Genomic DNA, 69,389 nt, shown 5'->3' on the forward strand with positions numbered 1-69,389 from the left:
TACAATTGTAGTATCTAGTCTGCAGACCATCATCGCACGACACCGATGTCCCCATCATTCCTATTATAGTGCTTTCTGCTCCCACCCATGGAGCAATCCGGATGACAGTCATTTATTGCCTTTAATCCAGAACCGTTCCTTGTGCTCTTGCCCTTCATTGACCTTGACATACTTTGAAAGTACAGGGAGCTGTTTCGTACCACGTCTCATGACTGCCGTGGCTGTATGCTGGCGGTGGGAGCAGTGCAGATGTGATGTGCTGTCCTCAGAGTGCCGGGTCAGGCGCCCATCATCTCCCTGTGGCCTGGGGTCCTGGGGTCAAGGTGCCGTTATCCGCTGCAATGTTTCCATTTTTCCTTTTGTGGTGAGCGCGCTGTGGGACGTACTTTAAGGATATGTAAGTACCCTGTTCCTCTTAAAATTCCAGCCATAGGTTTTAGCAGCCAGTAATGGTTTTCTAATTTTACCCTTTTTCTGTAAGAAAATGCTTTCACCTCTCCCACATTTATTTATTCCTTATCAATGTGTTCGATGCTCTCCTGTATCTTTTAACACATTATTTTTTATTCTTTATCTGAAAGCTCTAATATCTGCAGTCTTTGAAGGTCTGATTTGCACATTGCCATATCAGCGGACTTTCTCACAGTGACTTGCTTTGTGTGTTTTGTGATTTTTGATTACGAGTGCATGTTCTTTGCAACTTTATCTGTGGTAATTCTTGGACACCTGGGTTAAAGTCCAGATTTGCCTACATAAGTTCTCAGGGACATGATCACACAGGGCCCCCCAGATTCAGTCTTTTGCTTGGAGCTTTGGGACCCCACATGTAGAGAGTTCTTTGTGAACCGTCGCCCACCTCCCCACCAGGGAGGCCTGTGGTTAGAATTCCCATGAAGGTATCTTCCTGCATCCCCAGAGGGAAGGCAGAGTGTGAAAAGTATCCCGACGACATCCTCAGTGGACTTCTCCCCAACCCCGCTCATCCCTGGAGATGTCCCCTTTCAGGGGCCTCCAGTCTGACCCCCACTCCTCAGGACTTGACGCCTGCCTTGCTCATGAGCGGCTTCCAGAGGCTCTCAGATGTCCCTGGGGCACCCAGCTTCAGGGCCAGCAGGGCTGCCTGGTTCCCTTTCTGGTCATCTCTGGCCTTGAATGAGCTCCTTTACTTTCTGCCCACTTAGCCAGGTATGTGAATTCCTTTTTAAAGTTCTGTTTGTCTTTCTGAGGTCTTGTGTGCCAGGAGAGCTTTGCCTTATTGCTTGTTGAGGACTGTCTGGCGGGCTCCCAAGAGGCACTCCTTTTTTTGGTGTTTATTTATTTTAAGGGGGGGTGGCTATTGCTAATGGGGGATGGGCAGAGAGAGAGGGAGACGGAGGCTCCAAAGCAGCCGCCACTCTGACAGTACAGAGCCCGATGCGGGGCTCGAACTCACAAGCTGAGAGATCATGACGTGAGCCAAAGTTGGACGCTCAGCCAACTGACCCCTCCAGATGCCCCTCGAGTCCCTCTTACCCATTTCCATGTCCTCGGGGAGACCTCCCCCCCGCCCCTTGCTAGCTTGTTTCTCTCAAGCATTTCTCACTTTCTAGTTTTGTGGAAAGTTTTGGCAAAGGATACAGGAGTGCTGATGCATAGGGGCACTTGTACCCCAATGTTTATAGCAGCACTTTCAACAATAGCCAAATTATGGAAAGAGCCTAAATGTCCATCAACTGACAAATGGATAAAGAAGTCGTGGTTTGTATACACAATGGAATACTACGTGGCAATGAGAAAGAAAGAAATATGGCCTTTTGTAGCAACGTGGATGGAACTGGAGAGTGTGATGTTAAGTGAAATAAGTCATACAGAGAAAGACAGATACCATGTGTTTTCACTCTTATGTGGATCCTGAGAAACTTAACAGAAGTCCATGGGGGAGGGGAAGGAAAAAAAAAGGTTAGAGAGGGAGGGAGCCAAAGCATAAGAGACCCTTAAAAACTGAGAACAAACTGAGGGTTGATGGGGGGTGGGAGGGAGGGGAGGGTGGGTGATGGGTACTGAGGAGGGCATCTGTTGAGATGAGCACTGGGTGTTGTATGGAAACCAATTTGACAATAAATTTCCTATTTAAAAAAAAGATAAAAAAAGAGAAAGTTTTGTAGAAAGTGTCAGCCTCATTGGCTCAAGAACGCACCGGGATGTGCCACTGGCATATACACCATAAGGTCTTTTGAATATTTTTTGGTGAAAAGAATTCTGATCTTAAATGGAGATTATTCCAATTTTATTTTGAATTCAGGTAAAATCTATTTTTCCTCACAAAACAAGTCTTATGTGTAGGTGAGTCAGGAAGCTCCTGGGCTTTAAAAGTTGTGAGGACACCGTGTGTGACACCAAAAAATTAAAATCTTTCCGAAAGGGACAGTTTTGTTGGCCCCTTTCAGTGATGGGCTCACGTGTGGCGTTTTCTGTGGGACGCATGTGGCTTAGAATGAGGGGCTTCCTCTCTCTGAGCCTCAGTTTCCCTGTGGGATAAGAAGTGTGGGCGGGTTGGGGCGCCTGGGTGGCTCAGTCGGTTAAGCGGCCGACTTCGGCTCAGGTCACGATCTCGCGGTCCGTGAGTTCGAGCCCCGCGTTGGGCTCTGTGCTGACAGCTCAGAGCCTGGAGCCTGTTTCAGATTCTGTGTCTCCCTCTCTCTCTGCCCCTCCCCTGTTCATGCTCTCTCTCTGTCTCAAAAATAAATAAGCATTAAAAAAAAAAAATTAAAAAAAAAAAAAAAAAGAAGTGTGGGCGGGTGTGTCAGGAGGTCTGTGGGCCCTGCTCTGGGCTGGGGGCTCTCCCAGGAGCCCGTGGTAAGCAAGCTCCTGGCAAGCGGGCAGGCAGCCAGCTCTGCCTGGCCCCCCCCTCCCCCCAGAGGCAGATGGGAGCAAGGATGCCATCGCGGACTCAGGTGGGACCCCATTATTCAGTAGCCTGCCGCATGTGTGGGGGGCTGAGGTGGGTCCTCATCACCAGCCCTTTTTCCAGGTGGTGAACCGGCTGGGCCTGGACTCTCTATCCCCTTTCAACCCTAAGGAGAGGATCATCGAGTGAGCACAGCCCTCACCCCCGCAGACACCTGCCTCAGTCCTTCCAGAGCCTTCCACTTGGCCACTCATCATCGGCAAATGCCAGGGTGCCCGTGCCAGCCATGAGGCCGGAGGCTGGTTGAGGAGACACAGTGAGGTCCCAACAGGGTCCCACTGTGTCCTCACAAGGGCTTCTGCGTGGGCATGGCCACTCTGCAAACTGGGACTGTGTCCCCTCCCCTGTGTTGGTGAGGGGGTGTGTGGGAGGGGCCTGGGGTCAGGGGTCAGGGTCTGAGCCAGCCCTGCCCTCACAGCCTGGAAGTAGTGACCCTGGATCCTGTCTTCCATTCCCCTATCCCTGAAAGCCCCATCCCCCATCCCTGGCCCTGCGTGACGGAGGACACATCCCCTGTCCCTGCCCCTAGCTCTTCCCTCCCCTCTCTGAGCTTTGCTGAGCCGACCCTTCCCCACAGGTACCTGGTCCCCAACAGTGGGCCTGAGCAGAGCCTGGTGAGCAAGTCTCTGTGTGCCTTCGTCCGTGAGGTGGGCGCCCGCTCCGCGGCCCCGGGGGGTGGCTCAGTGGCAGCGGCCAGTGCAGCCATGGTGAGTGCAAGGCAAGGGGCGAGGGACGAGGACAGGGCCCGGGGCGCTTGGCCTGGGGTCCCGAGTCTCACGCGTGGCTCATGCCTCGCCTAGGGTGCCGCGCTGGCCTCCATGGCCGGCCTGATGACCTATGGGCGGCGCCAGTTTGAACACCTGGATGCCACCATGCGGCTCCTGATCCCGCCCTTCCACGCGGCCTCTGCTGAGCTGACCGCGCTGGTGGATGCAGACGCCCGGGCCTTCCAGGCCTACCTGGTGAGTGCTCAGAGAGGGGGTCAGCTCATGATGGGGGGCGCGGTGGGGAGAGAAAACTCCTGCGGGGTCACAGAGAACTTGCAGGAGGGGGAGGGGCTGTTGCAGGCTCCGGTGTCTGGGCACCAGGGGAGGTTGGAGCCCCCACCTTGAGCGTGAAAGGCTGCTTCAGGGGCTCTGTGGGTTTGGCGCAGGCGTGACCCCACGCTCACATCCACGGCGGCGGCGGGGTGGGGTGGGAAGTTCAGTCCAGGCTCAGCACCTGCCCCCCAGCTGCCCCTGAGTTCTACAGTCGGGTTGGCACCCAGACCCGCAGACGCTGCAGGAAGGCGTCAAACAGGGCGGGTGGGCAGTGGAAATCCTAGAAGAGCCGGTGACCGATGGTCCAAGAGAGACTGGAGAAGATGTTTCAGCCACAAGGTAGAAAGAGAACCACAGGGAGAGCTGGCGGGTCAGATCAGAACCCGCTCGCTCACGGGCAAGAGGCAGCTGGTGTGCCGGGTGGTGGGCGACAGAGAAGGGGCTCAGAACCCAGGGCAGAGGACGGAGGAGTCCAGGACCAAAGCCTGGCTGTGTGTCTGTGTCTGAGAGCAGTTCCTGGTGGAAGGTCCCAGGAGAGGCATGAGCTCGCAGCTGCCAGCCGCCCCAGAGCCACCTCGTGGGCAGAGCTGGGGTGAAGGGCAGTCTGGGGAGCAGGCGGGCCCGCACTCTGATGACCGCTGGTGACCTCCAGGGCATGCCGTGCACCCCCAGAGTGAAGGCTGTATGCAGACAGAGAAGAATCAGAGTCTCATCTAAGTCACCATCTGGAACTCAAGTTCATGTCCTCTGGGAGGGAGGTGTAGAGACAGATCTCCTTTTCCCATTTGTGTTTTTATGTTTAAATTTCATTTGTTTGCTTTTGAAAGTAGGTAAAAGCTTCAGGGGGTTCAGAATTCACAAGGGCAGGAGAGTAGCAGATGAGAAGACCCGATGCCCTGCCTCCCCTTGCCCACACGCCCTAAACAGGTGCAAGTTCTAGGGCATGTGTCCTGGGATGGTTATCTATATTCTCATAGATGCAGCTTTTCTTTTTCTCTCCTTTCTTACACAAATGGCATCATACGTGTTCTTAGTTTGCCTCTTGCATTTCTAACTTGGTGTTCTGTCAGATCTTTCTATACTGGCACATAGAGACCACACCCCTCGCTGCCAGCACAGATCTTCCCCAACCTCCCAGGGGGTTACATCCAATAAGCCCATCATAGACTGGAAACAGTGTAAGGCGAAAATGCATTTGTTGCATGTAACTTACGCACATCACACTTAGCTGGTCTGCCTTACACGTGCTCAGAACACTTCCGTTAGCCTGGGGACGGGCACAGCCGCCTGGCCCACAGCCTGTTTTACAAGGAGGGTGGACGTCTCGAGTAGTTGACCGAATACCGTACTGAAGTGACAGGCAGACCGTGTGGGCCCAGAACGGTCGTCGGTGTGCGGGGACCGCGTGGCCGCCCAGCCCCGGGGTGACACGGCGTGTGGAAACTCCAGGCACCGTGTTTACTGAACGCACATCCTTTGGCGCCGCTGACAGTCGAAAATCCTAAGCCGAACCCTTGTAAGTTGGGGACCGTCTGTATCCTGCAGACGTCTGGGTCACAGCGTGGTTGGCCAGCCCCACTGGGGGATTTAGGCCCTTTAGTCGGCACCCGGGCGGTTGCTGTGGACACCTCTGGCGTCTGTCACTGGGGGCGGTGGGCAGCCTGTGGGAATGATTCGCAGAAGGACTTGCTGCCCAAGGTGGGTGCGCTTCTTTGAAGGACGCTGCCAGGTGGCCCTTGCGGGGCTGCACGGATGGGGCTCTGCCTGAGGGGTCTGAGGGCTCCTCCCCCGGACCCCTGCCGTCGGACTTGTAGTCACCCCGTGGTTTGTCTCCTGGAGCGGCCCTGGCGTGTGCTGCTCAATGTGTGTGGCAAGGAGCGTTTCTTGTATTTCTCACGGCTGTGTTGTGTCCCTTCTGGAGAGGAAAGGCACTTTCCCGCTGGCTAGGACCTTCTTGCACACTTGGGACTCGCTCTGTGGCTTGCCACTGGCCGTTTGCTTCCGGCGGTGCTCGTGCTGGTTCCTGACCGGGAGCTTTGTAGGCTGCATGGGTTTTCGTCCCTGAGCTTGGAGTCTGCCGTTTGTTCTTTCCTGTCACGGTTCACAGGGCCTCCTGGCCGTGCTTGCTGGGCTTCTTCCTGGTTCTTCCCAGACTCCTGTGCTCTGAGAGGCGGTTAGGGAGAAGCATCAGTTTAAATATAGATACAAACATTTAGGGCTAACCACCAGCGATTAGAAATAAGGTGAATGAATAGAAAACAACGGGAGGGAGGTAGAAAAATGAAAATCTAATCAGAAGGCAGGGAAGAAAAGAAGGATAATCAGCAAGAGTGTGTGATTTAGAGAGCGCACCGTCGGAAGTCACACACGCGAGAGCGAGAGCAGTGTGCCACGTTCCCTGGAAGCAGGTGGAGTTCTGGAAAAAAAAAAGGGACATTCTTGTCTTGTGCCAAATGCACAAGTAATTTTCAGGTGGGGTTAAACAAAGTTCACAGTAAGCCTAACTCCAAGTGGGTGGCATCCTCGCCTGGACACAGATGTGACCGCGTGAAGGACAGGCTTCACTGACATCAGCCCCGATTGGCCCAGTGGAGACTCGGAGCACCCAGCCTGCGGCCTCACGGTGACAGCCGGGGTCAGTGCCCCACGTGTGTGAGGACTGCTGTGGAGACTGGGGGGAGGCAGCCCCGGGAGACTCAGGGGACGCTGGGGCAGTGACTCGGTGGGTTCTGGGCGGGGCCAGGGCTCACTTGCCATCAGGCCTGCTGACACAAGCGTCGACGTTTGGGTGGAGCTTTATCCAAATCTTCAACAGGCACATTCCCCACCCGGCAAAGCCCTCAGGCCCTGGGCCCTTGCAGTGGGCAGGGTGGGATTTCGGTGTGTGAGGGAGAGGCCTGGGCAGACGGGGGTGCACAGAGGGGGAGCTGACGTAGTCACCGGCGTAGGGTGAGCATGGCCAGTCCCGGAGGAGGGCCCGAGCCAGTACCGGTGGGGGACACACCCGTGAGGTCTAGACTCGAGTGGTACAGTTGCCTGTGTTTTTTTTAAAGTTTATTTTTAATTTTTTAATGTTTATTTATTTTTGAGAGACAGAGACAGAGCGCCAGCAGGGGAGGGGCAGAGAGAGAGGGAGACACAGAATCCGAAGCAGGCTCCAGGCTCTGACCTGTCAGCACAGAGCCCGATGCGGGACTTGAACCCAAGAACCACGAGATCATGACCTGAGCTGAAGTTGGACACTTAACCTACTGAACCCCCCAGGTGCTCCCAGTTGCCTGTGTTAACGCACAAGCAGTGACTGGAGTCCATGCTGTGTGAGGGGACACCTGGTCCCTGAGGGCGTCCCCAATCCCTGAGTGCCTGGAACCTGGCAGAAGTGCTCCCAGTGCATCCATGCCTGCAGAAATGCCAGCCCTGGGGGTGCTGGTGTGGACACTGCCCCTTGACCTGCCCAGACTCTCCGTGTGGCCCCAGGCTACGGCCACTGCTCACCCCACTCGCTTGTGTGTTCTGTTCTGGCAGGAGGCAACGAAGCTGCCCAAGGACACACCTGAGGACAGGGACAGGTGAGTCGTGGGGCAGTGCCGCCCCGGGGCCATGAACACCCAGGTGCCTTGATCTCGGAGACATTTAATCCACCCGCTGGGGCTGTGTTGTGATTGGGGAATGACTTCCCTGTTGGCCCCACCCTGGTTCTGTGTGCTGGCGGGGTGCTGTGGGTGGGGTCCGGGCGGCCCCTGGGCTCTCACCATGGACCCCCTTGGTTTTAGGCATGCGGCTGCCCTGCAGGAGGGGCTGAGGCAGGCGGTGGCCGTGCCCCTGGCGCTAGCAGAGAAGGTGGCCTCGCTGTGGCCCGCGCTGCAGGAGCTGGCACAGTGTGGAAACCTGGCCTGCCGGTCCGACCTGCAGGTGCTTGGGACTCAGCCTCCCATTGTAGGGGAGCAGCGGGGAGGGTCGTTGGGTACTTACTGAGCCAGGCCCCAGGCAGGAGCACTTCCCATGGGGTCCTGGCTGGTCTTAGCCCGCAGAGCATATTGGTTCGTCCTGTTTTAAAAGTGGGAAGTAAGGATTTTATTTAAGCCTGCATGGCAGAGGGGCTGAAAGTCTAATGTATCTCCAGAGTCCACCCCTGACCATAGCCCACAGACCGTCCTGGGGACCCCATCTCCTACCCTGCCTCATCCTCTCCCCTTCCCTCCTTCTCACGGCTGCTATTCTGGAAAATGCCTAAGCCCCCTCGCAGATGTGCACAGGTCACCCTGTGCCCTGCCGGTGCGTGGAAGTCTCAGGGTGTGGGAGCATCAGAATGGGCTCTGTGATTTCCACAGTCTGTCCTGAGCTCCAGTGTGTGGGGTCTCTACAAGAGAGACACCTGTTTTCAGTGGTCCTGGGGCCTTGGAGAAGCCTCTCTTCCTCCCCTGGGGGGCAGCCATAGGCCATCTGGGCACAAGTGGCTCGGCGGTTCTGGGTTCTGGATTCATCCCCAGGCCGTGCTCTGACCTGCTCTCCCCTGGTGGCTGGCAGATGGGAAGCAGGGATGGGACTCAGGAGCGCCGGCCATAGTCAGAGCCTGAAGCTGGCAGGCCAGCAGGCCACGCCTTGCTCAGACCCGAGGGGGCCTCATTTTCTTTCTTTTTAGAAAAAATTTTTAAATCTTTATTTATTTTGAGAGAGAGACAGAGTGTGAGCAGGGGAGGAGCTGAGGGGAGGGAGATGCAGAATCAGAAGCGGGCTCCAGGCCCCGAGCTGTCAGCACAGAGCCCGATGCGGGGCTCGAACTCACGAACCGTGAGATCGTGACCTGAGCCGAAGTCGGATGCTTAACCAACTGAGCCACCCAGGCGCCGAGGGGACCTCATTTTCTCCGCTCTGGCTGTGGTTGTCATCTGTTTCTGGAGGGGCCAGGCCAGAGCCCCCCCCGCTGTGCGTGGAGCCCCATAGCCTCCTCAGACAGGCCAACCCTGTGTCTCACGGGGACCCCTGGGGCGCTCAGTTTGCCATCTTTACTGATGGGGCGTGAGAGCCCCCAGTCGTGGCCCCGTGTAGCAGAGTGGGTAGAGCGGGCCTGCCATCTGCGGGGTCACGGACCGCCGGCCCCATGCCTGGCGCCTGTTGCAGGTGGCGGCCAAAGCCCTGGAGACAGGCGTGTTTGGGGCATATTTCAACGTGCTCATCAACCTGAAGGATGTCACCGACAGCGCATTTAAGGAGCAGGTGAGCGGGAGGGCATGGGGGCTGGGCCCCGTGGCGGGACCTGGAGGTTGCCCTCAGGGCTGTGGTTCCAAGATGCGGGCCTGGGGGAAGTGTCCACCTGTGGAGATGTTCCTCTGGCCTCCCGTGGTGGCCGTTGTCCTCTCTGGGGTTTCTGTGGTGGCAGGTGGCCAGGCCGCATCAGCTGGGGGAGGCTGGGGGGCTGCTCGGTGGGAGCCCCCATGCCCTCTATGGGGCCATCCTGAGCCGCCTTCCACACTCACCTGCCTGGTGGGGCCGCCCAGGCTGGGGTCCCCACGGTCGGTACCGTAGCACTGGCGCACGCAATCTCAAAGAACGGTCACCAACCTACGATGCGATCTTAGCTTCAGCCTCTGTGAAAATTTCGTTGTGATCGCTGTTGAGGTCAATTTGAGGAATATACTGTTCACCATTTTAAAGTGTGCAACTCAGCTCATTCTGCACATGTGTGACCACCACTCTATCAAGTTCCAGAACATTCTCATCACTCCAAAGGGAGGCCCCCCCCCATTGTAAGACCCCTTTTCCTCAGCCCATAGCCCCTGACACCACTCGTCTGTCTCTGTGATTTTGCAATAATCTTTAAAAAGTGACCTTCCAGCTCGGGACGAAGGCCTTTTCAGGGGCTGAGCTTGGCCTCTGAGGGAAGTTGCTGTCCACCACGTGCCCACGTGGCTGTGGACTGAAGGATGGGCGCGGGGACACAGCCTTACCCTCTGCAGTGGTGGCTAAAGTGGGAAAAACAGGAGGGTGGGGTCCTGGGCCTGGCAGTCTTTACATCTCAAGAGAGACATGAGAGGAATTGGGGGTCCCCAGGTGGGGGGCTCGGGACCACCCCAGAGAGGATGGGCCAGGGAGCATGGCCAGAGGGCGCAGAGAGGTGGCAGGGACTGTGGGCTGGCGGGGACGGGCTGCGGGTGCAGGGTGACACCTGGCCTTTGTCTGGCAGACCCGCCAGCACATCTCCAGCCTCCTGCAGGAAGCCAAGACCCAGGCAGCGCTGGTGCTGGACCGCTTGGAGGCCCGGCAGGAGTGAGGACGCCGGAGACCTCGTGGGCTCTGCACCCCTCGGTGCCCCTCCCCCTTCCCAGAAGGGTCCAGCCTCGCCCGACAGCATAGGACAGCCTCCAGTCACCACCCCTGTGGGGCCCGGGGCGGGCTGGGCAGGGCCAGGGCTCTGTTTGGGGTGGCAGAACCACCTCCCGCCATCTCTTGTGGCTTCTAGTAAAGTCACGGCATAACAATAGTGTAGTGTGTTTGGGGCTGGAGTGTGTTTGGGGCTGGAAGTGTGTTTGGGAGAAGAAGGGAAAGGTCGAGCTACGTGGGCGGGGATGGGGGGCTCATGACAAGTGCACATGGGGGCAGGTGGTCAGAGGAAGTGTGGGCACAGCATGAGGTGACACACTGGTTCCAGGATTCCATGGATGGGTGTGAGATGCCACTGGGGCCTGAGCCACAGGTCGCTGGGAGTACCCGGGGCTCACTGAAGGGTGCCTGGGCTAGGTAGCCCTGGGGTCATGCACGGGACAGAAGCGCCCCAGATAGTAGGGCCCCTCCATCACATCTCAGGGAGGGGGTGTGGCCGGCGTCCGGTGCTGTGGGGGTGGCCAGGTCCAGATGCTGGGGCGGGTGAGGAGAAAAAGGAACAGCATGCTGGGAATTCGTGGGGTGGGTGATGAGTTCCCCTGACCTGGCTGGGAGGGGACAAACCATCAGACCCGGGGGTCCCAGGAGGGCAGTTCCCCCATCTCCCAGCCCACAGCCCCTCTACCTTCTGTTGCGTCCCCCTGCAGGATCTAGGGAGGGGTGTCGTGGAGGTTCCCCAGGGCTTCTGTAGGAGCGCAGGCTGGGCCCATGAGACCCGCCCGCCTGGCAGGCAGCCCCAGATTCAGGTGTTGCCGGGCCAGGGATGACAGCGGTGACTGAGGGGGGTGCGAGGGGCTCTGGGTGGGAGCTCCAGGTAGAGGAAGACAGCAGGTGTGCAGCGGCCCTGGTGAGGGGTGCTGGTGAGGCTCGGCGCAGGTGGCTGCGTTCCCCGGCGGGATGCCACCCTGGGGGCTCCGAGCCTTGACTGGGCGAGGGTGAGCTCTGCCACAGGAGGCCACGCCATCCCCAGCTGCAGGCTGAGCTTTTCCTAGTTTCCTCTTTCAAAAGACGCAACGTGTTACGCGCTCAAAAACCGAAGCGACGCCGAGGTTGCGTGAAGCCTCGTTACCCTGTCCCCGCCAGTGCCCCACGCCCTCTTCAGGGTTCACTGCTTCTGTGTTTTGTGCCCACGTAGCATCTAGTGAAGCGTGAACATAGATTCTCAATTCTTGCTTCACTGTGTAAGGAGAGCAGATTACATGCTGGATTTTGATTCTACTTCCCGAGAGCCCCGAAGGCCTTTCGTATTGGTATTTAGAGAATGTGTTTTATTCACCCATCCTTTCCCCGTAGTTTCTTAACCATTTCACTGTGAAATATAAGACACATTCAGAAACCACGACCAGTAGCTCAAGGATTTGTGCCCATGTCCTGGGTGACCCTCTCGTGTCACAGAATCCCCCTGACCCCCACAACCCTGCACTAAGATGACTGGACCCGTTTTCCTCTTGGCCCGTCAGGCAGGTGCAAGCTTGACAGTTCGGATGTCCCTGTTTGAACATTTGAGAGGGGATGTCAGTGACAGGTCGCTGGTGAGGAGATCTTAGTGAGGGGACGTTGGGGAGGGACATAAATGAGAGGATGTTATTGAAGAGATGTTAACGAGGGGACGTTGTTAAGGGGACACTGATGTGGGCCTTACTGTGGGGACATCATTCATGAGGGATGCTGGTGTGTGGACACTGGTAAGGAGACGGGTTAGCATATGGTTAGTATATGTTTGGGGTGTTAGGGATGTTTGTTAGGGCATGCTGCTGAGGGAACCTTGGCGAGGAGACGTGAATGTGGGGATATTAGAGGGCATGTGTTGCTTTGAGAGTCAGGAGGAGTGTTGCTGGTGTGGGCCCCTCATCGAGATTGTGAGGGTCTAGATCATTCTAGTCCAGGTCTGTCCTTCCTCCAGAGCAGAATTCACAGGACATTCACTCAGGATGAGAGACCACTTCAAACACATTGTTGCAGAGGTCACAGAGTACACGTGTTGTTTCTGGGTAAGGGGACCAACGGCCTTGGGCACATTAAAAAATTTTTTTTAAATGTTTATTTATTTTTGAGAGAGAGAAAACAGAGTGTGAGCAGGGAAGGGCAGAGAATCCAGAATCCAGAATCCAGAATCCAAAGCAGGCTCCAGGCTCTGAGCTGTCAGCACAGAGCCCAATACAGGGCTCAAACCCACAAATGGTGAGATCATGACCTGAGCAGAAGTCGGACGCTTAACTGACTGAGCCACCCAGGCGCCCCAACTGATGCACATTTTTGAGGCCTGGGGAGTCCACTGAGCTCCCACAGGGAGCTAGGACCCCCACTTTTGGGCGTTGGATGCTGGTGATGCCTCGTGGTTGGCACCTCTCACCGTCCTGGGTGGGTTCTGTAACCACTGTGCCGTGTGCTTTGGTTTCAGACTTCTGGCCTCCACGTTGGGGGACAATCAATTTCTGTTGTTTAAGCCACCCAGTTAGTGGTGTCTTGTTGAGGCAGCCCGAGCAAACAACGAACAGGAAGGTTAGAGGGTGTACCTGCGGGAGCCGGTGGCTTGGTGTGGTCCTCCAGGCAGCACTTCCCGGATGGTGAGTTTAAAAGACCAGGGAGTCTGAACAAAATGTCACTTAGAATCTCTCTACCCAAATGGCCTCATGCAAACCGACAAACTTTTTTTTTTTTTTTGAGAGACAGAGACAGAGAGAGGGAGCAGGGGAGGGGCAGAGAGAGAGGGAGAGAGAACCTCAAGCAGGCCCTGTGCCCACAGCTCTGTGCTCATGACTTGGGGCTTGAACTCAAACAGTGAGATCAAGAGTCAGACGCTTAACTGACTGAGCCACCCAGATGCCCTACAACAAACATTTTTAAAGCACTTTGGCTTGGTTTGGGGATAGAGAGGGACTTCCCTGAGCAAGTAGCATTCTTTTCAGCTCAATGCCGGCAAGACAGGTGTGGATTCCATGGAATCCATGGTTGAAGCTGTCCAGTCTATACATTGGGGTGGTGTGGACAGTCAGTGCTCGGAGACAGCACCTGCCCCCAGGAGAGGAGGCCAGCCGGGGCACCATGATCAGTCCTGGTGGCATGTGAACGGTCTGAATGTCTCCATGGCCACTGCTAGGGTCCTTGGTGGGCACACACATAAGGAGGTGGAGAGCAGGAGGCAGTTCAAAGCCTTTATTGTATGGGGGTGAGTGCATACAGGAATGTGCAGGGATGCTGTCACAGCTCAGTCTGGGACAGGTGACCTCCAAAGGCCAGGCGGACACTTTGGAGCAAGCCCAGTGGAGTTGGTGGGGCCCACAGAGACCCTCTGGAGCATACCGGAGGGGCTGAGGAGCCCAGGGCTGAGGCTGGGTGGGGGGCGGGCAGCGAGGGGCCTGTCCGAGGAGGATCTGGAGCACTGGCCACCAGGGTGCACCCCGGGAAGCCTCTAGGGTCCAGAGAGGACATGGAGAGCGGGGCGTGGGCAGGAGGGGTGTAAGGCTGTGGGACCCTCTGGAGGAGCTGGGCGTGGGTGGGGGTCCTCCTTTCCTGACCTCACACCCACACCTGGAGAGATCGAGTCCCCAGCATGCGGGGCCTCTGGGTGGGGTCTGAGTAGCACCACGGATGGGAGAACGGCGCCTGCGGGCCGGGGAGCTGGGGGTGCCAGGCTGAGGGCGCGGGGCAGGGCGGGGCAGGGCGGGGCAGGGCGGGGCAGGGTGGGGCTGGGGCCGGGCCGGGGCAGGGGCAGTGTGGCCTTGGGGGCTGGGAGTTCGAGATGCCGGCTGGAAGCCGGGGCCGGGGGCGCAGGGCAGGGGGGACGTCGGGGCGGGGGCTGGGGGCCGCTAGCAGATCCAGCGGATGAACCTGTCGAAGAAGCCGGGCTGTGCCAGGCTGTCGTAGTCCTTCTCGCGGAAGACGGAGGCCGCGTCGCCCAGGCTGATCTTGGACAGCACGTCCGCGTCCACGTCGCCGCCCACGGCCACCACGGTGGGCACCACGTTCTGCTTGCGCATGGAGTGCACCGCCTCCTCCAGGCTGTCGTTGCCCGTGACGCCGTCGGTGAGGAACACGAAGGCCAGCTCGGCGTGCCGGCGCGCGCCCGGGCGCGCACCGCGCACCACGTGGTTGATGGCGTGCACTATGCCCGCGCCCACGTGCGAGAAGGAGTTGAGGTAGCGCGCGCCCTCCAGCGCCTCGTGGATGACCGTCAGGTTGGACGTGAGCGGGAAGGCCACCTGCTGCTCGCCCGGGCCCCCGAACTGCAGCAGGGCCACGCGCGCGTTGAGCGGGTCGTCGTCCCTGCGCGCCAGCGTCAGCCGCCGGGACACCTCCTCCACGAAGCGCCGCGCCTTGTGGAAGTTCTGCTCTCCCAGCCGCTCGGAGCCGTCCAGCAGGAAGACGATGTCCACAGGCCGCTGCGTGCACTGGGCCACGTACAGCTCTGGGGGCAAAACGGGGTGGTGGGCGGGCGACCCGGCTACCTGTCCTGGCCGCCGCAGGCCCTGGTGCAGCCTGGCGCCCCGCCTGGCTGTGCCCTGTGCCCATCTATGTACACCGTCCCCCACTGGAGCCCTAAGAGCCACCAGGGTTGTGGGGTGGCGTCCAAAGTCACCCATCATCGGGAACCCTTACCATAGTGACCCCAGGCGAGGATGGGGGCTCCTGCCCCATGTCCTCGGAACCTGTCACCATCTTTGCTGGTTTTGCTCTCACCAGGAAATGTCCCCCAATGTGAGGGCCGAGAGGCTTATTTCTACCCTCCAAGCACTGTCTCTCCAGGCCTTCCTGGGCAGGAAGGGGACCCCTGAAATGGCCACAGCCCACAGTACGGGTGGGAGAGAGGGTCAGGGAGGCTGTTTTCGAATTTGTAATCACGTAAAAAGATCTCATAAAGACTTCCAGCCCCGAAGACCTCCAGGTTGCAGGGACGCATCTGTGGCCGTAACCCCCTCAGTCCCTGTTGCCCCAAAGCTGCCAGTGCTGGCTGGGCCACACTTCTCCCAGTTTTGGGGGCACAGGCAAGGGGAGCCGGTGTCCTCTCTGACTGGACACCAGTCTGGTAGGCAGTAGGCACAGGTGCACCCAGACCCCTGCAGCAGCCTGGGTGACTCTGTTACCTGAGGAGGGCCTTGCTGGTGTCTGGGTGGTCACCAGCCCTGGACACGCCAGACAGTGTGGGGGCGAGGCCACGCCTCTGCGGGATGCGGACGCCACAGCACAGCCTGAAAACCCACTCCTCGTATACATGTGGCCCTCCCTCCACAGACATGCGGCCAGGCCCCCCTGCTGCAGCCTTGCTGGAGACTTCAACCAGAGCCACAGTCGGGGCTGGGTGGCCGGTCCTGCTTGCATTCAGCTCCTGAGCCCTACGGGCCCCCCTCTGGGACGTGGGTCCAGGTTTGCTGACCCCTGGGGCCAGGAGCGTGGGGATCCCATCAAGGAGGTTCTGACTCCTGGCACCAACGACCAGGGCCTCAGCCCAGGACCCAGGTTTGGGGCGGCTCTGCGGGCACCGGGCGCCCGCCTGCACAGGGGGCTGCTTCAGTCCAGCCCCCAGCCAGCGGCATGTCGCCCCAGCACATCACTTGCACAGCAACGTGTTCACATTCTTTTTCAGCTTTTATAGAACGTTTAAGATGTGATCACAACATCTGAAGGATGCTCCCCTGGGTGCGTCACCACGCGGTGTGGATGCCAGGCCACCAGCAGGTGGAGCAACGATTGCAGGATTCTTTTTAAAGGAGCTTCTATTAATGACATAGCTTATTTTGGGGGCAGTGCGGATGAAAAGCAGCTTCTGCTTTAAATCCACACAGCCAGGACTTGCTGAAAACGTCTAGCAAGTAGTCTAGGTCCCCCGCGCTCCCAAGTCACTCCCAGCAGAGACACGTGGGGGGAGGGGAGTTTTCCCCAAGGCATCAACCAGGGAGGTTGACAAAAACGCACAAGGGGTGACCACAGGCAGAAGCTGGAGGGGAAGCTAGGGGTTCTGGGCTTATTTACGAGGCTCTGCTCCTTTCTCTCAATTTTTGGCTAAATAATGGCTCCCCCAAAGATGTCCACATCCTAATCCTGGAGCCTGTGAACATGACCTTATACGGCCCAAAACAAAAACAAAAAGCAAAAAACAAAACCAAAAAAACCACCGCAGATGGAATTAAATTATGACCTTGAAACTATTCTGGATTCTCCAGTGGGCCCTAAGTGCCACCACAAGCTCCTTATAAGAGGGAGACGGAGCAGTCAGGCTACAAAAGGGACAGGCTCTGTGACAACGGAGGCAGACAGGAGCTGGAGGAGGCAGGAAGGATCTTCCCTGGAACCCCCGGAGGGAGCGTGGCTCTGCCACAGCAGGGTCTTGGATTTTCGGCCTCCAGGCTGAGCGAGAATAGATTTCTGTTGTTTTAAGCCCCTTAGCATGTGGTGGCAGCCACCGGGAGCTAACGCAGCTGGGCCGGGCAGCTCTGGCCAGCCCTGCATGTGGGCAGCCCCTGCGGCTTCAGCAGAGGGCCAGTGCGGTCTCAGGGTCCCCCACAATGTCCCTGTGCACCAGCTTAAACGTGTCAATGAACAGTTCCATCCAGTCCTGCCGCTCGTTGCCTGTGGCGAACTTGGCTCGCTCTGCGGTGTAGACCAGCACGGCCACCAGCCTGGAGTAGGCGGCCGGGTCCTGCGTGAACTCCGTGGCGTTTAGCAACTGTTGGATCAGGGGGATGGTCCTGGGGAAGGAGGCATCCGGGCCCTCTTCCGTGCGGAGGAAGGTGACCGGGGGCTCGCCGCCAGGCCGCGGTCCATCTGCAGGGGCATCCAGAGAAGGCAAGGGGGTGGGATGAGGAGGCGGGAGGCTGCAGCTCCCCCACTGTCAGCACGGGTGCCAGAGCTCACAGGGGACTTGGGGGCCAGCAGCAAAGCGCATTGCCGGGGGGACGGGGAGCAGAAGCACCTTCGGGGTCGCTACAGACCTGGAGACCTGCAAGACTCTTGTACACAAGGTGGCACTGAGGCTTGACCAGTCTCGGGTTGGCTTCTAGCGGCTTGAGGCTGTGCCCCCGGAGGACCCCAGCCCCACTTACAACACCTGACCGAGAAAAGCCAGTGCGGCCGGGAGAGTTTAGTTGGTTCCAGCCCCCACCTGGCGATCGGCAGGGGCGCCCCGGACCCCCTCTCAGAAGAGCTACCAGAAACCTTGCTGTGATAAATCCTCCTTCCTGTGTTGAGGCGCCATCTTCCACTGCCCAGAACTGTCCCCTCACGGACCCGGGGGCTCCAACACGGACACTCGCGGCGTCAGGGCCTAATCTTGTGGACGCCCTTCTCCAGGTGCATGCACCACGGCCTCCTGTCCTAATGTTCCAGGAGTTTCTGTGTCCTCTGGGTAGGTGCCAGGTAGCAAACCCAGGCGGCCCGGTCCCGTGGAGCCCACACCCCCGACACACGCACTGCCCCCCGTGCCTGAACCCCTGCACGCCCAGCCCTAGAGAGTCTCCCGCCTCTGTCCCAGGCGAGTTGGGCTCAGGTCGCCTTGGGGCTCCCGCCCCTGCAGCAGCCGCCCAGACCAAGCTCAGTCTGCACCTCAGCTGGGGTCCAGCTCTGTTTCTCTTTGAAGCTCTCGTGGTTCCGACCCAACCAAGCAAGCTGCTCCCTGGTCTAGGGGTGGCTAGGCCTCTGGGTGGATGGAGCCATTTGGCCCAGAAGGTCAGGGTCAAGCCACAGCCAACAGCATCCACCTAACATCCTGTTTGCGGCCTGGAAATGCCCAGAGGCACACCCAGCCCTCAGGGCGCCAGGGGATGGTTCCCAAGATCTTATCCTATAGTTACATCTGCTTTCTTCCTCTCTGGTCACCGTGTCTAGTATGCTTGGAAATTTTGGTCGCTTTAAAGGATGAGCTTATTTATGACTTTAGCAGAAAAGGTAGGAGAAGATGGAGAAGGGCCTCCCAGGGGGACCACCCCCTTTTACTGCAGGGTCTTGGAGGCTCAGGGGAAGCAAGGTCAGCATCCCAGTGGCCAGTGTTACTCTAACAGCAAAACCAGAGACCTCACAAGAAAGGAAACCGCAGCCTGATACCGCTCATGAACACAGATGCAAAAGTCCCCAACGAATTGTTAGCAAACCAAATGCCACAATATACAAAACAATTTGTACACCACAACCAGATGGGATTTATCCCAGGTCTGCAAGTTTGGCTCACCATCTGAAAATCCATGCCCTCCATCACATTAACATGCTAAAGAAGCTAAGTCACACGATCCTATCCAAACATAAAGAAAAAGCACATGACAAAGCCTTCGCACTGGTTCATGATGGAATCCTCGGTGACAAGGAACAGAGGGACCTTCTCAGCTTGACAAAGAACCTCTACAAAGAACCTCAGCTAACTTCGTACTCAGTGCTGAAAAACTCGAAGCTTCCCTGCCACGGCTGGGGCACGGCGAGAGTGTTGGGCCCTGGCACCAGGGGTGAGGCTCTGGGTTCTGGCCTTCAAGGGGCCAGCCTGATGGGGGGCCCCACCCCAGGACGGGCAGGGCAGGGACACAGTGGGGGGGGGGGACGGTCGGCAGCTCCGTGTGGCCTCAGGTCTCAGACAGCTGTGGGTACTGCCTCCAGCCATCGCCAGCTGACTCTGGGGACCCCAGGCCCAGGTGGCATCCAGAGTGATCCCAGAACTCACATAGCCGTGGTGTGGCCAGAGGTGCAACCGTGATGGCCACTTTCTGGGATGTTCTCTGTGAGGGGAAGTGTGGGGACTCCTGCCCCCAACCCAAGACAGTTCCTTCCCTCAGGTTGCCTTTGCGCCTTCAGTCCTGCCCCCTGAGGGGTATACACGCAAGCCCAGAAATGCTGACTTTGCACGGCAGACGTGGACGTGGGTGCAGGCCACGCGTTTCCTAGCTGTGTCCTCTGCTGGACCCGGCAGCATGGCCTCATGTGCCCCCACGGTGGCCCCCACCTCCCCGGGCCGGGTCATGGGAGGATACGGGCCCGGTGCCCGCGGCCCGGCCAGAAGGTGCAGGGCTGGTTCCAGAACCCAGGCTGGTGGGGAGGTCTCCGCCACACCCAGGGCACCTCCGTGGGCCCCCTGGCCTCAGTCACTGCACAGCTGAGCCTCGGAGGTAGCATCTAGATGCCAGGGGAGCGCGGACGATGCCGTCCTGCCCCTTCCCTGGCCCCACGGGACCCCAGGGACAGCCTCTCTGTGCACCCAGCACTTCAACCTCAAATGCAGCGCGACCGTATCAGGCGAGGACACAGGCCCGAACACAAGCGGGCACCTGCTTCCAGAGGCAGTGGCTCAGGGCTGTTGGGGCGGAGGCAAGCGGACCGGCCGGCGCCGTGTGGCGCTTCGTGCGTTCACCTCCCGGAGGTGAATCAGCCACTTTGTGGACCGGATCCAGGGCTTCCGCCTGTGGGAGCTGAGATGGCCCTGGGTTGTCTGCTCCTCCCGGAGGGTGGGGACCACAAGGTGACGAGGCTGTGAGTCTGCGCTGGAGACCAGTAGGCTGCCAGCCAAGCGCAGGCCGGGACAGAGCACCTCCCTAACATGTGCTAAATGGGGGTGGGGAGGGGTGGGGTGATGACCGAAGGGCTCCAGATGTCAACCCCCACCCCAGCCCCTCCTCAGACGTGCCGGGGTCCTGGGGCCTCGAAACCACCGGCGTGGGCTGAGACGCCAACCTGCAGGTGTTTTGCCAGGGAGGGGTCCCGCAGCGGCCCCTCCTGCCCAGCACCCGGTTGCTTGCTAGTCTAGGGCAGGGGGCTTGGCAGCGCCCCGAGTTACCTGTTTGGCAGGGAAGGTCCGGGCACACGATCTGAGGGTCTGGGAGCAAGGAAAGGGGCCGAGGGTCCCGGTCAGTCTCTGCTGGGGCCGGCGGGGGCTGGGCTCCCCCACTGCCCGTGGACGCCCCAGCCCCCTCCCCCCTGCCGCGGGTCCTCCTCCCCACCAGACGGACAGGCCCAGGGAAGCGTGTGGTCTGGCCGCTGCTCACCCGGGCACAGGACATCTGCCATGTCATCGATGAACTTCTCGGCAACTAGTTCAGAGAAGAGGGTCATGTTTCGCACCTGCTCCGGCTTGTCACAGGCGATGGAGTACAGGTTCTCGCTCTCGTGCCTCTCGTGGAACATGTCACCAATGCCGATGGCTGTCACCGTGACGTCATGGTTGCACAGCGCCCGCAGGTTGAGGTCGTCGTCCCGGGGGTCGTGGCGGCCGTCCGTGATGACCACCGCGAAAACGCGGGTCTTCTGGCGCCGGCTCTCCTTGATGAGCTTGTTGTAGGCGAACTTGAGGGCCGAGGGCGTCCAGGTGCCCCCAGCGATCCACTCCAGGTTCTTGACGGCCTCCTTGAAGCTGGACAGGGAGTCGATGCGCTCGTCATCCAGCTGGATGGCTTCGAAGGTGCCCTTGTGGCTGTACTGCACCACGCCCACGCGGGTTCCTGTGGCGGCCAGACACAGGCATGAAGGTGTCACCGCCTTGCGTGGCTCGCCACCCTCAAGCGGAAACTTGGGGACCCTGGGCAGAGCTGAGACCCCCTCCCTTGAATTTCTGTCTGTCCACCGACACTCGTGACGGGACCTCAGGGCTTCCGGCCTGCCTGGCCTCCCTGCCCGTGAGTGGGACCTCCTGACTCCCCACCCGCCCCAACCGCGGGCGCAGCTGACCGGTCTCTGACTTGGGGTCCTTGGCAATGGCCCCCAGCCTGTTGACCACGTTGATGACAAAGTTCTTTTCCAGGGTGAAGTTGGTGTAGCCGATGCTCTCGGAGCTGTCGATGACGAACACCACGTCCAGGGCCCCACACCGCTTCTCGCAGTCTGGGGGTCAGGGGCAGGGTCAGTGGGAGAGGCAGGTGGCTGTGTGCACTGACCCCAGGCCCTGGGAGACACGCCCACGGTGCACGGCCAGGCGCGCAGGGGGACACGGTGACCCTGAGGGGGAGGGCGCGACCCAGACAGAGGACCCTGACCCCTGGACGAGGGCCCCCCAGGGACACGAGTAGCCCAGCTCCTCCGCCGCGTGGGGACGAAGACTCACCGCAGCACCCGCATGTCTCCCTCACGTAGGTCATGACGTCGCACTCCTGCGACACAGGGGGGTCAGCCCCAGAGCAAGAAAACAAGTGCTCGCTGACCTCGGCCTCTGACCTCATCCCCGCCGCCCTTGCTTTCCCATTTCAGGAGGGAGGGGAACACCATTCCATCCCCACCTGACACTTACCGTGAGGCCGGGGTCTCCAGGGGGGCCGGGCTCTCCCTGGAGGAGGAAGGATGACAGTGAGGGGTGGTCCCTGTCTGGGCCGAGGCTGGGCAGCCCCCCACACGCTGTGCACCGACCGCACGGGTCCGCCACCGGCACAGCCCCGAGGTCTGGGGTGCACGCTGGCTGGGCTGGCCCAGGGCTGTGGCCTGAGCGCTGGAGGGACCAGCCACTGACCTACCTCGGGTCCTGGGGCTCCTTTTGGCCCCCGCAGGCCGGGCTCACCAGGGGGACCGGGATCCGCCTGAGGAGGGAGAAGGGCAGGCGGGTGGCAGCCTTGACCCTGGCAGGCCTACAGCCCCCTGCACCCCCTGTCCCTGCAGCCCCCATGCACTCTCAACCCCCGCACCCCCCTGTCCCCCCCCCCCCCCCCCCCCCCCCGTAGCCCCCGGCACCTCCCCTGAATCCTCCTGCACTCCTGGCCCTTGTAGGCCCCGGAAGCCCCCTGCACTCTCAGCCCCTGCAGCCCCCTGCACCCCCTGCACCCCCTGGCACCTCCCTGCACCCCTGGCCCTGAGTACTTACAGGCTCACCCTTCTCGCCCTTCCTCCCGGGCTCTCCTTTGGCACCAAAGTCACCTCTGCTCCCCTGAGACACGGGACACTGGTCAGCCAGGGGTGGGGAGCTGGGCACTGCCTCCACCCCCAGCCAAGACCTCCAGGGCGTCTGCGGGGGTGCAGCCTGCTTTTGTCGGGAAGAGCCTGTGCCTGGCAGTCGGGTTTGCTGCTGGGCCACTTCACATGGCATCTCAGGAGAGATGCGGTTTTCCGTCTGACGGAGACTAGCGCGTGGCAGTTACCACCATGCAGAGCTCAGCACGGGAAGCTCGTTGGTGGCCGAGTGGGAGGGGAGGGGCATGCAGGCCACCCCACGGTGGGCGCGGAGCGGGCCTCGGTACGTACCTCAGGGCCGCGAGGACCAGGCTCGCCTTTGTCTCCCTGGGAAGCAAGCACAGGTCATGGTCACGGAGCCTGAAGGGCTGTCCCTCGGGCGGGCGGCTGGCTTTCCCGGGGACCCAGAGATGTTTGGAAGCCCCCACCCCCACCCCCCACGCCTTATGGTCTCAGGTGTCACAACCTGTATAAAGCCATGGGGCTGAAGGTGAGTGCCACGGCAGCTGCACCGGGTCTGGGACGATTCCGGGGGCCCTGCCCCTGCCAGGTGACCCTGTGCCCACTCCCCTCACCTTGTCCCCGGGAGGGAGGCCCTTGCAGGAACTAGCGGGCCCCCAAACCCATGCCAGGACTTACAGGCGTTCCTCGGGGTCCTGGGTAGCTGAATCCAGGCCTGCCGGGGTCTCCCTGCGGGACGGGGAGGCCGGTCAGGGAGGGTCCAGTGGGAAAGGAAGACACCGGGCTGGCAGGGACCAAGGATGAGGGCGGAGGGGGCTGGGCTGCTGGCCCGGTGGGGGGCAGCCATGCGTGCAGGGCCCCGCCTGGGGAAGGACGTGCTACCCCCCAGGGCGAGAACAGCGGGGGCTGCCTGGCCCCCTCATGTCCCCCACGCCAAGGGGGCCGGGACTGGCACACTCCCGGCCGCCTCACTCTAGAGCTGAGGCTGGTCCTGTCCAGCAGGGTGTGGGGGGTACCTTGGGACCAGGCTGTCCTGACTCTCCACGGGGACCAGCGTCACCGGGGTCTCCCCGAGATCCCTGAGGGCAGAGAGAAAGCGGAGTCAGCACAGATGGGGACTGCTCAGCTCCAGCAACACTGCCCTTCTGGGGGGACCGGGCGCCCTGAGCTTTACGGCCCGCCTCTTCTTCCACGTGCCGCAGCCTGGCCCCCAGACTCCACACCCTGTCTCCCCCTTGCTGCCTCCCAAATGATAAAGCTGGACGCCTCAGGGCAGGGCATCCGTGTGAGGTGCACAGTGGCTCTCGTCCCCCCACTGTGCTGCTGTCCGAATGGGTCATGGAGACAGTGTCCTGCCTGGGAACAGTGTCCTGAGGACAGGAGGACCCAAGTGGCATTACAGGGTGGGGGCCCCAGAACCGCAGGGCCCTCCCAGGTGTCCCGCTGCTGACCTTCTTCCCGGGCTCTCCGAGAGCCCCCTGAGGGCCTCTGGGTCCAGGCAAGCCTCGGTCTCCCTGAAAAGAAATCGGATGAGGGCACCTCAGAGACCCCGCTGTTGATCACTGCAGATTAGGCAGGGATGGTGGGGGGTGGGGGGGTTCCTCCTGCTCTCCAAGAGGTCCTGGGCAGAAGGACAGGGGGTCCCAGTTCCCCCCCTCCAGCCGGGGAGCTGGGTGCCTGCCCTGGGAGGATGAGTGGCCTCACTTACCTTGGCTCCTTTGTTGCCAACCTCTCCAGCCAGACCCCGGGGCCCCTCAGGGCCAGGGTCTCCCTGTTGGAAGAGAGGCCCAGTTAGCCTGGGCATGTGGAGGGGCAGGGGAGAGGAGGGGATCATTTAACTTCCTGGAAGGGAGGATGCCAGATTATGGCAGGTTTCGCTGGAACAGCAGCCCTGCTCATGCAGGTTCATGCACCAGGATAGGGACTACCACCCATTTCCCAGAGGAGGAAGCCCCTCCTTCAAGCCCTTGACCCAGGTCTTGTGGGATACGGTCAGCCCTCGGATTTTACCACAAAGACAAAGACATCCTGAGTTAGCTACAGGAGTGTGTGTGTCTGCAATCGAAAGCTGTGGGGTGGAGCGGTGCGAAGCCTGCACAGCTGTGCATGTCACTCATGAAACTGGCTTTATCCTGCCCATGCTCCTCGGCAGGGCTTGTGGGTGGGGATGACCTGCCTCCTGTTTTCTGAGAACCTGTAGGAGGTGCCTCTGCCCCCACCAATGGCCAGGACCCAGGGGTCACTTTTGTTTTCCCAGGTGAACCATGGTGGGGGGATGTCGGTTGTCCGTTGTCCCATGGCCCTGTCGACACCACGGTGAGACGCTGGTGCAGACTCAGCCAACAGCTGCCCTTCTCAGACACTCACCTTCTCACCCTTGGGGCCGTCACCGCCCGGGCTGCCCTTGGCTCCTGGGTCCCCTCTGCGCCCCTGCAGAGAACAGGGGAGGCCTTGGTGGTAGGGCCATGTGGGGCCTCCACTCTCTGCTCTCCACACTTGGACATGGACTTTGGGGGAGGGGCCTTGGTCATCTGTTAGGTTAAGTTTCGTTGTACCCAAGGATTTAGGAAATGAGGAGTTCCTGATCAGCTCGTAAGACCTAGTCAATTAGGAGTTTTAGTTGATGTGACTGGGGCCCAGCTTGGACCAGCCATCAGCACGGTCACTCTGTTCACTTCTGGGTGAGGCCAGTCCTCGGGATGTGTCCCCTCTGAGGGTCAGGCTGGGACCAGGTCCCATTCGACCTGCAGTAGACATGAGGGGACAGCTGGGCGGGGTCACCGTGAGGGACCCACAGGGTGCACGCCTGCGTGTAGGTTCAGCCCTCGGAGTGTCTCCCTGGGAGGGCACTGCGGGGACACCAGGCCCGTTCCCAGGCAGCGGAGCCTGGCCAGTAGGGGTCTGGCCCTGCCTGAGTGCTACCGCAGGCGGTCTGTTGCGCCAGGGGGCAAGGGGCACACGAGGAGCAGCTGGAGGATGCAGGGCGCAAAGAGGCCCCAAGCAGGGTGTGGGGGGTGCCCCTGCAGGCGGGGCTGGGCGGGCGGGCCGGACCCAGAGGGAACAGCCCACACTGGCCGGCCGCCACTGACCTCTGGGCCCCAGGGGTCGGTGGGGGAGGAGCGTGAACTCACAGGCTCGCCTTTGGGTCCTCGGGGGCCAGGCCCGCCCTTGGCTCCTTTCACACCGGGACTTCCGGGGGCCCCGTTGTTGCCTTGATACCCCTGCGGAGAGGAGACACGTGAGCCACGGCAGGGAAGGGCCCCGCTGAGCGTCCTCACTCCACAGCCCGGCCACCGTCGGGTGGGTGTGGGGGGCCCCAGTCACCCGGCAGCGTGCGCAGAGCACAGGGCCTTCCTGCGCTCCCTGCTCTGTGCCGGCGGGCGCGGCTGCTGTCTGGCTGCAGCGGGAGAGCGGGGACCCGCCAGGGGCACTTGCCTTGCTGCCTTTGGCCCCGTTGTCTCCTGGGGGTCCTCTGCGTCCTGGGCGGCCAGCATCTCCCTGGCAAAGTTTGGAGAGATCAGTTTCCCATCCCTCGGACGCTGGCAACAGGGCAGGACCCTGCTCTCGAGGGGTGGGCCCCGCACGGCCGCGCGGGCGAGTTCGCCAGACATGGGCCCGGCGAAGGGCTGTCCTTCCTGCTCCTCCGACGGCCTGGGCAGCCAGGAGGGTGGACGCAGAACACCCGAGGGAGCTGAGAGCTTTCCAGAGGGGGCCCGGAGAGGTCTGGGAGGGGATTGGGCTTGTTGCTGTGGCCATCGGGGCACCGCAGAGCTGAGCCAGGATACACGGTCCTAAGCTGGCCATGGACTGCTACCGTTTCGGGCAGGGCACTCCGTGGCCCCCTGTGTGAGAGCACTGCCAGGGCGTGGGTGTCCCATGACCCCCTGGGCGTGGGCACCCCGCAACCCTCCTGAGTGTGAGCACCCCATAACTCCCCTGAGTGTGAGTACCCCACAGCCCCAGGGCGCAGGTAGCCCGTGATCCCCTCCCGAGTGTGAGTACCTCTGACTCCCAGTGTGAACACCATACACCCCATGGACATGGGCACCCCTTGACCCCCTGGAGGCGGGCACCCCGTGACCCCCTTGAGTGTGAGCGCCCCACACCCCCTGGACATGGGCACCCTGTGACCCCTCAGGCAGGGTACTCCCAGGCCTCCTGCCTGACAGCCGGTTTGCAGGGACAGGCCCTCTCGGCCAGGCTGCCTCTCCCCGGGGCCTGGTGCTGCAGGTGGGGAGAGGGCCACTGGGTCTGTCGTGGAGGGCCTGCCACCTTGGCCAGGCAGCCTACCTTGGTGCCCTGGTCCCCTTGCTCCCCAGGGCTGCCGGCATCGCCTGCGTATCCATCGGGGCCCTGCAAGACAGGATGATAGGGCTGTCCTGGCTCCTGCCCCAAGCGGTGCCGGGGTTTCCCGGTCAGCTCGGGGCTGGCTGGGGGAGGGCGGCAAACACCCCACTATCTGGATTGAGTGCTCTGCCTGGGTCTCCACTGCCAGAACCCTCCGTCCTTGACCTCCCCCAGAATTCCCTGAGGTTATTCCCTCCTGTGTGACCACGGCCTCAGCTGAACCCTGGGTGGGAGTCAGGTACAAGCAGGAGAGGGGCTGAAGGAAGGGTCCGAGCTTCCTTGCTGCAGCTCAAGGGGCTGGCCACCACCCTGCCCACCCCGCCGGGTACCCAGAGCCAGGGGCTTAACCCGAGGAGGAACACAAGCTGGGCTTACCCGACTCCCGGGGTCTCCCTTGCAGCCAGGAGGCCCAATGCGCCCCAGTTTGCCCTGGAGGAGAGGAGGGAAGAGGAGGGGAGGGGAGGGGAGGGGAGGGGAGGGGGAGGGTGCGTCAGGGAGGTGTACCAATCATGGGTGTATGCACAGGTGCGGTCTGTGCGGCTTCCACACCCACGGGCACACAGCTGTGTTTCAGCGGCTCGACTGCATGGGGGCATTTCTGTGGGGTGATGGTGAGTCCCTGGGTCATAGCCAGAACAGAGGGTCCGAGTGCCTCTCCCTGTGCCCACACGTGTGCATGTGCGCAGCCTGCCAGGTGGGCCAGATCTGGAGCACAGGGTGGGTCCTCGGGAACAAATGTCCACTGGCTCTGTCGGTGTTATTTGTCCCGTGTCCACTGGATAGGTGCCACTGGGACCCATCAAGCTACAGGCTGTGGGCAGTGGCCAGTGGGGCCCAGAGGCCTGGCCCTAGGTAAGAACCTGAGGGTCTCCCGGAGGCTCGCTTACCCCCATACGTCGGAAACACCGATATGCACCTGCACTCCCGCCCAGCCCAGGGAGGGCGCCCCAGATGCACTCTACCTTCTGTCCATCCGTCCCGTTCTTGCCAGCCAGGCCAGGGGCCCCCTGGAGGGAGAGGTGTGATCATCAACCTGGGAGCAGCAGGAGGGTGGGGCACCCGGCCCGCCCGGCCTGCACAGCCAGCTTACCTTCCGCCCGTCAGCTCCAAATTCACCCTGTGCAGGAGGAAAGTGAGGTGGGTCAGTTAGGCGCCTTCAGCATCACAGACACCGCTGCCTCAGGGGCCCAGGTCTGCCTTGGACCAAAGAGGCCAGAAGGGCCCCCGAGAGGGCCGCTCGTGGCATGACGACGGGTCCCGTGCCCTGATGCGGGCCACAGGCTCGCTGACAGACGCTGCTGGGGGCTGGGGCCGTGGCTGTGTCAGAATCTCACCTTCTCTCCTTTGAAACCAGGAACACCCTGAGGTTGGAAGGAAAAAAGAGCAGCATTACCGTGGGGTGTGAGCTGCACCCACGGGCTCAGGGGAACAGCGGCTGGGTGTCAGCCTCAGGCGGGGTGCTCGATTCGGGGACGACTTCCAAAATATCGAGATGCTTCACTTCTTGCGTTGGGGGTGGAGAGGGTGGCCAGCTCCACCTGACCCAGGCTTGTCCCCACGTCCCACTGGCCATGGGGGCAGGGCGGGCAGCAACTTGCCTTGGGTCCCGGGAATCCAATGGGGCCTTCGATGCCTGGATCTCCCTGTGGAAAAACAGAGGCCACAGCTATAACCCCAGTCCTGGAGAAGCGCGGCCGACGGGGAAGGGGTGGGGAGGACACTCACCTGTCGTCCTTTCTGCCCAGGCTCTCCTGGCTCACCCATGTTGCCCTTGGCACCCTAAAAGCAGATGATGGAAAAAGGGATAAACTAAGGCAGAAAGAGGACAAGAGACTGCAGGAAGCAAGAGGGCAGAGGCTTCTGTACTGCTGTGTCCTGTTTTGGGGCTCCTCTGTGGCTCCACAGAGGCCAGCTGTGGTCCCTGAGGCAACTTCCAGCGACCCGTACCCGGGAGGACCACGGTGGCCAGAGCTGTGGCCATATCCATGCCTGGGCACCACCACCCAGGAGAGAGGGCAGTGGGAGTGTTTAGCCGGAGGCCTGGTGGACGTGTGTCTACATCTTTACTAGTTTAAGCAGCTCCCTTAGAAAAGGCGAAAACCCGAGGCTACATGGTAACAACTTCCCCATAACTGTGTCTCTGGGTGGGGGGCGCTCAGCCCCCCGAGGCTTCCCTCCCTCCTCGGCCTTTATCTATAACCTTTGACGTGAACTAGTGGTACTTCTGATACCCTGGTAGTGAGTGTTGTAAGAAAAATGGAAACCTGCCTATTTGACAGACGGCGGAAGTGCGTGCTTTGCATGAATTAGCAACCGCGTCACTACAGAAGCCTGTTTCCGGTTTCGCCGACATGCTCGAGCAGGCTGCTTTACCAACCTCAGTACTAACAGAACTGTTCCTACTTTTCTCAAAACGCCATTTAAAAGGACGTAGATAAAAAGTGAATTTTGGTACTTCTAAGGTCAGAAGCGTTGAGGCCATTCGAGGTGTGGTTGGTCCTAAATTTGGAGCTGAAGAGGCCAGGCCCGGGGGGCCGTGCAGGCATCTTACCTTCTGTCCGCGGTAGCCCTTGGGGCCGGGAGGCCCGGGGATCTCCAGGCAGCTCACCTTGTAGCACTGAAACAAGAAGCAAGCGGCGTCCAGTAAGGCCCGGGTGGGAGGCCCACCGGGGGGCGGGTCGTGGCGAGCACGGGCTGGAGGCAGGAGCGGACTCGGGAGGTGCCTGGGAAGCCCAAGCCCACACACACTCTGGTCACGTTTGGGAAAACTGAGGCTGGGTTAAACAATGTCTGATCGTAGCCACTTATGCCTGCGTGTCAAACCACCGTGTTTGTGAGCAGCTGTTCTAGGAAGGGGCGTGTTTGCAGGAACCTCGCAGAGTGGGAAGCGACCGTTCCGGGCTGTGAGCTGGCGCTGAGGACGCACAGGGACAGGGGAGTGTCAGAGCTGAAGGTCCCGAGCCACACGGCACACGAGCCCCCTGCCTGTCCTGCTGGCCTGGCTCAGGTGGACAGAGCCCACCAGCGTGGAGGGCGACCCTGAGCCTTGGTCCTCGTGGTGTGTGCTTGGTGGTGACCCTAATGCCCACCCCCGGGTTTAAACAGCCTGGTTTTGGACAGGAGCCCTTCATGCAGACTTAAGAGTCTCAGGCCCAAACGTGGAGCAGAGGGGCCGTGCTGCCTGGCCTCTGCTTGTCTGTCCTAGACGCCGGGGAGCACCGGGGGGCTGGTACAGGGGTAGTGCCTCCTGGGTCAGCGCCTCAGAGGCCCAGCGAGCAGCACCGGGCCAGGGCTGGCAGGAACGGAAAACGTCTCTCACCTCTCCATAGGCTTCATGTTTCTGCAGGAAAGACAGAGAAACCCTGCTTAGCTGAAGCTGCAGGTGGGGCAGCATCGCATCTGGGTGGGAACACAGCACACTGGGGCAGGGGGAGACCCTGCCCGGGCTTACCCTCTCCGGATGCTTCCCTCACAGATGGGTAAACTGAGGCCCGGACCAGTGTATGGCCCGCCACCGTCCCGGGTAAGTGGGTCCCAGGGCTCTGGCCCCCACCGTCCCCTCCTGGTGCCCCGCGGGTTAGGGTCAGGGAGCAGCTCACCATGACCTTGATGATGCGGTTGATGGTGTCCTGGTCGATCTCTGAGTCGGGCTGCATGGTGGTGTAGTTGTTGCGGTAGAGCTCCAAGGGCATGCTGGCGATGTCCCGAAGGCCCTGCTCGTTCAGCAGGTTCTGCCTGGGGGCCACGGCGAAGAGCCGGATGCCCTCCTCGCGGGCCCTCTCGGCCTGCAGCTTGATGCCCCCGCACGGGCTGCCGGTGACGTGGCCGTCGGTGATGACCACCGCGAAGTTGACCGCGCCCTTGCTCTTGTGCTGCCGGATCTCCTGGGTCATGTTGGCCAGTGCGCAGTCGGTGAAGGTGCCCCTGCGGAAGGACTGGATGCCCTGCAGGCTCCTGGTGAAGGAGGCCCGGTCGCTGTCGGGCGGGCTGAACACCTCCACCAGGTCGGAGAAGTGCAGGCCGCCGTAGCGCCAGCTCAGGACCACCTGGTCCAGGTAGGCCTCGTCCTGCAGCTGGCTGGTGAACTGCTTCACGAACTGCCGCATGTGGTCGAGCAGGCTGTCGGTGGGGGACTGCATGGTGATGCTCTCCGACGTGTCCAGCACGAAGTACACGTTGATGGGGCAGTCGGCCTTCTCTGGGGGGGCGGGGCACGCGTCACCGGCCCGCCCCGGTGGAGGGAGGCCCCGTGCCCGCGGGTTCCTGGCCCTGCCCCCACAGAGGCCCCCTGCTGCCCACCCCGGGCCCCGGCCCCCGCGGCCAGTACCTGGGCAGTGGTTTCTGTCAGAGGTGCCGGGGCTGATGAGCTCCTGCTGCTGGGCACGGGGGGTCCCCAGGAGCCCCCAGAACAGGAGGGCGGAGCAGGGGCCCCGGAACATTTTGGTAGCACCCATGCACTCTGATGTCCTGCAACAGGGAGGAGCGGCCACTGCAGACGGCGCTCGCGGCTCGTGCCGCTGCGCCCCTGCGGGCCCCTGGGGCCCTCCTCCCCAGGCGGTGGGAGCGGCCGGCGCGTGGGCTCAGGGAGACGCCCTCTTCCCTCGCCCTAGGTGGAGGCAGGCCGCACACATTTAGTGGGCTAAGAGACTGCGAGCTTTGGGCTTGATTCTGGGTGGATTCAGACGCTCCTGTCTGCCCTGCGGGGCTGGGTGCACTAGGCAGATGGGGCGTTCTCGGAAACTGATGTGCCAGTGGCAGGCGTTGGTGACAACGAGCATGGTGCAGGGGGCCTGGGGGCGGGCAGGGCAGAGGGGTCAGTTGGGGTGACTGGGAGGAGAGGTAGCAGGGGAGGGGAGGAGAGGCCCAGGCTGGGGCAGGGTGGCCTTGGCAGTCAATGCCAGCCATCCAGCTGACCCCACGCTCACAGACCGGGGGGAGCGGCCTTGGGATGGGGTGGGGGGGATGAGAGGCAGACAGGCCTAGGGGGCTGGCAGGCGGTGAGTGCCAGGGTCCCGCTCTGTTGAGGGGACAGTGGCGCTGGATGGCGGGGAGTCCTTCCCCAGTGCGGCTCACCGTGTCCTGTCATGTCTTCGTGGGGACCGAGGCTTCCCTGCTGCTCGCTGCCCCTTGCAACCAGACAGATGGGGAGAGGGCCTGGGGCACGGGTGGGTGGCTGGGTGGCCTCTGGGGACCAGGAGGGAGAGGAAGGGGCTGGTTCTGGCGGGATTCGCACAACCTGGGTCACATAAACGCCTTGCTGCCTTTCAGAGCCCCACAGCAGAGGGCGGACACAACAGAGAAAGCTGCCCCAGCAGGGACTCCTGGCCTGCCAGTGGGGAGCACTGGTGGGCTGGGCCCTGGGGGCAGTTGGTGTAGTTTCCCTGGTGATGCCCCTCAGTGCATCACCTCTTTTGAGCGGAGGTGGATTTGGGTGGGGGGCAAGTTTAAGGTTCAAGGTCGCTTGGGTTTACGGTAAGAGGGGCTGGTCCTGGTAAAGTTAGGAGTGAACAGGACATGGCCCTGCCTCCCCAGCAAAGGTCATGGTCAGGTCAAGAGGCCATGACCCTGCAGGCAGAGGCTGTCACCCAGCAAGGCGGTGACGACTGCCCAGACTAAAGCAAGCCCAGTGGGCGTGCCAGGGAATCCAGGGGAGCTTCCTGCATGGGGTGCTGGATGTGCCCAGACTGAGGGGACTGGCTGGAGGAAGGCGAGCTCCTGGCTGAGGGAAGGCTCATTCAGGGAGGGCTGGGGGCAGCCCCTGGCTGAGGCGCGGGTCAGAAAGGTGGTGTGAGGGGCAAGCGAGGGGCTTCCCGAAGAACCTGGAAGCCGGAGGAAGTCAGGCCGCATCAGTCAGAGCAAAGAGGTCCAGAGCCATCAACCACCGGTGACGGCCGCTGTGGTCGCTGTGGGACCTTGGCAGGGCAGGGTGGGAGCTGGGCAGGGCTGAGCACTGGGATGTGGGTGCAGCTCTGTCCTCTACGGCCCTCGCCCTGCTGCCCCCAGCCGGGGAGCCTTGAGTCCCATCCTGTCCTGTCTGCTATGGGAGGGGAGGGGTTGCTGAAGGACCGGGGGTTCTGTGCCCCGCTCGGCCCCGCTCTCCATGGGTGCACACACACTGCACAAACCACACATATCACACACACCCACACACGTGCTACCCCACACACAATCAATTAAAAGAGGCGCCCATAATAAGGTGTTCTGGTGAAAAATCTTACTCTCAAATGAAATGAAGAATTAAAAAAGTCATCTACACAGGAGAAAACACAATAGCAGCAACAAAATACGTAAAGGACCTAAAGGGAAGAGTTATTTTGGTGTGTGGTGGGCAGCCTCCGGGGGGGCCGATGACTCCTGCCTCCTGGATCTCACGCTCTTCTGAAATCCTCACGCACTCAGCTGTCACTGGCCTGTGTGAGCTGTGGACAGTGTGTGACTTCCAAGATGAACTCACAGAAGGCATCACGGCTGGTGCCCGGCCCTCTCCCGGGTTACCCACTGGAAGGACGCCAACCGCCATAATATGAAGACACTCACGCAGCCTCTGCAGAAGCCCACGAGGGAGAACCGAGGCCTCCAGCCAACAGCCAGGTGAGCGAGCCACTGCAGAAACACATCCTCAGCCCAGTCAAGGCTTCATGTGGGCGGAGCCCTGGCCAATTCCCTGACTGTGACGGCAGCTCATCAGGGACCCTGGGCTAGAATCACCTGGCCAAGCCATTCCTGCATTCCTGACCCAAATAAACTATGACATAGCAAATGCTCACTGTTTTAAAGCCCTAAGTTTGGAGGTAATTTATTACACAGCAATAGATAACTAATTAAGGCATCAAACTTTTCCTCCACAATATTACAGACAGAAAAACAATGAGACCGTAACTGCAGAGTTTTGTGAAGAAACTAAAATGAACCAAAGATGTCTGTCTAGTCAACCTAGCTTTATGTAAAAGATAAAAGTTTCAGATGTGCAGGGGCTCACCTACATACCATTTCTAAAAAAATTCTGCAGACAACAGAGAAATGAGTAAGAGTAAGTGAGAGAGCAAAGAAACCTGAGAAATACAGTGAAATATAAAAAATGAAGGAAAAAAGGGCCAGAAAGCACAATTAAATGCCAGAAACATCACATGGGCCAGTTGGGACAATATATGTGGATGCTTTAAATTCTTCCGTTAAAGACAAATATTCCCACGCACCCTATGTTTGCAAGAGCAGGATCAACAACGACCAAACTATAGAAAGAGCACAGATGCCCACTGGCTGATGGGTGGATAAAATAGATGCGGTTTCTGTACACAATGGAATATTACTGAGCCATCAAAAAGAATGAGATCTTGCCATTTGCAACAACACGGAAGGAGCTAGAGAGTGTTACGCTAAGTGAAATAAGTCAGTCAGAGAAAGACAAATATCATATGACTTCACTCATATGTGGAATTTAAGAAACAAAACAAACAAAGGGAGTAAAAAAGAGATAAACCTAAAAACAGGCTCTTAATATAGAGAGCAGACTGATGGGTACCAGAAGGCAGGTGGATGGGGGATGGGTGAAATAGGTGACGGGGATGAAGAGGTACAAACTTCCAGTTAGAAAATAAATGAGTCATGGGGATGGACAGCGCAGCATGCACTTCCATGATAACGTCGCGTGGTGACAGGTGGTGACCACGCTAACGGGGTGGGGGAGGGATACGGCTGAATGTATAGAATTGTCGAATCACTAGGCCGTACACCTGAAAGTAATCTAGTATTACGTGTCAATTATACTCAATAAAAAAAGAGAGAAAAGAAAAGAAAAATATTCTTAAATTGGATCAAACAATGAAACCTGTCTGATGAGGTTTACACGGGAGTGACACTAGATGGACTGTCACAGATGGTGCAGAGAAACTCAGGGCAGGTGAGCACAGAGAGGAAGACGGTGGGGCCACATCGTGGGGCCGGTCTAAATTGAGACAGAAGGGTGAGGGATGGCGCCAAGAAAAAAATAAAGGCTGCTATCTGATAATGAGTCTATCGGATTTCGTAGCACAAAATCATATACAGCAAAGTGGTGAAAAATCAAAGAAAAAGCTGACAAGCCAGTTATTAATAGAAGACTTTAACTCAGCTTTCAAAGTTCTTGATAGATCACATAAACAATAACAAAAAAGAGGATCTGAATGTCATGTTTTGTAAAACTCTGGTAGTAACAAGTATGGAATATGTATTTTCTAAACGTTAGGATTTGGATAATGTGCATAGAACAGACACACACGTACCTAGATCTATCTTGGAAACCTACAAGTAGGGAATGTATGTTCTTTTAAAAGTTTTAGAAAATTCATTTCTAGAACGACCACAAATCAGCTTTAATTAATTTAAAAAACAATTAGAAATTGTAAGGATCAAATTCTCTGAACCACTATGCAAAACCAGTCACTAGTAAGACACACACACAAAAATATTAAAGCATCTGGAAATTTAAAAAATTCTCTCTTGCTAAAACGACATAGGAATTAGTGACAACAGTGTTATGTATCAAAACAAATATTAGAAGGTCAAAGCTGTAACTTCAGGACAATATGTAGCCTTAGATGCTTTATGTTGTAAGATGGAAAATTAGTGTAACAAATTAGACACTTAGTTAAAGAAGCTAAGGGCAAAAGTAAATTAACAAAATGAATCTCAAGAAAATAAGAGAAAGAAAATAATAAGAAATAAACCAATTGATTACAAAACAACAGTAGAACTATAAATACACCTAAGAGCTGGTTCTTTGGAAAAGCCAATAAAGTAGAAAAATTTAATCAAAAATAAAAACGATGAGGCACGAATATAGTAATACAAGAATTTAGGAATGAGTAAAATAATGTAGTGATGGATGAAGAAGGTTTTGAAGGAGCATACCACGTGCAGCTCTAAGCTAACAGTATGAAAGACCATGCTCTGGAAGAGTCTGAGGAGAGGTGCGGAACCGATGGGACTCCGCCCCAGAAGGGGACGCGCCCCAGGGTTCTGGCCCACATGGATTTGGGTCTTCAAGGACAAATGCTTCTGGGCCTGTTCCAAAACATAAAAAGATAAGCTTTTCAATTCATTTTTAAACTTGGAAAAGCCAGAGGCCAAAAATTGATCAAGGAAGTCCCTAAAGGAACTCTATAGGCAAATCTCACTTTTAAACACAGTTGCAAAAATCCTAACAGAGACTAGACAATAAAGTCCAGTAGCATGTTGAGGACGACTATACCAAAGCTAGACGAAGTTAGTTTAGAAATACGATGATGCGACACTACAAAGCATATTAACGTGAAGCACGTTAATATAAAAAGAAAATCATGTAACTGCCTTAAGGAGCCCAGAAACATCCATTTCTGACTAAAAAAAAAAAAAAAAAAAAAAAGGCAAACTTCATAAGAAATTTAGGAGTTGAATTCACATTACAAAGCATATAAATTTAAAATCAACAAACAATATCGTATTTTATACAAAAACTAAAATAGGCGTCCTTATCTTTGTAGGGCACAGATTCCTTCCAGAATCTGGACCATTCCACGTGACCCAAATGCACAGATGCCCATGTACAGAAATCACACCTTTCATGAACTCAGGGAGTCCATCCATGGACCTGACCCCAGATTAAAAATTCCTGCACTCAGGGGTGCCTGGGGGCGCTCAGTCGGTTGAGTGTCCAACTTCAGTTCAGGTCAGGATCTCGTGGTTCGTGAGTTCGAGCCCCACGTCGGGCTCTGTGCTGACAGCTTGGAGCCTGGAGCCTGCTTCGGATTCTGTGTCTCCCTGTCTCTCTGCCCCTACCCCACTAGTTCTCTCTGTCTCTCAAAAATAAATAAACATTAAAACAACAACAAGAACAACAACGACAAAAACCTCCTGCGCTCAAACAATGCCCACAGACAAACAGACAAGACAAAAACCTCTCTGGTTTTCAGTGTTGTGTTGGAAGCCAATGCAATAGGACCATAAGAAGAAATAAAGTATAAATCTTGGAAAGGGAAGACATGGAAAGTGCCCTCACTAAAGACGGGACTGTCCACCCAGAAAACCCAATAAAATCAATTGTAAAAAGTTTATGGGAAGGCAGGGGAGGTTCAGTGAGGCAGTTATAAGAAAAATATATACGAAAAGCTGTCAATTTTCTTCTGTCAGCGACAACTAATGAGGAAATCCAATGGAAAAAGCACTATTTACATTAGCAAGAAAAGCAATGTAAATCTAAGGAGTGAACTTCAGAATCTAAGAATGTGCAGGACTCATTAAACAAACTCAAAAAAAATTTCTAAGGAACACACAGGAGAGACAAACCTTGTTTCGGGATGAGAAACACAGTATTTAAGAATATCAGTTCTTTCTTTTTTTATTTTTTAAATTATTATTATTTTTTTAATTTTTTTTAACGTTTATTTATTTTTGAGACAGAGAGAGACAGAGCATGAACAGGGGAGGGTCACAGAGAGAGGGAGACACAGAATCTGAAACAGGCTCCAGGCTCTGAGCTGTCGGCCCAGAGCCCGACGCGGGGCTCGAACCCTCGGACCGTGAGATCGTGACCTGAGCCGAAATCGGACACTTAACCGACCGAGCCACCCAGGCGCCCCTTAAATTATTTCTTTAAATATAATGTATTGTTAAGTGGGCTAACATACAGTGTGTACAGTGCGCTCTTGGGTTTGGGGGTAGATCCCGGTGCTTCATCACTTACATACAACCCGGCGCTCATCCCAAACAGCGCCCTCCTCAGTGCCCATCACCCATTTTCCCCTCTCCCCTGCACCCCCATCAACCCTCAGTTTGTGCTCTGTATTTAAGAGTCTCTAATGGTTTAAGAATATCAGTTATTTCCAACCGGATCTACACCTGAATGTAATTTTGACTAGAATCTCCAGGAAACATTTTTGCTTCGTGCCTGCCGACACGTTGACAAAAAGAACCCGAGGCAGAGAGAATAAAGGTTGGCTGAGAGCAACAAAAGACACAGGGTAACGAGGAGAGTTGTGCTGTCAAGGGCTCGTGCCACAATAAAACCGCAGCGATCCGGCACTTATGGTTTGGTGGTGGACTGCGCCAACAGGCCGCCCGGCAAGCAACGGGCCACGCCGCACAGAACTGGGCTGAGACTGGCCCTTCCGCGCAGCGACGGGGTCCTGGGCCAGGGCTCCCCGACGTGATGAGAAACGGGCGTAGTCTCGCCTGGACCCAGATAAATCCCAGAGGTGAGTGCGAAACAGACTAAGAAGTCTTTGGGGAAAACATGGAAGGAATGAGACGACGAGGGAATAATATCTCCTACGATCGCCGTGCACCAGACACCACGCTACCTCTCCTCACGCGACACTCACGACCGCCCTCGGGCACTGGTACCCTGACGGTCCCCGCCTCCCAGGGAGGAGACGGAGACCAAGTGGAGGCAACTCGTCCAGGACGCTCAGCCAAGAGCTGAGGTCCAAAGCCAGGCGGCACGGCTCGGGGTCCACCCTCTTGATAACTGGACTCCCGCAGGGGACCTTCCTCACAGCACAAATGTGAGCAGCCCTGGGACAGACCAAGAGCCAGACAACAGTCTTTCCAAGATTCCATATTTTTCTGAAGTTTACTTACTTATGTATGTATTTATTTATTTAGAGTGAGGGAACACATGTCAGTGGGGGGGGGGGGAGAGAGAGAGAGATTGAGAGAGAGAGAGAGAGAGAGAGAGAGAGAGAATCCCAAGCAGGCTCCATGCTGACAGCATGGAGCCCAATGAGGGGCTCGATCCTGCAAATCATGAGATCATGACCTGAGCCCAAACCAAGAGTCAGATGTGTAACCGACTGAGTCACCCAGGTGCCCCAAGATTTCATATTTTTAAGGTTTAAAAATTTTGATGGCCTGCTATTAGGTGTGCAATGTTTATAACTATTACAGTTTCTTGCTCTATTGAAATTTTTATTAACATATAATGTCTTTTGTCTCTTGTAACTGTTTTTGACTTAAAGTCCATTTTACCAGACATTAGTACAGCCACCCTGCTCTCTTTTGGTTCCGAATTGCATGGAATAACTTTTCCATCCTTTCACTTTTTTTTTTAATGGTTATTTATTTGAGACAGTGAGGGTGAGAGGGGGAGGGGCAGACAGAGAGGGAGACAGAGGATCTGAAGCTGGGTCTGCGCTGACAGCACAGAGCCCAATGCGGGGCTCAAACTCACGAACTGTGAGATCATGGCCTGAACCAAAGTCGGACGCTTAACCAACTGAGCCACCCAGGAGCCTCCTCCATCCTTTGACTTTTAACCTACTTGTGTCCCTGGATGTAAGGTGAGTCTCTTGTACACAGCTGACCCTTGAAAAGTACGAGGGTCAGGGACGCCGACCCCCCGCTCCCCACACTGTGTAAAACTTTCGACGCCCCCCAGACTTAACTGCTAATAGCCTACTGTTGGCTGGAAGCCTTATTGAAAATAGAGAGTCGATTAACACCGTGTATGTTATACGTATTACAGATTCTAATGCTACAGTAAGCTAGAGAAAAAAATGTTAAAAAAATCATATGGAAGAGAAAATACATTTACAGTACCGTAGTGCAGAAAATCTACACGTAAGTAGGCCTGCACAGTTCAAACTCAGGTTCAAGGGTCGGCTGCAGTTGGATCGTGTTTGTTTATAATCCATTCTGCCAGTCTCTGTCTTTTGATTGGAGAATGTAATCTGTTTACAATTAATGTAACTACTGATAAGGAGAGACCCACTTCCGTCCTTTTGCTATTTGTTTTCCATATACCTTATATAGCTTTTGGTTTCTCATTTTCTGCATTATGACTTTTTCTGTGTTTAGTTGATTTTTGTAGTGAAACATTTACATTCTTTCCTCATTTCTCTTTGTGTATATTCTTTAGGTATGTATGGTTACCAGGGGGATTACATTTAACATCCTAAAGTTACAACATGCTAATTTGAATTTATATCAGCTTTACTTCAGTATTATACAAAACCTCTGCTCCTTTACAAGCTCTACCCCTATCGCTTTCAGTTACTGATGTCAAAAAACTACGTTTTTATACATTGTGTGTTCAAAACATAACAAAATATTATTTTTAATGCGTTAGTTTAAGTTATGTAGAAAGCAAAATGTGGAATTACCATTGTTACTATAACATTAGCTTTTATAATTGCTCATGTGTTTATCTTCACTGAGATCTTTATTTCTCCATCTGGCTTCAAGTTACTGTCTAGAGTCCTTCCATTTCACCCTGGAGGACTCCCTTGGGTGTTTCTTGAAGGTCAGGTCTAGTAGTAACAAATTCCCTCAGCTTCTGTTTATCTGAGAATGTTTTAATTTTCCACTCACTTTTGGAGGACAGTTTTGCTAGATATAGAATTTTTGGGTGACAGGTTTTTTTTCTTTTAGCATTTTGAATATCATCAGCCCACTGCCTCTGGTCTCCCAAGTTTCTGATGAGAAATCTGTGGGTAATCTTATTGAGGACACGTGGATATCATGAGTCACGTCTCCTGCTTATTTCAAAAATTTCTTTGTCTTGGTTTTCTGATAATTTGATGACAATGAGTCTCAGTGTGAGTCTCTTTGAATTTATCCTACCTGGAGTTCATGGAGCTTCTTGGATTTTATATTCATGTCTTTATCAAACTTGGAAGTTTTGAGCCATTATTTCTTCAAATACTTTTCTTGCCTGCTTCTCTCTCTCCTCTCCTTCTGGGACTCCCACACTGTGTATGCTGGTCCTTTAGGCTCTGTTCACTTTTCTTTAATCTTTTTTCTTTCTGTTCCTCAGACTCAATAGTTTGCACTGTCCTATCTCCAACTTCCCTGGCTCTTTCTTCTGTCTGCTCAAGTCTGCCTTTGAATTCTTCTAGGGAAGTTTTCATTTTAGTTATTGTACTTTTCAGCTCCTTTATTTCTTTTTGAATTCTATATAGATATCTCTTTATTGTTATTTCCTTTTTTTTCAGACATTGTTTTCTTGATTTCTTTCATGCTTTCCTCTAGTTTTTTTGAGCGTTTTTAAGATGATTGTGTTCAGGTCTGCCTAGTAGATCCACCATCAGGTCTTTTTCAGGATTAGTTTCTGTTGGTATATGTTTTTTTTTCCCCTTTGAACAGGCCATACTTTCCTGTTTCTTTGTATTATTTGTGATTTTTTTTTTGTTGAAAACTGGAATTTGAATCTAATGATGTGATATGTCTGGAAATCAGATTCTCCTTCCCCAGGGCTTGCTGTTTGTTTGGTTTTGATTGTTATAGGCCATCTCCGTTCCAAGGATCAGCCTGAAGTGTAAGTAAGAGGCATTCTCAGGTGTTTCCTGACCACACACCTTCCCTGAACATGTTCACTGCCCACCTAATTCCCCTCTATATGCAGCTGCATTCTAATGCCCTACTCTTCAGTGTCTGGCTCCCCCAAAAAGAAAGAGAAAAGTGAATAGGGAAAAAAAAAGTGGCAATACTTTAAATCCCCTGTAAGTAAATTCAGCCAGAGAAGGAAGGGATGGGGACTTGCAATGATGGGAGGAAAGGAAACAACAATGGCAGCCTCAATGGTTTAAGAAGAAGATATCACAGAAAGTAGCTTCTCTGTACACCAACAAATTGGATAGCCTTGGGGAAATGGACAAATTCCTAGAAACACAAAACCTACAAACCATGAAGAAACAGAAATTCCGAACAGATCTATAACTAGTAACGACATTGAATAAGGAACTGAAAATCTCCTGACAAAGAAAAGCCCTGAACCTGATGGCTTCGCTGGTGAATTCTACCAAACATTAAAGAAGAACTAACACCAGCACTTCTTAAACTTTTCAAAAAAAGTTGAAGAGGAGGGAATATTCCCTTACTCATTCTATGACATCAGCATTATGCTGATGCCAAAGTCAGACAAAGATACTACAAGAAAAGAAAATACCGACCAGTAATCCTATTGAACATTGACACAAAAATCCTCCACAAAGTATTACCAAACAGAATTCAATAGGATAGTAAAAGGATTAAATACCATGAGCAAGTGGGATTCATTCCTGCAATGCAAGTATAGTTCAACATCTGAAAATTGACCAGTGTAATATAACCCACATGATATCTCAATGCAGAAAAATCTTTTGATAAAATTTAATATCCTTTCATGATAGGAACACCCTAAAACTAGGAATAGAAAGAACCCATCTCAATATAACAAAAGCCATATATGAAAATTGACTTGGATATACATGTTCATGGATTGGAAGACAATATCAAGTTGAGTGGTATTGGTGTCAATACCACTCAAAGTGATTTATACATTTAATTCAATCTCTATCAAAATCCAAATGATGATTTTTGCAGAAATAGAAAAAAACATTCTAAATCCATAAGAAATCTCAAGGGACCCTGAATAACATAAACAATCTTAAAAGAGAAGACCAAAGCTGGAGGACTCACGCTTCCTCGTTTCAAAACTTACTACAAAGCTATAGTAACGAAAACAGTGTGGTACTGGCATAAAGACAGACATATAGACCTGTGGAATAGAGTCCAGGAGTAATCCTTGCATATATATTCAAGTACTTTTCAACAAAGATGTCATGACCATTCAGTGGGGTTAAAGAGAGTTCTTTTCAACAAATGGTGCTGGTGCAGTGAAAAATGAGTATCCACAAGCAAAAGAATGAAGTTGGACCCTTACCTAACACCAGACACAAAAATTAACTCAAAGTGAATCCATGATCTACATATAAGACCTAAATCTATAAAACTTAGAAGAAACTTGGGGCAAAACCTCACAACATTGCAGTTGGCAATGATTTCTTGGCTGGGACACCAAAAGCATAAGCCACTTAAGAAAAAATAGACAAACTGAATTTCCTGAAAAATAAAACATTTTGTGTATGAAAAGATACTATCCACAGGGTCAAAAGGCAACCCTACAGAATGGGAAAAAGTCTTTGCAAATTGTACATGTGGTAAGGGATTAAAGTCCCGAATAGATAGAGGACTTCTAAAACTCAACAACAAAAAAACCAAACAACTTGACTCAAAAATGGATGAAGGACTTGAATAGAAATTTCTCCAAAGAAGATATACAAATGGCCAATGAGCACATGAAAAGATGCTCAATGTCATGAATTATTAGAGAAGCACATACCAAAATTGTAAGGATATCTCCTCATACTCATTAGGATGGCTAAGATTTAAAAAACCCCAGGAAATAACACATGTTGGAGGATGTGGAGAAATTGGAATTATTGGCTGGAATGTAAAACAGTAGAGCCTCTGCGGACAACGGTACGGTGGTTCCTCAAAAAAAAAAAAAAAAAAAAAAGATAAAATTACAATATGATCCAGCAATTCCATTTCTGGCTATATACCCACCCCCCAAATCAAAAGCCGGGTCTCAAAGAGATATTTGTACACCCATCTTCATTGGTCACGTGAGCGATTACTCCCAATAGCTAAAACATGAAAACAACCCAAGTGCCCACTTGCATCCACTTGAATGGATAACCACAGTGCAAGCACAGAATATAGTGCAGTATATTCACACAGTGCAGTATTATTCAGCCTTAAAGAGAAAGGAAATTCTGCCACCTGCCACAACATGGATGAACCTTGAGGATATAGTATGTTCCGTGAAATACGCCAGTGACAAGAAAACAAATACCGTAAGATTTCAATTACACGAGGGACTTAGAATATTGAAAAAATCATAGACAGAAAGTAGAATGGTGGCTGCCAGGGACTGGGGACGGGAAAGGGGAGTTAGTGTTCAATGGTACAGAGTTTCAGTTTTTCGAGAGGAAAGGAATTTCAGAGACGGATGGAGGTGATCATGTACCTAATACCACTGAGCTCTACACTTAAAAATGGTTACGACAATAAGCTTTATGTTATGTGTATTTTACCATAGGTTTTAAAAACTGGGGGGAAAAGTTCTTACAAATTAGTAAAACTGAGCACCCATTAGGAACACGGGGAAACCACAACCAGGCAAATGGTCAGTAATCAAAAGCTGTCGAGGGCACAGAAACCAAGGCCCTGTAGACAGACCAACAGTGCGCCGCTCCTCACCCATGAAACCGGCATGTGAGAAGACCAAAACAAACCAAACAGCAATCCTGCCCGTTGTGGAGAATGCCAGTGTCCTTCCCCGCTTTTCTGGTGCGTATCTGACGGGAAGCCTGAAAGCCTTGACACTTGTCAGAGCTTTTGACCCAGAGCCACTCTCCCAGCAGCAGGGGCCCCTCACCACTGGATCCCCACCTCCACCTGCTTATTACAGCGGCTGCAATGGGCCACCACGAGGCTCACACACTGTGTGGCGTGGAGCGTTGACATGTTTTAGGTCACCCGGGAGGGTGTGTGTACCGTCTGTGGAGAATGTCGCTTTATGACATGGCCCAATGCCAGCCCTCACCCCTTGGGTGGGGGTTGGGCTCCCCCAGGTGCTGCTCAATGAGTAGCATCCCATGATCCTTGCTTCTTTGCAGGTGCAGCCCACACCAGGGTCCCCCCTTCACTTCGCACAGATGTGTGAAAGAAGCCAGAGAAGGGACTGATCCACTGAAATGTGGAAAGAATCAAACTATTTGTGGTTTTCTTAATCATAAGAACTAAGTTCTTCCAGCATCACAAAGCATTCTGTAGGTGCAAACGTGCTCTTTCCACACTCTGCACCCGGAGACCCTTGGCAGCCCTGGCAGTGAAGAGGGCAGGTACTATCAAGCCCAGCCTGGTCCTACAGATGAGAAGATGCTGGCTGGAGAGGAGGGTGGGCCGGCCCACAGCCGCTGCCGAGGCCCCAGCTCCTTCTCCTCGGCACTGGCCGTCCCTCCTCCGACCTGGCCCATCCCAGGGTGCTCATCTGAAGGCCCCCCTGCTGCCCACAGCTCCCGGAAACACAGAGCCACCCTTCTGGCCAGTGACGCCGAGTCCGCTGCGTGCCATATGCACTGGCCGGGGCCGGGGCCCGGGCTGCGCCCAACCTGGTGGCCCCGTGGCAGGAGCCCTACCTACTCTGTCCCTGCACGGTGCCTTCCCTAACCACTGTGCCCAACGACGGCCCCCACCCTGCTGCGGACTTTGTCAGCCTCCCGGGTTTCTTTCATTAGCACATGGTGGCAGCGTCACGGTGGCCAGCAGGGCCCAGCGGCGCATCGATTCCTGAGTCCTGCCAATGGGTCACACCTGGGACCCTTGTGCCCACGCCCTCCAGCCTGGCCTGGGAGACTCCAGGTCACATATGCCCGGGGCTCCTGCCTCCGCTCCCCCCACCCCACTCTCCTGCCTCTGAATAACGTCAGGAAGGCAGACAGTGCCCCTCCTCAGAGCCCCAAAGGCCCGTCCTGCCTCCTGGCCTGGTGAGATGAGGCTGGGAATATATCCCAAAAGGCTTTTTTGTTGTTGTTAAACAAATGTAAGATTATCCCCGGGCCAGAACTCCTTTATTGCAAGAAAAACCCCGCGAATCTGTGGATCTCCAGCTTCTTTCTTCTTGGGCATTAATCTAAAAATGAGGTTCCTTTTCTTGGGGACAGCTGGGTAGACAGAAGGTATGGGTGCTGGAGCTGGTGATTTTCTCCCTGGGTATGGGGGGGGGTTGGTGATATGCCCTGTGGGCACACCTGAGGCACCACGCCCTGCTGGTTTTTGTGTTGTTAGTATCAGAGACCTCTCAGTTGACCCCCCCCCCACCCCTACCCTAAAGCCTTGCTCTAAGGGTGCTGGGACCCCAGGGCCCTATTAAACTGGATGAGGAGTCCTGGGAGGGTGTGGGGTCTGGCCCAGCAAGGGGGCCGTCACAGGAGCCATCAGCCCGGACTCCTACTTCTGCAGGCCCCTGCTTAGTCTCACCCGGCAGACTTTGGTGGGCAGCGGGGCTGGAGAATGCGGGTGGGTCACCTCCAGCCTCAGAGGAATGGGGGGGGCAGGCTAGGCTCTTGCTGATTCTAGAGTGAGGGTGGGGGGGTGACCTGTCCTCTCCACTAGGGTATCAGGGACCCTTTGTCACCTGAAGAGTGCCTGGGGGGCCCTGGAGAGCTCATTCTGGACCTGGCAGCTCCTTCCAGAAGGAGGAACAGGCTCTCCCTCTTGAGCCCAGAGGAGAGGGACCAGCCCCGCTGGAGACCCGGTGGGCGTTCCAAGTCAGAGGGGCTGGTCTTCCCGTGGGGGTGACTTGGGCTCCTCAGCCCTCTGAATGTGATCTCTAGGCCAGAGATAAAACCAAACTCCCAGGAAGCAGCCAGGGGTCCGCCTGCACACGCTGAGCCCCTGGGGGCTACTTGGTGAGGAGGTGACCGCGAGGTCTCCCCCGCTGTCCCAGCAGCCAAGCCCGGAAGCCGCAGGGTCTTAGCACCAAGCCCGGAAATGGAGGAATCCCTCCCAAACCCCTCAGCTCTGCCCCAGAAGGTGCCAAAGAGGGGGCGGCCAGACGAGTCCCTCCCCCGGTCCCCACCGCGTCCTAAGCAGCGGGCGTGGGGAGCTCGGAGGGAGGGCAAGTAGCTGGAACGGGGGCCGCCAGGCTTGCGCGCCCCCGGCCCCCCGGTCCCCCGCGAGGAGCTCGCTCGCCACCGGGGAGGCCAGCCGGCCGGCGGGTCCCAAGGCTCCCGCGCGCGGCCGCGGCTCCAGGCGGGTCCCGGGCCGGCCGAGCGGCGCTTACCTGACCCCGGAGCGCGCGGGGCGCCCTCGCCGGACACGTCTCGAGGAGCTCCGGGTGCTGGCGGCCGCGACGCGGGCTCCGAGCGGGCAAGAGGGAGGGGTCCGCGGCGGGGGCCGCCCACTTTATACGCCTCCCGCCGCCCGCCAGGGCCGCGCCCCGACGTCCCGACAGCGCGGACAGCGGGAGGCGCTGCGGCCCCGCGGATGGCGGGGGACCAGGGGTGGGAAGTGAGGGCCCTGGGGTGGGGGCATGTAGGGTCGGAGGGGTGGACTGGGGGGCGGGAAGTGAAGAAGGCGCGGTGGGGAGGAAGGGACAGGGGTGCAGTGTGGCGGGGGGACGGATGGGGGCCGGGAGGACGGAGGGTTGGAGGGGGACACGGTGGGGGAGGGCACTGCTGGAAACGGGGTGTGGCCGGGGCGGGGGCGCTGCCACCTCTCCTTGAACTGGTCCGAAGCCTCTGCCCCAGCGGTCCTCACAGCCCTCCGCGCCGCCCAGTCCACACCCGTCCACACCTGGACCGCACTGAGGCAGCTGCTTGGACATCACGCCCGGCCTGGCTGCCTGCTGCCGCTGCCAGATTTCCAGGCCGAGCTGACCTGGGAGATGGGGAGCGGCGCCCTGCACCTGGAGTGGTGGGAGGCACCGGGGACTCGCCCCTGGACGGCGCCAAGGGGTCCCCATTCTCCGTGTCCCCCTCGCTCAGGCTTAGCCTGACCTAGCCTGGTCTGGGAACACGCAGCTCCTGCGACCCTGCGAGTCAGAATGTGTTTCTGCGCCGTGGGCTCCCGTCTCCCCAGGGCCCAAGAGCCTCCCGGTCAGATGGGAGGGGACTGGCTGGGAAAGGGCAGGGGTTCCGGGACAGGGGGAGCCTCAGGAGCTGCAGGGGCGGGGCGGGTGGAGCCTGCAGGTGCACTTTCCCTGGAGAACTCCGCAGGTGGGCTTGGTGCTGGGCCCAGAGGCCACCGTGATGTCGGACGTCCACCCATGAGCAGAGTCTGGGGGTCCCTGGCAGAGCTGTGGTGGGAGTCCCTGCTCCCCAATCTGGAGTGGCAGACCCCCACTGGGGTGCAGGCAGGGCTGGGCAGAGGTCCTGGGGGTCTGGGGCCGGGCCTTGCAGGGAGGGGGCTGCGGCTCCAGCTTCAGTTTGGCAAATCTCTGATTTAGCACCCTCCCCTCAAGAGGAGAGATGTGCACTGCTTCTTGGTGACCTATATGTGCCCCGGGGGCATGCCCTCTGGTCTTTCTAACCACTTCTTTCCATCTGCAGCCTGATTCTGGTGCACCGGGGTCCCGCCGACTGGCCAGATGAGGGCAGGGTTCTAAGGAGGCATCTTTGTGTTTTCAGGGAGCCCCGTGCAGACCTAGATTGTTCAGGCAGAGGGGAGTAATGTCTCCCATGAGGAGGGACAGGCCACCCCTGCAGCTGCGCCACAGGACGCCCCTACTTTGATGTCCAAAGGGCCTTTGAGATGTGCCCTGGCCCCAGCACGTGGCCTCCCACCTGCTCCTGGCTCCCAGATCACCCCTCTGCCTGGGCCACTCTCAGTGCCCACTCTCTGCCCACCATCCCCGGGAGGCACCAGTCACTCCTCTGGTCCGGCACCGTGTTTCTCTGTGTGCGTCAGGTGCCCTCAGTGAGGGGCACCGAGGGAGACAGGTGTGTGGAAGTGTGTCTGTGCCTGTCTTCCCCTAAAGAGCCCTACAGCATTCACTTGGGTGACTGGATTCACACCCAGAGCGTCATCATGGCCTCCCTGTTGGAGGGAGGTTTATGGGGCCAGGTAATAAAAGGAACCTTGGCTAAAGTGTTGGTCACAGCGGGTCCCCTAGTCAACAGACCACCCAGGGGTCGTTTCCCTGGTTCCCAAGGGTGTCATTGTCACTCCCATACTTGGCCATTGGAATAACTGGGTTCTGGCCGGTGTGGTTGTGGACACGGCAGGGGGAAGCCCAGGGGAAACTCGGACACTGCCCACCCCACCCCACCCCCCACCCCCCAAGGCCCAGAGAGCAAACCGCAAACAATATCGTGTCCCTGGAGGTTGAGACCTGGAAGAAGCAGGGGTGGTGGGCCCCGCAGAGCCCGGAGACCGACGAGAGAGGCTGCAGGCCATTGAGGCTTAACCACGGGGCCGCCCAACCTCCTCTGCTGTGTGGGCCTTGGAATTCCGGCGGAATTCTGGCGATAGCAGATTAATGGGGCTGTGGATTTACAATTGCATTCTTTTCCATCTTAATTAGGAAAGACAAGAACAGTTTGCATTCGCATGGGAGGGATGATAGATACTATGCATTTGTGGTTTGGCCTCAGGGTCACATTAATCCTCCCCTCTGTCCTAACTTGGTCTGGGAAGGTGGGTGCCCCGGACATCCCCCGGGGGCAGGACACCGTGCTGACCGGGCAGGTCAAGGGAGAGGAGGCTCGTGTGCCGGAGGCCTTCGGACACATGTGCCCCAGAGGGTGGGAGATGAGCTCCTGTGAACATCCAGAGGTCTGCACTTCAGGGAAGGCTTTAGGGGTCTGGTGGTCAAGGGCATGCTGGGATATCCCCCTGAAATTAAAAGACAAATAGCCTCCTGTTGTATCCTCTGCTTCAGAGAAGAAAGTACAGGCCTGGTGGGACTTGTGGGCTCTGAAGACTACATTCCGCCCTTGGGAATATTACTCTGACCCATATCTCAGGTGACACGGAGGCAGTCAGCTTTAAGGGGGGCCTAGGAGCAGGACATGTCTCTGCAGCAGGCCCCGGCTGGGACCATACGGTGCTGGAGACGTCCCTGTGGGAAAAGACACCCAGTGGAGGGCTCTTGGGGCCCCTGCTGGTTCACCTCCTACCCACTTCCTTCTGTGCAAGGGTCCTGCCGTAAGGGCCACCAGCGAGTGGCCTCACCTTGTTGAGTTTCTGTTTGTCTCTCCAAGCGGTAATGGGAGTGGTAATCATGCCATCGCTTCGTGCCTCCTGAGGAGCACGTCACATGCCAGACCCTGCGTGTGCAGCTCAAGGACCCCCCACTGCCCTCAGCTGAGAGGAAATAGGCCAGAGCTGAAGAAAGCTTCCCCAGAAGGCCCAGCCTGCTGGCAGAGGGCAGGCCCCTGGGGAAGGACTCGCCTTGTGTCTCCACATCTGCAGGGGAGGACCCAGAGCCGAGCGGCCCCTGCAGGGAGCCGTGAGTCAGCAGGTCCTGGAGCCTCTGAAATGCAGCCTCCTTGGGGCCCCGTGGTTCTGGAGATTCACGAGGGGGCTGAGAGCCTGAGAATCACCCTCTGGGGTCAAGCAGTGCTCCAGGCCACCATTAAAACCAATAGGGCCTCCCGGTGGCTTTGCTGAACAGCCCCGGAGGGCGTGAATGTCGGTCTTAGTGTCTCTTGGGCCTGAGGAACCCTCCCCTTGTCTGCCACAGGTTTGTTTTCCTTGATTTGCTGACATTCTAGAACCACCGGTGGGCTGGGTCAGCTCCCTCAGCGGGCCTGGCTGGCCCACCAGACTGTGTCCGGAGAGCTTTGAGTGTCACCACACCAGCGCCCGCACCGTCGCCTTGTTCCTGCCTGAGTGTTCCCGCTGCCAGAGGCGGAATAGCTGGGACAGTGTGAGGGGCAGAGGGGCGTGGGGGTGCTCGGGTGTCCCGAATCTGGGGGGTGTCTGTGCGGAGGCCGGCACTGGATGCTCACAGCGCCCCACGTGGTTTGTGCGACCGCGTTTCCAGAGAGGAAGCCCAACCAAGGTCGTGAGACCGTGCCGCTCTGACCCTGTTTGTGCGGTGACAGCAGATGAGCGGCGTAGATGCCAGTGCTCAGGAGAACGACTATAACGGGAGAAGCCTTGTGGGAGCCGTCAGGGAAGGGATTTGTCATCTGGGCACACTGGGCCTGAGGGACGGTCAAGGAATGCCGTTTCTGTGTCTGCCCACATGTTCTCAGGCCCAGGGACGCCTGAGGGGTTCTGAGTGGACAGGCCCCCCGAGGCTTTCTCATGCTCTGCACGTCTCGTGGGACGGTTCTGGGCGGCAGGGCTCTGCTCTATGGCCTTAGAAACGCATTTCCGAAGACATTTGTTTTCCTTTGCGTGCTCACGGGGTTGAAGGGTAAGGTTCCCCTCCCCCGCCCCAACCGCTCTCAACTTTCTCCAGAGACCTGAAAACGTTACAAAACCTACCATCCACGGGCAACACGGGGGAGTCAGCACATCGTGGTGTGTGCTCCAGCTGGTGAGGGAGAGGTGGCTTCTATTCATTTAAGCCAAAGCTACCCCGTTAGTCCTGGTAATCCCTCTAGGTCTTGGGCAGCTGGTATGTTGGCCTTCTAACTCTATGACGACACTTGGGTGGAGAACTTGTCCGCATCTCCAGGGAGCCAGGACAGAGCCAGGCACTCGGGGAGGGCCTGTGGGGGCGAAGGTGCCAGGTGGCAGGGAGGTCTGGGGACAAGTGCTGGTGGATGGGAGCTGCCCCCTGGGTGGAGAGGGGCTGTGTCTCCCAATGGACTCGGTCCACGCATGGCGGTGCTCCCGAGGGGTCCCCACTTGCTCTGGCCTCTGGCCTTGGACGTACGGTCATTTCTTAGAGAGTGAAGCCAGCCCGAGACCACAGCATGCCAGTAGGACGCCTACAAAGCTCCCCTCACATGCCTGACCTGATCAGATCCTGCTCATGGGCGACTCACAGGCAGGACAGGGGGTCTCCCGGGGGACTGCGCGGGGGGAAGAACTTTTGGTCCAAGGGTGGTGGTCTTTCCCCTTTGCCCCCTCCAAGCGTATGTAAACTTCATGAAACTCGTTTACAAAATGCTTCAAAATATTTATGCCTCATTAAAAGCTCCTCGTCACCAGCTGTGCTTCCCTGAGGTGACAGGGTCACCAGAACGTCACGTGCCTCGGCTCCCTGCTGGCCCGGGAGGGCCCCTCCAACACACACTCCAGGGGCTGGCCGACCCGAGTGGGCCAACACTGGGAGCCCTACCCCAGGGCTTCTCCTCAGGAGTCAGGGCGGGAGGCAGGGTCACCACAGCCCCAGAGTCTGAGCCAAACCTTGTCTATGTGCGTCTTCCTGGCAAGGGGGCCAGATGTCATTGGATTCTCAAAGGTGCGGGTGGTTCCAGAAGCATTACACATACTCAGTGAACTGGGACACAACAAAATACACAAAATCATGCTGTTTAATCTTTCTGGATGATTTAGGAGGTCTGGAGCTGTCCTCCTCCTCATGACCATGACCCCTGCCGTCACCTCCCCACCATCATCTATTTCTCCATAACAAAGCATCCCTGCACTTACTGGACTAAACAATAGTCATCTCCTTTGCTCAGTTTCCGTGGGTTGACGTTTTGGGCTGGGGCCAGCGGAGCAGTTCACCTGATGGTTTCATCTCAGCTCGTCCAGGCTGTGGCAGTCAGGAAGGCCTGCCGGGGGAGGACAATCTAGGTTGGCATTACTCACAGGTCTCTTGCTCTCCTCACTGTGGCCTCCCTGGAAGGACAACTCAGATCCGTTTATGTGGTGGCCGTGTGCAGCGGAATGGCGGCAGAAGCCACGCAGACTCTTGAGATCCGGGCTCAGGGATCATAACCAATCGTGTTGCCACAATTTGTTGGTCAAAGCGAGACACAGGGCCAACCGTGACTTGGGGAGTGGAGACAAAGTCTCCAGCTCTTGCCAGGAAGAACGCCACCGTCGGCCTATTCCGCCACCAACGCCACCATCTACCCACTGCTGCGACCGTCAGCTTTGCCTCCCCCACCGTCCTCTCCGCAGGCAGGCACTGACGATTGCAGGGGGTTGGATCTTAGAAAGATACAGCCTCTGTCTTCAGAGGTCTTGTCGCGTGGGTGAAGATAAGAGACAAGTTCATGATGGATGGACAGTGGTGTTGTAAAGGCTCACTCATGCTCGCGAAGCCTTGAGGGAGTCAGAGGGCACAGGTCCCGAGGTCTGGAACTCTTCCATCTTGGGGCAGGTGCGGGGGCCTCTGTCTGGTGCATGACCAGATTGTGCCCTTTGTCAGTTGGGCTTATTTTTCTTTGCCTTTAATTTTCTTTTTTTTTTTTTTTAACAATTTTGAAATGTTACTAATGGTTGGTGTTAAACTTTTGTAATATTATTTATTTATTTTGGAGCAGATAATGCATGTTCATTGTCCCAGCTTCATAAGGTACAACAGGGCACGGGGTGAAAGGCGGCCTTCCCTCTCAGAGAACCTTGCGAGGTCTGCCTGGGGAGAATCATCTCCGAGCTCACTCACAGGGCCGTGGCGGGTCTCGGCCCCCAACGCACGGCAGCGCGGCAGCTCACTTCCCCCCCAGTGGGAGCTGAGAGAGAGACAGAGACACAAAGAGACAGAGAGAGCGTCAGTGAGAGAAAACAAGAGAAGGAGACAGGTCTGTCAAGAGAGAAGCCAACATCTTTTTGTAAACTGACCTCAGGATTGACCTCCTATCACTTTCACCATGATCTCTGCTTGTTGGATATGAGTCTGGGGGCCCAGGCCACACTCCAGGGAACAGGATTACACTCTGTCATGAGTACCAGGAGGCAGGGTCATGAAAGCCATTTTAGAGACAGCTTGCCACCATCCCCTCTATCATTTTGGTTAGTGCGCGTCTGCAGGCAGCACATTTTTCAGGGTTTACCTGTCTCACCGACTTTTTATTGAACCTTCAGTTTTGAAGGCTATTTCTCTGGGTGAGAATTCCATCTTAGCGCCTATTTCCTTGTGATTCTCTAAAGATGACATTACGTTGTCTTCTGGTGTCCAGATTTGTGGGAAATCTGTCTCTCTGTCGTTCCTCTGAGGATAACCTGCCTCCCTTCTCCGGCTGCTTCTAAGACGTCCCGTTATCTCCGGCTCACAGCGCTTTCGCGGTGACGTACTACTCACATGTGGCGCTCTGCATCTGTCTGGCACGTGGATTTCTTTTCTGAACCTTTGGAAAGATATCTCTTATCAGTTTTAGAAAATCCTTTAGAAAATCTCTTCAAATACTGCCTCTGCGCCATTCTGTCTGTATTTTCCACTTGGGCTTTAAATTTCACATATGTTAGACATTTTCATCAGGCCTCATGTCGTATGCTCTTTTCTGTATTTTATATGTTTTTAATTTGTCTTTCAGTCTTGCCCATTTTCTCCTGAGCTGTTCCAATTAACTTATTCTCACTTCTGCTTTGTTTAATCTGCTGGTAATCCCAATCCATTTAATTTTAACTATCAAATACTGCATTTTTTTATTTTTAGAATTTCCATTTTCTCTTCAACTTACAGATTACAGTCTTCTTATCCAGTTGTCTGTCTCATATTCCACTTTCTTGAGATAGTAATTACATTTACTTTAAATTTTTTAATGTTTATTTACTTTTGAGAGAGAGAGAGAGAGAGAGAAATTGAGAGTGAGCGAGCAGGGGAGGGGCAGAGAGAGAGACACAGAATCCAAAGCAGGTTCCAGGCTCCGAACTGTCAGCACAGAGCCCGATGCAGGGCTCGAACTCACGAACCATGACCCGAGGCAAAGTTGGACACTTAACCGACTGAGCCACCCAGGTGCCCCTTAGTCACATTTAGTTTAAAGTCCATATATGATAACCCCAAAAATCAGGGCCACCTGTGGGTCTGTTTCTCTTGTTTGTTTTTTCCCGTAGAGTCATGTGGTCCCATCTCTTGACCTGCCTGGTGATTTTTTTATTAAATGCTGGACATTATGTGTGAAGGATTGTAGGGGTCCTGCATAGTATTATCTTCTTTGTTTAGAATTGGATTTAATTTTATTTTGGTGGGCAGTTAGTGTAGGGAAGATTCCCTTTATATGATTCAAATCTGGGTTTATCTCTCTGTGAAGACTGGGGTGTTACCACTCCTTCCTTCCTCCTGGAACATAACTTTCTAAGGGCCCCGTTGAGAGCCTGGGGTATTTATGTCTAACCGAGGGTCCCGTCCCTTTGAGGGTCCTGAATTCTAGGTGTTGTCTCCCTATCAAAGAGATGGCAAAGGCTATTTTGTGCTTTTTTAAAAACAGGCCTGTTGAGGTATGTTTTGCATAACAAAATTCATCTTATTCAGGTGTGCAATTCCACAAGTTTTGGTAAATTGAATGGTATGGTCACAGATCAGTTTTAGAACTTTTTCCCACCCTGTTAGACTCCTCATGCCTCTTACCCACCCTCCACCCCGGAAACTACTAGTCTATGTTCTGTCTTCATATATTTGCTTTTTGCATGTTTCGTGTAGAATTCTCCACATTAGCATTCAAGAATCAAAACTAAAACAAACATCAGACCCAAGGTTCTTTCCGGTATATTCTCATTGTGTTGATGGTTTGGTGAGTTTGCTGAGGCTTCTTTCTTCTCTCATCAACTCAGTAAGAAATATGATGATCAACTTTATGCCAGTACATTGAGACAACTTAGATAAAAGAAACAATTTTGGGGGGACTATACAGATGATCTGACTAGCCCAAGAAGAAATAGCCCTATATTTCCTCAGGGCATTGAATTCATTATCTGAGAGGGCTTCACTGGAGAATTCTAGCAAACTTTTAGGAAAGAAGTAACACCCATCCTGTATAAACTTTTTGAAGATGTAGAGGAGAAGGGAACATTTCACAACTCGTTTTATGAGGCCAGGATTACCCTGATACCCAAACCAGACCACGATGTCTCTGCCTGACTTCCCTGTGTGGCTAGGCCTTTCTCTGTCTGGGATGATGACCGGGCTAGTCTGTCTGTGGAGGTGAGAGCCTCCGGTGGGTCCATGACGACAGTGGTCAAGACGATGCGGCCAAGGCACACAAGTGACCAGCTGTGAAGGGCACGGCCCCAGGCTCAGACCTGTGCTCTGTGATGCTGGCCAGGGTTCATGGCACATTGTCAGGTGACATGTTCCACGTAAGTAACTTTGCAGGCTTCTAGGGTCCGGACGATGCACTTTGCGTCTTGACCTCTCTGGCATCTGCCAGCTCCCTGGCAGGTATCAGCACCACCGGGTGCACCTGCGTGTTGTCTGGTGTGTTCATGTACTCACTCCAGCTGAACCCAGGGAGGCACATCTACGTGTCCCACGTGGAGAGAAGAGGAGAAAACCTGTCACTGGTTAAAGAGAGGCCAAAACTGCCTTCAAAAACACCTAATACCCGTTTCTGCTGGACCTTATTCTCACATTAGTAGACATGTACACTCACGCTCAGTAGCAAAATCTGGGCTGCTTTCCTGTACGTTCCTCATTTTCCCAGCTCCCTCCTGGTGTGGGACGTGTCCCCACCTCTGCTCTTCTCACTGAATCTGTGACCCTCCCTAGTTCTACTGTGTTATCCACAGGCTCAGAGCCTCATCGGCTTGGCAGTCACATGCCCCCACTCCTCCAGCGTGGCTTTGACCTGGCCCCAGGATGGCAGAGATGTGCAAACGCAGAGTGCTGGGAACACAGGAGTGTACCACCTCCCACGAGAAGTCCCGGGGCGGGCAGGTAGCAGGCTGCACGGGGGCGGTGGGGTACTAGGACATCTGGGCTTTGTTCCAGCCTCAGAGGGCAGGGGCCGTCACAGGGCTCGGGACGGGGCAGCGGGTCATCTTTCGGAGCTGGAGTTGGAGGCCTGGGGCTGGAGGTGACCCGGGGTGTGTTCAACCCCAGAGACTGGACAGCAAGTCCGGTTGTTGCCGCTAAGATGCCAATACTGGGGAAGGGCCGGGAAGCAGAAGGGACCCCTGGGGACCAGAAGCAGTGTGCACACGGCCGAGCGTCAGAAACGGAACACATCCCGGGAATGAGGAGAGCCCCGGGAAGCGACCTTTGGGATCACCTGAGGAGGCGTGCTCGTCTCACAGCCTGACCCCCTGAGCCCGGCCAGGACCCTGGGACTTGTGCGGCTCCCCGCAGTCAGGAGGGGCGTGGGGCCACAGCAGCCAGCCTTGTGCCCTGCTGTGTTTCTTCAGGAGCCCACCCTCCTCACACGGGCACAGACCCCTCCCCTGGTTTGCACTCACTTTGCCTGCGGCCTCTCCCTTCTCCGCGGGCTGCCTGCGGGAGGGAGACGCGGTGACATCAGCCAGAGAAGGATCACTTCCCTTTGATGGACCCACTCTCTGGCAGGAAAAAACATTTAAATTGTCTGACAAATTAAGCCCTAAACAGACCCAGCTTGTCTGAGGATTAACGGTCTTGAGACCCAGAACAAACGAGAGCATGGGTGAATTCCCACAGACCTACATTCAGGGGGCCAGCCGGCGCTGTGGGAGGTGACTGGAATGGATTTGTGAGTTGGAAGGGACTTCAAGAGAGCCCTGATTCCAGGGCTCAGGGTAATCATGGGTGTGGGATTTTCTGAAAAGCCACGGAGCCCTATCAGTTTCTCCTCGGGATCAGGGACTCCCAGGGCCAGGAGGGATTCACGGGTGCAGCTGTCGCCTGCCCTCTGCTCTTGTGTGACCTGTGGTGAGGCCCGGCATGGCTGTGGGTGCCCTGCCTCGTCATGCGCACCGGGCCACCGTGGACGTGGTCGAGGCGAGGCCAGCAGCGTGTTGCTCCACCCACTGGTATTCCACACACTTAACCCTCCACGGGTGTAGACGTGGCAGCACGTGCCGGAGGGACACGGCAGTCCCTGCTTCCCTCTGCGGGTGAGGCTGGCGCTGTCCAGGGGCTCATGGGCGAACAGGCTCAAACGGGGGCAGCGCCTCTACAAAGAGCAAGCCCGCGTCGACCCGGACTCCCTGAGCCGGGAGGAAGCCCAGTGGCCTTCAGGTCACCGTCTCCAAGCTCGGGTGTCTGTCGAAGGGGTCTGGCCGTGCTCAAGTCCCTGCCTGTGTGCTCCCTGGGCCCCAAAGGAGGCTGGACTGTGGGCTTGGCACCAAGGCCCGTGACCATCACTGAGCCTGAGCCTGGGCCATGGCAAAGCCCCCACCCCGGCCGGCTCTTCCTGGAGCACATCTTCCACCAACTCAGAGACCCCTCTTCTCAGGGAACCCCGGCCACCCTTCCCTGCCCTAGGTCCCCGCCAGCCTGTCGTCTCACTTGGCCTATGTCTGGTGACCTGGTCTTCCCATTCTGAGTGGAAGAGGAAGCGGAGGCCCTCTTGGAGGAGGCACCAGCCAGCGTGGTCCTCCTGAGCCTTCTCTCCCTGCTGGTCCACGAGGTGTCCCTGCGGCTGGCAGTCCCAGGCTCAGCTTTGGACCTGGGGCCCAAAGTGAGAGGACGGCTTTGCCCGCGATCCTAGCCTACGGGGCTGGGCGGAGCTGGAGTGTCTCTGGGGAGCTGACTGGCCTGGGCTGGGGGTCAGATGAGGGTGGGGGGGGGCAGGCGGCCGACGGTGGCCGCGGAGGACGTGACACCCTGCCACGGCGGTCAGCCCTCGGCATCATCGTTCGAGCCACGGCTGACGCAGGGTGAGGCGCTGCGGGTCTTGCGGGCCCACGAAGCACAGAGATGTCCGTCTGCAGCCCTCCTGCCCCACCCTCCTGGCCTGGCCTCGGGGCTGCCTCCAGGGCTGGGCTCCCGCACTGCCTACAGACGCCGAAGCCCAGCCTCTCGGGGCCCAGCGGTGCAGCCTGCCCGAGGGATGGTGTCTCAGGGTCTGGGCGCCTGAACGGTAGGTGGGGGCCTCTGTCCACCTCTCGGAGGGTCTCTCCACCCCTAGGCCCCCAGTCCAGTCTCGGTACGTGCACCCTCTGATCTCTGCCCACATGTGGCACTGACCGGAAGCCGGGTGCTCAGAGCCCCCACTCGCCGCTGTGCTCCCTGAGGCCAGCCACTCGTGCCCTGGTTGCCTCAGTTTCTCCACCCGCGTCATCTGAGACAGTCTGTGAGACAGAGCAGGTGGCTGTCCGGTCCCCGTTGAGAGAACAAGTGAACCACCCGTGTCCCCGCTCGAGACGCTGCTGGCGGGAGGCCCCCAGTTCTGGTCAGGCTAAATCCGTCAGCCCCTGAGGTCGGGGTGTGCGAGCTGCTCACGGGCACGGGCGTCCCCACTGTCTGGGGCTGGGAGGACTGGGGGCTCAGAGCTTGCTGCTGTTGGCCCGGCGGCACAGGGCAGGGGGAGCTCCGCAGAGACCCAAGGCCGGGCTCTCCTCCTTCCTGCTCTGGGCCCGCCCCTCAGGTCCTGTTGCTGGGGACTTGGTGGGGTCTGTGGGGCCGGGAGGAAGCTTCACATCCTTCCCTCCCCGCTGCGGGGGGAGACGTGGCCACAGTCCCTCCCCCGGGGCAGCTATACTGGCCGCTGTGGCTCCGGTGATGACACACTTTCCGGAATCCGGGCAGTTGGGCTGTATTAGTCACTCAGGGAAAATGTTCCGAAGGTGGTCAGGTCCAGGTGGACGTGTCACAGCGAATTTATCAGAAAGAGATGTGGCTGTTTGTGAGTAACCGTGGAAACACACATCACACTGGCTGCCCAACAGGCCCTCTGTGTCGGGTCCCTGGTGGAGCCCGAGCATCAGCTGGCGTCTGGGAGTCTCTGCTTCCGCCCGTGGTCCTGCAGAAGCCGCTTCAGGCCCCGGGAGGTCCTTGTGGGCGGCGGCGAGCATGGCACCGCCGCCTCCTGTCCCTCCTGTGGCCGCCGAGTCACACCTGCGGGTGCGATGAAGCTGGTCAACCAGCTGACCTCAGGAGGAGGTGACCTGGGCAGGCCCGACCAGGTCACACAGCCCTCGGGGGGCGGTTTTCCCCTGCCGGGGGCAGAAGAGGAAGCCCGAGGGACGGGGAGCCCCGAGGAATTGGGTGTGAGGGAGGTGGGGGTTCTCGTGGTGGGGTACAGAGGCCGCGTGGAAGGAGCCGAGCTCTGCCCCCGCCGGACAGCCGGCCGGACGCCCTAGTCCCACAGCTGCAGGGAACTAGGTTTGGCCGGTGGCCGGGATGCGCTTGGGAGAGGGTTTCCTCACAGCTTCTGACCGGACCCCAGCCCTCGGCGTCAGCCTGTGAGGATCCGCGGGCCCCCGGGCTTCTTACCTACAGAGCATGGGCTGAGAGTGGGTGTGGCGCAGAGTCTGTGGGAAACTAACACGGTCCCGGGGGTCCCCTCCTGCCAAGCCCAGGGGCCTCTAACCCCCTGCAAGGTTGGCAGCCTCTCTGCGTCGGCCCCGCCGGTTTAGTGGCACTTTTACGACCCCACTGGACAGTACCCCGGGGGCCTCGCCAGCTTGCGGGCTGGCATCTGCCTGACGCTCACGGGATGTGCTCCTGGCTCCTCGCCGGTCGGCTGGTGGTGGGTGAGGGGAAGCCAGATGTTAGGGGGGGTGTGGGCAGGTCCCATCTGGATCACCCTCTAGGGATCGAGATCAGGTAACCGGAAGATAGAGTATAAGAGGTGAAGGTGCCTGGGCTGATGAGGCAAGACCGGGACCGGGTGGCGCGTGTCCTCCATCAAGGTGTATCCCCAAGACACAGCCCATGGTGCACGCACTCCATAGCACACACACCCCATGGGGCACGCCCCGTGGCACACACCCCATAGCATATACACCCTTGCACACCCACGAAGCAGGGACTGATTTGCCGTGAGCTCAGGGGCTGCTTTTCAGTGGCGGTGAGGGAGAGTCTTGTGATTGTAGGAGGGACTCAGTGCCCCTCCCACCCCTCCCATCCCCAGTGGGGACTCCTGTTCTCTGCTGCATTTTCCTGAAGTAGAGGCCCTGGAGAGGGGCCTGAGGCAGAGTATCATGAGCCCTGCATGGTTGCTTCAGTGTGCCAGGATCCCATGTCCTTGAGGAGCTATGGATATGTGGATATGTATGTGTGCATGCATGTTTATGAATATGAATATGGTACATGTCTGCATGTGTACATGGGTGTGTGCTTACACGTGCACATGCGTATACGTGTATGCATGCACGTGGGCTCGTGTCTCCGTGTGTATGTGCACATACGTGTATATGTGTGTATACGGGTATATAAATGTATATGTATCTAGCCAGGTGCTCTTGGCAGGGATGAGGCATTGTGGTGACCACTCTCCTGGAGTCAGGAGAGACATGCTTGGGAGCAGAACCTTCTAGAACACCCTGGCTGGATGAGTTCAGCTGTGTGGCCAACACATGTTAGCCAGATGGAGCTGGGAGCTCACAGGAAGTGAACCCCCCTGTTAAAAAGCCTGTGTGAGTTGGTGGGGGAGGGTGGTGCCGGCTTCCTCTGAGTCACACACAGGTCTGTTTCCAATTATGTGTCCCACTGGCAGAGAGACCGCTGTGTGTGGAAGCTGGAATCAGAGCAGCTATATTCAGCCTCATGTACTCTTTGGACCCTGTGGGGGACTGTGTCCTCATCTATGCTGGGCCACTGAGAGCCCTGGGGGCATGGTCAGGGACGTGACCACATCAGCACTTCTGACCCACATCTGGAACCACTTGACGCGAATCCTTGGGTTTTGAAGACAAGTTGGCAGCTTGGTGGTCTGGGGTCCCTCCTGAGAGTCCCCAGCTCGGGGTCCTGGGACCGCTTCTCCAGCCTGGCAGGGCCTGGGTGTCTCCGAAGTGCCTCTGTGGCACTTTGCGGGACACGCTCAGTGGCGCTGGGACACTAGATCCCTTATCTCCCCATAACCCTGCTCAGTGGCTAATCAGCCTCCACGGCCCGGGAACCGTGTGTGTTCAATCCCTGTCATGGGGGATTTTCTGGCCCTGTCCCAGAGAATCCTAGGAGGCTCCTGTGGCTCGAGGCATCGGGGCACAGTGGGTGCCCACCCTGGGGCCAGCAGCATCCCCTGCCTCAGCCTTCTGGCCCAGCAGTCACCTCATGTTCTCAGGGTCTGCAGACAGCCCTTCTCCTCTGGCTCTGTTCTCCGTGGGCCTGGCGGCCCCGCCCCATCCTGGAGGCCCTTGCTTCTGTGCCCTCCACACTTCCCACATAAAGGTTGCCTTCCCCAGGCTCAGCCTGTGATGCAGGATCTTCTGGAATCTTCCACTCTCCCTGAGGTCCTTCTAGCCCCTCAGGGACTAGGATTTTGAAACACGAACATAGGAATAGACCCATTTTCTGTGCCTTCTGTGTTAACTGGAGCCAGGAAGTACATCCAATGGGGGAGCCAGCCACACACAGGAATCCAATGGCAGCCCCCGGCGGGTGTTGGGAGGAAGCGCAGAAAGCATCAGGAAGAACACTGAGGGCCTTTGCCTGTTACTGGCTCTGCATTTCTAGTCTGTGGGGCAAGAGTATTAATCAAAGGGTCTTCAGAGAAACAGAACCAATAAAATATCTATCTATAAAAATATCTGTCTGTCTATCTATCTATCTATCTGAGGACACTTATTACAGGAATTGGCTCCCTGGGTTATGGAGGCCCGAGGCCTTGCGATCCAAGTCTGGAAGCTGGAGGCCCGGGAAAGCTGGTGGTGTTGGTCAGTCCTGCCGTCCAAAGGCCTGAGAACCATGAGCTCCACTGTCTGAGGCAGGAGAAGACGGATGTCCCAGCTCAATAGGGAAAGAGAATCTGTCCTTTCCCACTTTTTTTTTTTTTTTGCGAGAGGAGGGGCGGGGCAGAGGGAGAGAATCCCAAGCAGGCTCCATGCCCAGCATGAGCCCAATCCCACGACCCTGGGATCATGACCTGAGCTGAAATCAAGAGTCAGAGGCTCAACCGACTGAGCCCCCCAGGTGTTCCCTTCCTCCACCTTTTTATTTTACCAGGCCCTCAATGGATTGGACAAGGCCCACTCACCTTGGGGAGGGCGATCTACTTTATTCTGTCTACCAATCGAAATGCTAATGTCTTCTGGAGACATCACACGGACACACCCAGAAATAATGTGTTACCAGCTATCTGGGTGCCCTTAGCCCTATCAGGTTGACACATAAAATTAACATCACAAGTCCACTTCTTGTTAACTTGGCATCCATACATATATCCTTAAACCATATTTAATCTCCAGATAAAGGCAATAAAATGTCATACATAATTTTGCCTAACATGAAACAACCATCCTGCATACAGGTGAAATTGCATTAACTCCTTCCCCAGAAGAGGAGGTAAAGACCTTGGGTGATTCTTACAGTCTTCTGCTTGATATCCCGTAGCTTAAATACTATGATGGAAAATTAACAATACTTAATACTGGTATGAAGTCAATACATTTTGTATTACATACGAAGGGAACAAGAGAGGAAAGAAAACAAAGACGTTTGTTTAATACACACACACACACACACACACACAAATATATCTATTACAAAATAAGGAGGAAATACTTATGGGAATTATAGCCATGTTACTGGTCACATGGTAATAGTTGGCATTTATAACTATATTCTACTCATTCTGTACTCCTTTGCTGCAGCAAGCACCTCGGCTAGTCATGGTTCTGACCACCACCTGTTGGGGTGGCCCAAACCTTCATTCCTGAAGGGTCTGTGGGTCATTAGTGGCCCTGCCTGGATTGGGTTGTTGTGGCTTTCCACTGACCTTAATTCCAGGGCATGCTAATACTAAGAGATGCCCTAAAGGATCTCCAGTGATCAGACACACTCTTCCTCGCCCCCACCGTGGAGGAGTAGTGAGATCTCCCTTTGGAAGTTGGGATCAATCGCCCAGCTAGCACAAGAACTCCCTTCCTTGCCTTTGATTCACAGGCAGGGGATCTGGAAGTGACTGGGCAGCAGTCTTAACTTCCAATTCAGTGGAATCCTTGTAGCTCCTGGTGGGAGCACTCCTCTCTCAAGAACTAAGGCTGCCAGGCCAGCAGAGCATAAAGTCACAGGAATAGGAAGCAAAAATATTCCTACTGGGTCGCTAGGGGTGATAGTGAGTAGTAGCTCTCTCATTTTCACCCCTTGATTCCGGGACGCGTGAATCCTGACTACGGGGAGAGACAGCACCATACACGGGACACTGGTTCAGAGCATGTGCAGCCTTCTGGAGAACCACCTAGCTGCCACTGTAATTGAGTCTTCAAAGAGCCGTGTCACCATTTGAGCAAAACAGTTAGTTCCTTCAGGATGGTGGAGAACATGGTAAGACCAACGAATTCCGTGAGGACGGGCCCATTGCTGTGGTGAAATGGGTTCCTTGATTGGAAGCAGTACTGTGAGAATGCCATGATGGTGGATGAGGCATTCTCTAAGTCCAGGGACGGGCAGAAGCATTATGTGCAGGGAAAGCAAATCCATATCCCGAGTAAGTGTCTTCTCCAGGAAGGACAAAATCCTGCCCCTTCCTTGATGTAATCGACTGCCACCAGGTGGCTGGCTGATCACTCAAGAAATGGTGCCACATGGGGGCTCAGTGTTGGTCTCTACTGCTGGCAGCTTAGGCACGCCACGGTGGCCGTAGCCAGCACAGCCTCGGTGAGTGAAGTCCCTGTTGCTGAACCCATGCTTAACCTCCATCCCTGCCACCATGGCCACTTTGTTCATGAGCCCATCGGATCATGACAGGGGTGGCTGGAGAAAGAGGCTGACTGGTATCCACAGAACAGTTCATCCCATCTACTTGATTATTAAAATCCTCCTCCAAGGTCACACCTTGGTGAGCATTCACATGGGATACACATGTCTTCACTTTTGAAGGTAGAAGGCTTTCCACAAATCTCTTCCCCAAATTTGTCAACAATTTTCTAATCATGTCCTAATCTAATCAAAGTCCTCTCCAGTCCAGCCAAACAATTGGCCAGGGCTCATTAATTGGCATATAATCACATGTTAGGCCATTTCTCCTTCCAAGCAAAGTCAACAACCGGGTGCTGGGCCTGGAGTTCTGCCCACTGGGGAGGATTTCCCATCTCCACTGTCCTTCAGGGACAGGCTGTAGTGTGGCTGCTGTCCACTCTGAGTGGTGTCTCTACATTCTGTAAACCAGGCTGAAGTTTCTCTTCCTCTGTCAACTGATCACGGGGCGCTCCCCATGAGGCCACAGGTGCAGGCTGGGGGAGAGAAGGCAGTGGAGCAGGAGCGGGGGGCAGGAGCATTTGGACTACTTCATGTAAGGTACTTGTGCCTTTAGGGCCTGCTTGGGTCTGATCACGTGTACATCGCTTCCATGTGATGATGGAGTGTTGCTGTGCACGCCCAACGCTATGGCTTTATGAGATCGATGGGCAGCTCACGTCACATGGTAACTTAGTGGTCCGGGGTCAGTGTAGATCATTTTGCAGAGTTTTATTTTAACGTTATGGTGTTTTTTGACTCATAAACGTGGTATACCTCTCCACTTATTTAGGTCTTAATTCTCTCAGCAATGTTGTGTAGTTTTAGGAGTACATGTCTCAAACTGATTTTCTTAAATTTATCCCTGAGCAGGTCTTTTTTTTTTTTTAATTTTATGCTATTATAAATTATATTTTAAAAATCACAACTTTCAGTTGTTTGTTGGCAGAATCTAGAAATACAATGAATTTTTTAAGGGTGTATCGATCTTGTATTCTGTGACTTTGTTAAATTCGTACGTCAGTTCTAGTAGCTTTTTAGTAGATTCCCGAAGATTTTTTTGGGTATGCAATCATATTGTCTGTGCAAAAAGACAATTTTACTGTTTTCTTTCCAATCTGTATGCCTTTTATGTCTTTATTTTTGAAAGGAGGGCTTATGGTAAGGCTAGGTCTTAGGTGAGCCCTATGAGTACAATGTTGAATAGAAGCTGTGTTTCTCCTGTGTCTTGTATTAATATACGATTTTATTCTTGCCTTGTTCCTTTTCTTAAGAAGGATACGTTTAGCCTTTTACATTAAATTGATATTAGCTATAAGATTTTCTTCCTGTGAATGTCCCTTATCAGGGTGAGGAAATTTCCTACTATTCCCGATATTTAAGACTTTTGATTTCCTTATAGCAGTCGAATTTTGGAAAATGCTTTTTTCTACATCTATTAAGACAATCATATTGTCTTAATATGTCTTTAATCATTCTATTAATATGGTGACTTGAATTGTTTGATTAGTTGATGTTAAATGAATCTAATACTTCTGGGCTGCTATCTGATCATGATACATTTAAAAGTGTTGTTGGATTTGATTTTTTTGAGGACTTTTTCATCTATACTCATAAGGGATAGTGGCCTGTAGTTTTCATTCCTTATAATGTCTTTCTTTTGGATGCAAGGGTAATACTGGCATCAAAAAATGAGGTGGTAATTTTAATTTGTGTCTTTCAATAAATTTTTCCATTTCTTCTAAGTTGTCAATTTTGGTGGAGATAAAGGTCTTTGTAATAGCCTCCTACCCTTTTAATGCTTTGGACTCGTGTTTTACTCCTAATATTGATAATGTGAGGTTTTTCTTCTTTATCTTAATCAGTTTATCTGGATGTTTACCAATTTGATTGATATTTTCAGTAAACCAGGTTTGTTTTCATTGATTTTTTTTTCTATTTTGTTTCTGTTTTTTATTTCATTGATACCACTCTTTTCCTTTTAATTTTCTTCTTTCTATTTACCTTTTAATTTTTCTAGCTTCTGAATATAAAAAAACTAGATCTTTCATTTTAGGTCTTTTTCTTAATATTAGCACTTCATGTATACATTTTCCCCTAGACACGGCTTTAGCTATACCACCTATTTTGACGTATTGGGTTTTCATTTTCACTCAGTACGAAATATTTTCTAAGTTTCTTTTGACCTCTTCTTTGACTAAAGCTTCATGTATAAGAATTTTGTTTAAATGTAGAATACTTGGGGATTTTCCAGATATCTTTTGTTATTGACTCCTAGATTCATTCCATTGTGGTCATAGAACATGTCCTGTATGATTTCATTCATTTAAAATTTATCGAGACTCATTTTATGGCCCAGTATGTGGTCTATTTTATAGGACATTTCACACATACCTGAAAAGTATGCTTATTCCACCGTTGTTAAATGCACATTTCTATAAACGTCAATTAAGTACATTCGTTAACTGAGTCTTTTATAGCTCTCCTGACTTTTTTGCCTGTGTTCTGTTGGTCACGGAGAGCAGTGTTGAAGTCCCCACTGCAATTGTGGGGTTGCCAGTTCTGTCCGTTCTTAATTCACGTATTTTGAAGATTCTTTTATTAGATGAATATCCATTAATTTTTTTTAAGTTTATTTATTTATTTTGAGCAAGAAAGAGAGACAGAGAGTGCAAACAGGAGCTGGGGAGGGGAAGATACTGAGGGAGAGATAGAGGGACGGAGAGAATCCGAAGCAAGCTCCTTGCTGCCAGCACAGAGCCCAACGCAGGGCGTGATCTCCGGAACCACGAGTTCAAGACCTGAGCCTAAATCAAGAATCAGATGCTTAACTGCTGAGCCACACGGGTGCCACTAGATGAATAACCACTTAGATTGTCTTCTTGATGAATTGGCCATCTTATCATTATGTAACACTCCTCTCTATTTTTCATAATATTGCTTATCCTGAGTCTCATTTGTCTGATTTAATATAACCACTCCAAGTTTCTTATGATTAGCATTTAAATGGCTTATCTTTTTTATCCTTCTATTTTTACCTATTTGTGTCTTTGTATTTACAATGTGTTTCTTTAATGTAAAACATTTTTTAAAATATTTACTTATTTTGGGGGGGGGGGGAGAGAACCAGCAGGGGAGGGGCAGAGAGAGAGGGAGACACAGAATCCAAAGCAGGCTTCAGACTCTGAGCAGAGCCTGATGCAGGGCTCAAACCATGAGATCATGACCTCAGCCGAAGTTTGGCACTCAACCAACTGAGCCCCTGTTTAATTTTTTTTTTAAAGTTTATTTATTTTTAAGTAATCTCTACACACATCATGAGTCTTGAACTCAAGACCCTGAGATCAAGACTTGCATGCTCTACTGGCTGAGCCAGTCAAGTGCCCCTAAAGTATGTTTCTCTAAATACTGTTGGATCTTGCATTTTTATGCATTCCGACATCTCTGCCTTTTATTAAGGGTGTTTTGACCATTTCTATTTAATGTAGTTATCGATATATTTGCCATTAAATATATCAATTTGTTGATTATTTTTATTTGCCCCATCTATTTTTTATTCCTTTCCCCCTCTTTTTCTGCCATAGTCTGGATCGAGTATTTTTTCATATTCTATTTTACCTCCTCTATTTGTTTATTAGCTCTACCTCTTTGTTTTATTTTTTTCAGTGGTTGCTCTAAAGCTTACAGTATACATCTTTTACTTTCTTCAAATATCCCACTTCTCACGTATTGTAATAAACTTACAGCAGTGAATGTCTATGTCTCTTCTCCCATCCTTTGTGCTATTGCTGTTATACATTTTGCTTATACGTAAGTTACAAGCTCCAGACTATGTTGGTATTATTTTTGTTTTAAATAGCCAATTATCTTATAATTTTAAAATGAGAAAAATTCTTATATATCTATCTACAGTACTCCTTATTATTTTATGTAGGCTTGAGTTTCCATCTGGTATAACTTCCCTTCCTTCTGAAGAACTTGCTGTATCATTTCTTGTAGGTGCAATTCTGCCAGAAAAAATTCTCTTAGCTGTTGTTTATTTGAAAATGTCTTTACTCCGCTTTCATTTTTTAAGGCTGCTTTGCTGATTACAGACTTGTAGGCTGTTCTTTCTTTCAGTACTCCCAATAGGTTGTCCCATCATCAGTGGCTTGCAAGGTTGCTGCCAAGAAGTCTCCTTCCCTACGTGTAAGATGTCTCCCCCAGCCCTTGACATTACTGTCTTGTTTTCTATGACTGTTTTAAAGATTTTCTCTTTACCACTGCTTTAAAGCAATTTTATTATGATGTTCCCAGTGTTCATCTCCTTTGTTTATACTGTTTGGTGCTTATTGAGTTTCTTGTATCTGTGGCTTCATAGTTTTTATCAAATTAGAAAAAATCAATTATTTCATCAAATATTCTTCTGATTCCCTCATCCCAGAATTCTAGTTACAACCACGTATGATCAGTTGATATTGTCCCTTAAGTCCTTGACACTCTGCTCTTTGCTTCATTACCTTTTCCTCTTTTACCTTTCAGCTTGTAGTTTCCCTTTCTGTTTTTGCTGGCTCATTGGCCTTTTCATCTCTAGTGTCCAATCTATTGAAAAACCACCCGGTTATCATTTGTATCAGATACATTATTTGTGGCTCTAGCTATTCCATTTGTTTCTTGTAAAATGTAACGAGCATTCCTCTCCTCGTTACGTTCACAGACTCTTAAACGGCGGACTGTGGCCAGAGCCCAGCACTTCTCATTAGGGTTCCAGGACGCTCTGAACTTCATTAGCGTTCCTTTGCGTAACTGGAGCAGCTATGAGACCAGATGCTCCGGGTTCCAGGGCCTCATGCAGAGCCCCACAGTCTGGCTCTTACTTCATTGCACTCGCCGCTGTCTTCCACGAGCCCATCTCCAACCACTTGACTCCTGCTTTCTTGATTCCTTGGAACTTTGCTACCACGTTCAGCCTGCTCACTGCAATCCTAGGCCTGCTATCCTAGGTATTAGGCCTTCCATGTCCCTTGTTAATGTGATATAATGGAGAAGAGCGTCACTCCATCCAGAAAACAGATGCCCGTGTTATCAGTGCCTTAGGCCCCAAGAAGGATTCCCAGTGAGGATGATGGGTCTCAGGCACATGTCAGGCAGGGCAGGTGACCTCTGGCTGAGTCCCAGAGCACACTCTGAGGCCCGGTCAGCCTGCATGGCCCTGGTACCTCCTCACACCCAAACCTACAGTCCTTTAATAAAACGCAAACTCATCTGGCCCTCAGAGTGTTAACCTCCCACCAATAGTTGTATCTTAAAGAGGAAGGACAGGGCCAACTTAAGGATACATGACCATAAACGACCCCTTTGAAGAACGATTGGAAACTGCTTTCAAAGAAGTTGGCAATTAGCAAGCAAGCTTCTGTTGCAAATGCAAACATGTCAGGGACTTCTGGATGTACTGAGAGCTCATGTGAGTGGCCAAAAGAAAGTCAGAGCTTTGAAGGAACCCTTACTAACAGTTTTGGGTATTATTCAGTCAAGTTGCTGGATCATTCTTTAGCCGGTATTTTTGATACTTAAAACTATATCCTAAACTGTCACCCATCTCCCTACATGCAGAGGCCCAACAAATCCTGTGAATTTTCCAGTCATTCACTTATTTATGAATAATATTTATCGATCTATTTATTATGTTTATTTATTACACATTCAAAAGATAATTACTGAGCGCCTGCTCTGGGCCAGGTCCCGTGTCAGGCCCTGGAGACATACCGATGAATAACACGGACAAGACTCCTGCGCCTCCAAGCTCATCTGTAACTTCCTTGGCCTTTTTGTCTACACTGCCTCTCCCCGGGACCCCACGTTCTACTAACTGCCTCCATAGCTCCTGTGAGTCAAGCACCTTTGGCTGCAATGATAGCCTCACCAGTCACGAAGATAGTTGCAGCCT

At 54.9% G+C, this 69,389-nt stretch overlaps 2 protein-coding genes across 5 annotated transcripts in view; one reads left to right on the forward strand and one right to left on the reverse strand.

The window, feature by feature from the left end:
* FTCD (formimidoyltransferase cyclodeaminase) overlaps positions 1 to 10,468 on the forward strand; it is a 19,791-nt gene extending 9,323 nt beyond the window's left edge. The window contains exons 8-14 of one of the 3 annotated variants that reach the window (XM_049627684.1): positions 3,011 to 3,072; positions 3,525 to 3,654; positions 3,748 to 3,909; positions 7,513 to 7,556; positions 7,761 to 7,899; positions 9,109 to 9,204; positions 10,192 to 10,468. In XM_049627684.1, coding sequence (XP_049483641.1) covers positions 3,011 to 3,072; positions 3,525 to 3,654; positions 3,748 to 3,909; positions 7,513 to 7,556; positions 7,761 to 7,899; positions 9,109 to 9,204; positions 10,192 to 10,341 — 783 coding nt within the window. In that variant the 3' untranslated portion in view covers positions 10,342 to 10,468. Of the gene's footprint in view, positions 1 to 3,010; positions 3,073 to 3,524; positions 3,655 to 3,747; positions 3,910 to 7,512; positions 7,557 to 7,760; positions 7,900 to 9,108; positions 9,205 to 10,171 lie in introns of all 3 variants that reach the window. The other 2 variants (XM_049627681.1, XM_049627683.1) reach the window with 2 other exon arrangements.
* Positions 10,469 to 14,049: 3,581 nt separating this feature from the next.
* On the reverse strand, positions 14,050 to 46,246 carry COL6A2 (collagen type VI alpha 2 chain). Of its 2 annotated transcripts, none has more exons than XM_049627686.1 (28): positions 46,142 to 46,246; positions 30,845 to 30,984; positions 30,117 to 30,715; positions 29,837 to 29,857; positions 29,069 to 29,134; positions 28,243 to 28,296; positions 28,116 to 28,160; positions 27,852 to 27,878; positions 27,608 to 27,634; positions 27,480 to 27,524; positions 26,893 to 26,946; positions 26,461 to 26,523; positions 25,606 to 25,668; positions 25,302 to 25,391; positions 24,538 to 24,600; positions 23,879 to 23,941; positions 23,622 to 23,684; positions 23,187 to 23,249; positions 22,849 to 22,899; positions 22,501 to 22,536; positions 22,124 to 22,186; positions 21,780 to 21,842; positions 21,560 to 21,595; positions 21,377 to 21,422; positions 21,004 to 21,156; positions 20,325 to 20,777; positions 20,117 to 20,155; positions 14,050 to 14,776 (listed from the first exon to the last, which is right to left on the reverse strand). In XM_049627686.1, exons 2-28 carry the CDS (start codon positions 30,969 to 30,971, stop codon positions 14,178 to 14,180), a joined length of 3,072 nt encoding a protein of 1,023 aa, XP_049483643.1. In that variant the 5' UTR covers positions 30,972 to 30,984; positions 46,142 to 46,246; the 3' UTR covers positions 14,050 to 14,177. The 2 variants fall into 2 exon arrangements, with proteins under 2 accessions (XP_049483643.1, XP_049483644.1); XM_049627687.1 differs by lacking the exon at positions 14,050 to 14,776 and adding an exon at positions 16,498 to 17,130.
* Positions 46,247 to 69,389: the final 23,143 nt, after the last annotated feature.

Source organism: Panthera uncia, chromosome C2 (genome assembly GCF_023721935.1).
Source record: "Panthera uncia isolate 11264 chromosome C2, Puncia_PCG_1.0, whole genome shotgun sequence".
Taxonomy (NCBI): Eukaryota; Metazoa; Chordata; class Mammalia; order Carnivora; family Felidae; genus Panthera; species Panthera uncia.

Excerpts from the sequence above, each read along its gene's own strand:
- COL6A2 (XM_049627686.1), bottom strand. The coding sequence starts at position 30,971 with ATGGGTGCTACCAAAATGTTCCGGGGCCCCTGCTCCGCCCTCCTGTTC. Across the intron at positions 29,135-29,836 it reads AACATGAAGCCTATGGAGAG|TGCTACAAGGTGAGCTGCCT; the intron begins GTGAGAGACGTT and ends TTCTTGTTTCAG. Across the intron at positions 23,685-23,878 it reads TTGGCAACAAAGGAGCCAAG|GGAGACCGAGGCTTGCCTGG; the intron begins GTAAGTGAGGCC and ends ATTTCTTTTCAG.